Source organism: Sitophilus oryzae, unplaced genomic scaffold, assembly GCF_002938485.1.
Source record: "Sitophilus oryzae breed Bouriz unplaced genomic scaffold, Soryzae_2.0 scaffold_552_pilon_pilon, whole genome shotgun sequence".
NCBI lineage: Eukaryota > Metazoa > Arthropoda > Insecta > Coleoptera > Curculionidae > Sitophilus > Sitophilus oryzae.
In genome coordinates, this window is record NW_022147143.1 from 1,127,766 (window position 1) to 1,199,854 (window position 72,089).

General features: G+C 32.7%; 2 protein-coding genes and 1 long non-coding RNA gene across 3 annotated transcripts in view; 1 reads left to right on the plus strand and 2 right to left on the minus strand.

Annotated features, from left to right (window-relative positions):
- Positions 1–9,041: 9,041 nt before the first annotated feature.
- Positions 9,042–10,598, minus strand: LOC115887175 (tigger transposable element-derived protein 6-like). Its single transcript, XM_030906519.1, has 2 exons — positions 9,938–10,598; positions 9,042–9,598 (listed from the first exon to the last, which is right to left on the minus strand). Exons 1-2 carry the CDS (start codon positions 10,596–10,598, stop codon positions 9,042–9,044), a joined length of 1,218 nt encoding a protein of 405 aa, XP_030762379.1.
- Positions 10,599–43,223: 32,625 nt separating this feature from the next.
- LOC115887159 lies at positions 43,224–46,316 on the minus strand. Its single transcript, XR_004051024.1, has 3 exons — positions 46,099–46,316; positions 45,556–45,844; positions 43,224–44,946 (listed from the first exon to the last, which is right to left on the minus strand). It is a non-coding gene; the product is annotated as an uncharacterized LOC115887159 (long non-coding RNA).
- Positions 46,317–60,888: 14,572 nt separating this feature from the next.
- Positions 60,889–72,089, plus strand: part of LOC115887156 — a 14,792-nt gene continuing 3,591 nt past the window's right edge. Inside the window, exon 1 of the mRNA XM_030906500.1 lies at positions 60,889–61,276. Within this exon, the coding sequence (XP_030762360.1) occupies positions 60,977–61,276 (300 nt within the window). The 5' untranslated portion in view covers positions 60,889–60,976. The remainder of the gene's footprint in view (positions 61,277–72,089) is intronic.

Genomic DNA, 72,089 nt, shown 5'->3' on the forward strand with positions numbered 1-72,089 from the left:
GGATCGAAAAATGCAATAATTCCAGATTCGTCCTGTATTTTAGGAAGTAAGAGAGCTAGGACATATATGTATGTAGCATCTTTAGTTTCATAAAAAAGTAACAATGTAATGTGAAAACCGCATCTTTGTATTTCGACTCATAAACGAGAAACCCTGCAAAACACACGAAAATGGGACACCCTGTACAGACGTACTGCCAAATCAAGAAATCAACTACGAATGAAATCCAAGATCGATTTATATATTTTATATATTTTAATATTTTTTTTGTGTTCGTGATAATTCCTTTGCTACTTCGTCCAAAAACCGACAGTACGTGGAAGGAGCGTTTCGAGGAAGTAAACGGACGAAGTAGCGTTTTGACGAAGGAGGAAGGAACACACAGTCGCATAAAATCGACATTTTCCCATAGTAAATATATGATTTTTGGACGAAGGGACGCGAGGAAGGAACGAAGTGAAGTAGCGAAGTGTGAGTATGGGGCTTAAGGCTGACCCTGTATAATACGCGAAAAAAAAAAAAATAAACGCTCTAATCAAATTTGATTGAACAAATGCAATAATTTTCAATTGAGAAAAAAACTGTATATTCAATAATAAATGTTTTTATACGTATGCAAAACGGCATACAAAAACACATCGCGCGTGTTTTTCCAATATACAGGAATAAACCCGATATAAATAAAATATAATGCAATTATCGATAAATTCCCGATATATTTAAATTTTATTTTATTCCCTTACGAAATCCCGTTGTAGTTCGGAAACTCCGTCGGACTAATAAAATTAAATTATAATAACCGTAAAATTTAAAATAATTCGAAAATACATTACTTAGGCTCCGTCTACACATAAAGTTTTACCGTTGATTGATAAAATAAGCAATTTATTACATTATTTTGCACGGTAAATTTGAAACGATCAATGGAACGGCTTGTTGGAGTCGAAACGTGAAAATCTCGTTACTTTGAATGTGGTAGACAATAATTCAGTATTGAAATTAAAAGAATTTCGGACTTTGTCTTTATTTTTTTATTAACACAACCTTTCGGTTGCAGAAAATTTCTCCTGAAAATTTATATACTAACGCCTCCTTGAAGGAATTGTTAGATCTTGTCGAGGCTAGATCGAGGGCAGACATAACATTTTCAGAAAGAACTTTGCTGCCTCTTAGGAGAGTGATGGAACTATTGAGGTGCAGTCTGCATATTTCTTACTTTCAAGTTAAAGATAAGTTTTATGCTCAAAATGATGGTCTACCGATGGCTTCCTTGCTCACTCCAGTGATAGCTAATATATAGGTATTTGGAATGCTTTGAGACCCATGCCATTAGCTCTGCAGTCGTCAAACCTAAAATCTGGCTTCGATATGCTGACGACACATTTTTAATCAGGAATGGAACCGATAGACATCTGAATTCCTTCCTCAATCATCTCAACTCACAAAATCATTCCATCAAATTTACGATTGAGAAAGAGAAAAAACTTCTGTCTGTCGTATCTAGCAGAAATGGGGAATTTATTGGGACTTCTGTATACAGAAAACCTACACATACGGGACAGTATTTAAGTTTTGAATCAAATTATTCTGAAGCAACTAAAAAAGGAATATCTAAAACTTTATGTCATCTAGCAAATACCATATGCAGTGACCAAGCATTAGCCCACGGCCACACAGAAAGCGTTTTTTGCGTTTTTAGCGTGAAGCGTCTTTAGCGACTAAAACAAAATAACAGGATTATATAGGAGTGGCCACACCAAAAGCGTGTAGCGTTCGGCGTGTCTCGCAAAAAACGCAAATGAAAACAAATCAATTTGTTTTCGGTAGCGTCTTTAGCGTTTTCTATGAGACCCCGTCATAGGCGAACGTAATATTTAATAATACAATACAAATAAATTAAATATTATGCATTTTTTTTTCATTTTAGGGTATTAACTAAAAATATTTTTATAAAGAACATCTACTGTTTAGGTAGATTCTATTAAATTCAAAAATTTGAAGGAAATGTTTGAAAAAGTGTAGTTTGAAATGTTGAAAAAGTAATAAATTAAAGAAATATTTTCTTACGCGTAAAAAATAGTTTTTATGCATAAAAAGTGTTTTTTTCTGCGTAAAAAAGTTTTTTTTTAACAGAAACAAATAGTTTTTGACGTGTAAAAAATAGTTTTTTACGTGAAACAAATAGTTTTTTTACACGTAAAAAATATTTTTTTGGGCAAAAAAGTTTTTTTTACCAGAAACAATAAGTTTTTGTCGCTTAAAATTAGTTTTTTACGTGTAACAAATAGTTTTTTACACGTAAAAAATATTTTTTTTGTGTAAGAAAGGTTTTCTATCAGAAACAATAAGTTTTTGACGCGCAAAAAAGTTTTTTACGTGTAACAAATATATTTTTACACGTAACAAATATTTTTTTTTGTGTAACAAAAGGTTTTTTACTAGAAACAATAAGTTTTTGACGCGTAAAAAAATAACTTTTTACGTATAACAAATAGTTTTTTACACCTAAAAAATATTTTTTTTTGTGTAAGAAAGGTTTTCTAACAATAAGTTTTTGACGCGTAAAAATTAGTTTTTTACCTGTAACAACTAGTTTTTTACACGTAAAAAATATTTTTTGTGCCTAACAAAAGGTTTTTGACGCGTAAAAAAATAACTTTTTTCGTATAACAAATAGTTTTTTACAGGTAAAAAATATTTTTTTTTGGGTAAAAAATTTTTTTACCAGAAACAATAAGTTTTTGACGCGCAAAAATTAGTTTTTTACGTGTAACAAATAGTTTTTTACACGTAAAAAATATTTTTTTTTGTGTAAGAAAGGTTTTCTACCAGAAACAATAAGTTTTTGACGCGTAAAAATTAGTTTTTTACCTGTAACAAATAGTTTTTACACGTAAAAATATTTTTTTGCCTAACAAAAGGTTTTTACTAGAAACAATAAGTTTTTGACGCGTAAAAAATAACGTTTTACGTATAACAAATAGTTTTTTACAGGTAAAAATATTTTTTTTTAGGTAAAAAGTTTTTACCAAAAACAATAAGTTTTTGACGCGCAAAAATTAGTTTTTAGGTGTAACAGATAGTTTTTACACGTAAAAATATTTTTTTTGTGTAAGAAAGGTTTTCTACCAGAAACAATAAGTTTTGACGCGTTAAAATTAGTTTTTACCTGTAACAAATAGTTTTTACACGTAAAAAATATTTTTGCCTAACAAAAGGTTTTTACTAGAAACAATAAGTTTTTGACGCGTAAAAAAATAACTTTTACGTATAACAAATAGTTTTTACAGGTAAAAAATATTTTTTTTTTAGGTAAAAAAGGTTTTTACCAAAAACAATAAGTTTTTGACGCGCAAAAATTAGTTTTTTAGGTGTAACAAATAGTTTTTTACACGTAAAAAATATTTTTTTTTGTGTAAGAAAGGTTTTCTACCAGAAACAATAAGTTTTTGACGCGTTAAAATTAGTTTTTTACCTGTAACAAATAGTTTTTTACACGTAAAAAATATTTTTTTTGCCTAACAAAAAGTTTTTTACTAGAAACAACAAGTTTTTGACGCGTAAAAAAATAACTTTTTACGTATAACAAATAGTTTTTTACAGGTAAAAAATATTTTTTTTTTGGGTAAAAAAGTTTTTTACCAGAAACAATACGTTTTTGACGCGCAAAAATTAGTTTTTTACGTGTAACAAATATATTTTTACACGTAACAAATATTTTTCTTTGCGTAACAAAAGGTTTTTTACTAGAAACAATAAGTTTTTGACGCGTGAAAAAATAACTTTTTACGAATAACAAATAGTTTTTGACAGGTAAAAAATATTTTTTTTTGGGTAAAAAAGTTTTTTACCAGAAACAATAAGTTTTTGACGCGCAAAAATTAGTTTTTTAGGTGTAACAAATAGTTTTTTACACGTAAAAAATATTTCTTTTTGTGTAAGAAAGGTTTTCTACCAGAAACAATAAGTTTTTGACGCGTAAAAATTAGTTTTTTACCTGTAACAAATAGTTTTTTACACGTAAAAAATATTTTTTTTTTGCCTAACAAAAGGTTTTTTACTAGAAACAATAAGTTTTTGACGCGTTTTTTACGTGTAACAAATAGATTTTTACACGTAACAAATAGTTTTATACGCGTAAAAAATAGTTTTCTACCAGTAACAAATAGTTTTATACGCTTAAAAATAGTTTTTTACGTGTAACAGTTTTATTCGCGTAAAATATTAACAATAGTTTTTTACGTGTAACAAATATTTTTTTTACATATAATTATTTGATTCACTTTTACAAAATTCGTATTAAAATATAAATATTTTTGATAAACATGTGGACTGCTCACAAATACACGTCGAGCTCGTGTGTCAGAGCCGTCTCACTAGGTCGCATGTCACGACCTTCAATGTTTACTCCCAGCGCGCGTAAAGAAGTTTCATTCCAAAATGTCTCATAAATCATGTCCTATAATTGCATTAGCAACTAGAAATATTTACTATTCTATTATATAATTATAACTATTTATTATATTATATTATATTATAGTTATAACAAGTATTAATCACAACACTACAACATAAAAAACTATACACATATAAACTAAAATTCGTAAAATAAGTGGTAAATATGTAATAATTACTATTTTTACACACACCACTGGCACTAGCAGTAGATTGTGTTTGTCTCCGAATATATGCCCCGGCCCGTCCACAATTCAATCCCAGCATCTTTTATCTTCGTCTCTTCAACGCTAACCGCGCCGATCTCGCCTATCTCTTTCTCACAGGATTGATTGTTGGACGGGCCGGGAATCCACGAGCTTGTGACGTTACTAATTGACATCTTGATAGAAACTGCAGACCTGCCACGTCTTTTGCGTGTTTTTAATGGACACAAATCGAAAAAAGAGCTTAAAACGGTAAAATCGCAAAAACCGTGTGGCCGTGGGCTTAATGTTGAATTAAATAATATTAAAACGGATTTGTTTCGGAATGGTTACTCTGAGAAGTCCGTAGACAAATCAAATTGTGAAGACCGCTGTAATCTTAATTCCTCGCGGGTACTATGCTGTAATTTTTGTGCTCCATCTGTGGTCCATCTTTCTTACCAGGTGTCCTGCTACTTGAGGGATTTGATTCCCGTCAGCGATGGCTACGAAATGAAGATCGCTGTCATTTTATATGTAAATTTATATGGGAAATGTCATCGATCGTCATTTCCCAGCCAACTGGACGTCGTCGTTTTTCATATATCTGCTATTTTTCACATATCTGCTATTCTCGAAGGGCCACCTCACAACTATCCACTGCCAACCCCAAGCTCAGAACTAGTTAAAAGCTCAATACTTTACAATGCCAAAAAATGTACAATCATCTGCCTTTGAATATCAAGTCACTTTCATTCTTTCCCGCATTTCGTAAAGCTCTGAAATCATACTTACTGGAGATAGCCGTATATGCGGTAAACGACTTTTTTGTTGATGTTTAATAATGAACAATTTTGAATTTTAAAATTTTGATCATCTCACACACTGGTCAAAAGTCGAGTACATAGACTTAAAATAAAATATAGACTACACTATTTACATCTCAACGCGGACAAACAACCTTTTTTGTACACATGTTTACTTCTGGGTACAGTCGACCGAGCCTTCCTCATCCAGCCTATGTTGTCACGTCTTTAATATTATCAATATTTTTTTTTCTTGTTATACACTTATATTGAGATATTAATACTACAGTTTAATAAAGTAGGTTTTAATATTCCAGAGATGTATTAAATAGTCCTTATACTACTAAATTATAAGTCGGATACTGTTTAAAAAGGATAAGTTCTTTACAATATGACAACACCGATTAGAGGCGAGGGAGCCTATTCATTCATTTATTACCTTGTAGTAGTACGTGTTGCACGTGTGCGGTAAAGCTTTGTTGCCGCTATCTCCCCGGCTGTATTAACGCATTTTCTTAGCTTGTAGTCCTTAAGTGTTTATTTTATTGACTTTTTCTGTTCAAGAACTATAAAATATGGTTCGCCAGTGCCTAATTTGCAAGAAATTTGACTTAAATAATCCAATTAAGTCTTGAAACGACGTTCGACCGGTAGGCAACTCTCAATTTACCCATTAGGAGTCAGTGGCGTTGTTGTAGAAAGGCGCTTATTTAGATAATATTTTAGTAAAATGTAAAAACTGAATTTTTTTTCTTACATTATAATATTGACTTACTTACATTGTAACAAAATCATAATTATAACCCTGTTAATAATTAATAATGTTTTTATTAAAAATATATTCCGGTTTATTCTAAAATTATCTTCAGAATCTAAAATAACATACAAGAATTTTAAAATGATATTACATTATGAAACAATATTTTTTAAGATACCGGGTCGTCTCAAAAGTGGCTCACCCCTATAACTTTTTTATTTTTTCAGATACAAAAAAAAATTGTATGTTAGTAGGTATATGACATAAATTAGGATTTATTGACGTATTCAATTGTTTTTGGTCTCTTCCTGTTTCACCGAAATGATTACATCTTTTGATTTTTAAAGGCACCCTCGGTATATTGCTACTTTATTCGATAAAAAATGACACTCTGAATAGAATGACTATCATATGTCAACTTTTGACATTGTCGCTTAAAAACAAATCGTATTTTAAATTTCAATCTAGGGTGCCATGGTGTTGTTAAAAACACTAAGTTTTAATCAAGGAGCCTTGGAAAAATAGTTTTGATCGTCTAATGGGTTTCGTGTCTTGTTTAGGCCGGTTAAAAGATGTACAAATCGTAGTTTTAATCATACATATGTCAATTTTTTCAAATGGAACAAGGGAGACTCATTAGCATATTTGGAAAAAGCATTTTTTTATGAATATATTGATACCACACACTTGGTATTTCGAGTCAAATTGTCGTTATGAACCGCGTGTTACAATTACAATTAAACCATATGCGAAAATGTCAAAAGTTGACATATTATGCTATGTCATTCTATTCAGAAATCAATATTATTATTAAAAATTAAATTGTTATCATTTTCTATCGAATAAAGTAGAAATATACCGAGGGTGCCATTTAAAAATTAAAAGTTATATTCATTTCCGGTGAAACAGGAAGTGACCAAAAACAATTGAATGCGTCAATCAATCCTAATTTATGTAATTTTTTATTTGAAAATATAAAAAAATTATGAGGATGAGCCACTTTTGGAACGCACCCGGTATAATAAAGGCAGTATCGAGTTAAATAAATGTAGTTTTCATATTATCCACTTCCTATCACCTTCCTTGCTTTAATGGAACAGATTTATGTTTTCTCTAATTTACATAATAATACGTCACTTAACCAGAAAAAAAATTACAAAAATCATATTTTTTTTTCTCTCCCTGTCGCCGATTCTATTATATCTGTGAAATAGATCCTGTTTTGATTAATATTAGGGGTTGTAAATGTTTGACTAAAATTAATAATTTATTATATTAATTTCAAAAATTACCTAATTTCGATTATAAAATTTCTTCTATAACGTGTATTTTATTATTTTTATCCTTTTTGGACTCTAAGACGTTTTTTTCTAAACTTTTATTCAAAAAACCTGTCCTAAATCTTAATAAAATATTTAAATACAATACATTTTTAATTTAATTATAGCTTCATTAAAATAAAAAAGTTACCCGGCTATGATACGGAGAGTTCAGGTGTACTTGAGAAACGAAAGACAGTGTTGTGTTTCTCGGCAGAGTCGTCAGGGAACGACCGTTACGACAGAGACAACCTATCTATCGCTCGTGTCGCACTCGTTATAACCTAAAACAATAACACAACAATAACAAGACGTTGTCTGACCGCATGTTCCAGCTATTTATGAATGAGATGCTCAGTCTATATTTTATTTTAAATCTATGGTCGAGTATTTAATATTTTATAACTCTTAAAATTATATCCATTTACAATTTTCCTATTGTAAAATTTTATTGATACGCCTTTCTTTGCGTTCTGCAATGTCCATGTATGTTCTATTTGTAATTTTAATGACTTAAATTTTTCTGAATTGTATGATTTGTAATGTATATTTTTTATTATTTCTATATTTTTTGTTTTGTAAATGCTTTGTCGATGAAGCTATTTTGGCTTTTTGCACAATAAAGCGTTATTTATTTATTATATTATTATTTTTTTTCGATCATATGGTATAAAATACACATGTAAAACAAGTTTGTTTGTTTCACGTTTTAAAGCACATCCTTTCCTTCGTATGCATTTTCTTGTTTCTTCGCCAGAATGTTTACTTATAAACGGCAGACCGCGGTGCCATGTTCTTTACTAAACTGGATAATCCAAACTGGATTCCGGACAAATTTCCAAGCGCGAGTTTAAAGCCGGGGCAAACAAGTAGGAAGAAGCTTTTACGCGACCTCGAAAATATTGGATAAAGCGTACCGCGAACTTTGTGTGTAAGTAAAATGTTAGCAGGTTGGGTGCGCTGGAAAACACTGGATAGATACGGCGAGGTAAACTCTGGTTAAGATAGAGAAAAGAAGGAGAAGGGAATATGTGTATGGGGAAAACGAATTTCACTTTGTTTGTTTTCGATCACGTTCGAAGCAAAACTTCAATCAATTTTTGTCAAGTAATAAGGAAGAAACTTTAATAAATCTTCTATAACATTATAATACAGTAAAACTTCCATATAGCGGCCACAAAAATTTTCAAAGGAATGTGGCCGTTAAGGGAAGTGGCCACTATTGGGAACAATAAAATACAGATACCAATGTAAAATGCCTTTATTTTGGAAACGTGCAAAGTAATTAAAATTAAGTACGAGCATGTAGTACAAACACACAATAAGTGTTAATAAATGATCTTCAGTTTTTTCAGAATTTTTGGCACAAAAAAATAATTCAGTTGTTACAAAAAAAACTTTATTACATAAGAATTTTTGAAAAAAAACTTACAATGTATACATATGTATTTTACACATAGGTATTCTTATATACATATGTACAATTGACTTTAAAAAGTTACAAAACGATAACCTTATTTTATATGGTGAAAAACTGATTAATGGTAGTCTGCTTTAAATTTTTAATTTTGATTTTTGTAATTTCACTTTCAAATTTCATCAAAGTATGGGCAATATCAACCGCTAGTTCGTCTTTGTTTTGAATCACCAAAAAATTCTGAATGTCTCTTAATTTTTCACATACTTCACTCATATTATTTATAGATGAACACAGAATGTCTTGGCCTTCATCTTCTTCCTCTTCGGCTTGAGTGGAGTCCTGTCTGTCCTTGTTGTTTGTAAATTCCTGGATTATTCCCTGCATCTCTAAACTAGGATTTTCCGTAGGGACATCTGAATCGACTGTCAGATATTCTTTAAGATCTGGACTTCCTGGCATGTTTTTTAAAATTGAAGATAACTGACTTAAAGGAATGTCGTCCTCTTCGTCAAATGCATCGTCCCCTTTGACGGTTGCAAATCCCGCTTTTTGGAAACATTTTTTTATAGTGTTCGATGTAACATTTTTCCATGCTGTACTTATCCACACCATAGTACTTGCCAAATTTATGCTCTCTTTAGCCTTTTCCATCGTTTCTTCGGTATTAGTAAAAGTCAAAAGTCTTTTAATAAAAAATTGACGATATTTTAATTTAAAATTTTGAATAATTCCTTGGTCCAACGGCTGGCAATGAGATGTCGTATTTGGAGGAAAAAAAATTATACGAACATTTTCAAGTTCTATTTTTGGGTGAGACGTGGCATTATCCAAAAATAAAAGAACTTTTCTACCCTGCCGTTTCATTTTGGTGTCAAAGGTTTTGAGCCAAGATGTCATTATATCTGTCGTCATCCAAGCTTTTTTGTTGGATACCCATTCTATCGGCAATTTATCTACATGCGCTCCTTTAAAACATCTCGGGTTTTTGCTCTTACCTATAACTAGCGGATTTTCCTTCTCACCATGCATGCTGCAACAGAAAAGCAGTGTCACTCGTTGTTTAGCTGATTTTTTGCCAGCACATTTATCATTCTTTAAAGCAAAGGTTTTGTTTGGCATTGCCATATAATAAAGCCCTGTTTCGTCTGCATTAAAAATGTCTTTAGTGTCGTATTCCTTAATGATTGCTGTTAATTTTGTTTTCCAGTCTTCAACAGTCACTTCATCCACATCTGCAGACTCACCACAAATTGTTTTGAAGTTAATATTATGTCTCTTGCAAAACTTATTTAACCAGCCAGTTGAAGCCTTAAATTCACTAAGTTTCAAGGATGTAGATACCTCAAGAGCTTTTTCCCGAATTAAGGTTCCCGATATGGGTATGTTTTTGTTCCTTGCCTTACAAAACCATTCGTAAACTAGTTGATCGATTGCAAATCCTTCTGTTTTAGGAAACTTTCGTTTTTTATCTGCATTGCATCCTTCTTCTTCAAACATTTTTTTTAATTCCACTTTGTTTTTTAAAATGTCGTTCACTTGCGTTCTTCCAACACCAAACTTTTCCGCCAACTTTCGAGCACTGCTGTTATATTTTTCACTTTCCGCGACAATATTTAATTTCTCTTTAATAGACAAACGTTTACGTTTCAAAGACATGGTTGCTGTTCTTTCAGAGTAAGAAACTAAACTGATTCTATATCTCCCAAAAATTTCAGCAAACTACTGACGAATTTGTATTGTATTTGTCACTCTCTGTACCTACTTCTCAAACAAATTATAAATGTTTATTGCTTGGAATTTCCTAAAGTGTCCTGAAACAGCTCTTGTTAGATAAAAAAAAGGTTCGAAGGGTTCGGTTTTTGGCCGGTATTGGGGCAATAAATTTAATGGGTTTTTCCCTAAAATGTACCTTTGAAGCGGCCGGTGACCGCTTTCGGAATTAACGTTATTAAGAAATATTTTAATATAGGAATTCCCCTAAGATTAATTCAAACAACTGAAAATTGACCGCTAACAGAAGTGACCGCTTTTTAGAAGTGGCCGAAATGGGAAGTTTTACTGTATACAGGGTGGTCTAATATTCCGGAAACTTCGGCGGTATATTCTGCAAATAAAAATAAGTAAAAACTTCGTATAAATGTATGTCCTAAAATGGGCTTAGTTAATGTAGAAGTTTTATATTTATTTCGATTTTTTCCAAATAATTTCTGAAGTAACGTCAATATTTGGATGAAAATTGATATCTGGGAGTTTTTTGACAGAAGAAATTTGGTTTTGATGTCAGTATGACTCCTATTTGTAGGGGGCGCCAACTACATGTGTTTTAACTGTTTTGAAGAGTAATAACTTTTTGTCTGTACCTGTATAAAACTACTGAGTAAAAGAATATACATTTTCGTGATTTTTTTACGTAAAAAATGTGCCTTGTTAAATATTTCTACGAGCAACCGTTTTTATGATATTTAGAAAGGAAATACTCGATGCATATCATTTATGTGTGTGAATTTTATGTGTTTGAATCTATTGAACCTGAACCAACGACACTTGGGAGTGGAGATTCCACAATATGAATAAAATAAACATAATTGTCCAGTTTTCTTATATACAAGCCTGGGATAATATTATTTTTAAATTTATTAAAGATATTTTCAATAGAATTGTCTTGATTTATAACTCGTACCCACTTTCCTTGCTCTTTCGGACACTTTAGGCTGCCTAGTATAGTTATCTTTGCAACCAGGAACACAACAAAGATGAAGCATAGCACCAAAAATACACTCCACTTAAATTCCATTGATGAATTGTTATTAGAGTCTAAAAAAACACACACAAAAATCATGATAAATAAAAAAACTTATGGGCACTTTTAGGTTAAAGCACTTACAAAACGTGTAACATTTCGTGTTTTTTTATGAGAAACAGACTAAATTTATTTTGTTTATTAAAACAAACGTTACAATATGATCTAGACAATTTTACTATATTTTTATAACTTTGCAAACAAATCACTTTTGATAATAGCTTATTTTGACAAAATCAAGCCAAATTTGCGGACAACTATATTATATTGGGACAGCACAACAAGAAATTTGTTTAATACGGAGTTACATCACTTTTCTCCTTAACAACTGCCTGAACTCTTAATGGCATTGTATTTACCAAAGATTGGCACATTTGAGGAGAAAAATTATCCCAAATTTCCTGCAGTTTTGTCCGCAAATCAAAAATTGTTCGTTCAGGGTGGTTTCTTAAATATTGCTTCATTTTATGCCACACAGTTTCTATAACAATGAGGTCCGGACTACTTGAAGGATGGGATAGCACTTTTATATTATTATTACCGAACCAATTTTTAGTTGATCTTGCTGAATGGCTCGATGCTCCATCTTGTTGGAAAATATAGTCTTCGTTTGGAAACAATTCTTGAGCACTAGGCAAAAGTGAGGTCTCAAGAATATGTTGATATTTTAATTTGCCCAAACCTCTTGCTGACATGCAACCCCAAACCATAATCCCCTTAGGAAATTTAACAACCCTCTTTAAGCAATCTTTATGAAAGGCTTCTGCTTTATTTCGTATTATTCGTTTTCGATGATCTCCCACGCAACCATCAAATTTAGACTCATCGCTAAATATGACCTTATTCCAATCATTTTGTGTCCACGATAATTTAGATTTTGCCAAATTGTAGCGGTTTTTTATTTGAATTTCTGTCAGTAGCGGTTTTTCTTTGGCCTAAATAAGAATTTGTATCAATAATCTTCAGGTAATTGATCATCCACACAAAATAAAGTTTACCTTGTAAAACCCCAGACCGCATTTGTGGATATATATTCGGCAACATTTTCTTGATATATTTAAACCAGTTGCAGTATTCCATTTAATTGTTACTTCGCGAAGAGTGCTTCTTCTCGCAGACTTGCAATATTTTACTAAATTTCGTAAATCTCTCTGAGATACAACTTTTGGCCTTCCCGAACTTTTACCTCTAACGTCTACATTGACAGATTCGCCGTATTTTTTTATTATATTAAAAACCATGGTTTTTGGAATACTTAAATCATCAGAAATATTTCGAATTGTTTTTCCCGTACTGTATTGACGAATTATAATTTCGCGTAGTTTTTGATTTGTAGCTTTTCCACGGACCATTATTTTAAATTAAATTAACAAAATTAAAAATTACAAAATTTAAAATTACGTACAGTAAACCTCACTACTCAAAGTATCGAGTCACTTACAAGCTGTCAATGCTGAAGTAAACAGTTTGCGACATTTGTGACGTTTATAGCAAAGCCGCCTATGATGATATTAATTATTTAAAAATACTTGTCCCAACATTTAGTTGTCAGGCAAATTTGTCCTTTTATGAACAAAATCCGCTACTGTAAATATGGATTGATTTACAAATTCATAAAAATATTGTCAAGTTGTTTAGGATATATGGCTATGTTTATATTTAAAAAATTAAACATATATTTTTCAGTCATTTTGAAAAACCAGGGCAATAATTCCATAATATGACCTTGTCCCAACATATAGTTGTTAGAGCTCGTAGAAGATTATAACACGGTATGTCGCGATGTTCGAGACATCGTTTTTAATGCTAATCGTATGGCGTTTAAGGATCCACGTAAGTATATATGATCTAGGGAATAAACCATTAAGCTCTAGCAGAGTAGATAAAAATTACTATCGAGTAAAATATGTCCGAATAAGCACGTAACATGGTTTGCACGACATTACTTCAGTTCGTTATATTACCTCGAGAACTCTGCCGATACGTCTGAGCGCATTATGTCCCCAGCAAAAACTTCTTGCGCTCACGAGCTGCCGACTTTTTCCATTCAACTCCGCAACTGGGGCTGTTAGTTATCCCCGATCCGTTGAAACGGCCATATTTGAAATTGGCTGCAGCTTACTGGAAATGAAAATATATTTTATCTATTGTTAAGAGAGAATTTATGCGGGCAATATATCATACACGTAACGGCATGTGCAACAATTTCGACAATGGCGCCATCATTCGAAATGGGCCATTGAAATATTACAAGTTGCTTCTGTATAATAATACCAATTCAGAAATAAAATACAAAATAGAGTTTCTCGTACGTTTTAGCGTTTTATATACAGCGTGTCCCAGGAATAAGTGCAAATATTTTAACTGGTAGTACCTAGAGTTCGACGCTAGAAATACGTCCATGAGTTTTTTTTGCGAAAAAGAAAATGTTATATTTTATTGACTTTTTCCGGAATATATTAATGAACTATTCCGACCCCGGAATGAAAGGAACTAGTTCCTGGTTTCTCAAAGAACTAGTATTGAGGTAGGCAGGAGTGGGGAGCGCCAGCCGTACGTTATCGGATCCGGACCTAGAGGAACTAAACTAAATAAAAGACTAGTTTACGTACGCACGGATCGGGCCAGCGCGATCGATGCTAGGCAGGAGTGGGGAGTGCCAGCCGTATGCCGTATGTTATCGGATCCGGACCTAAAGGAACTAGAGGAACTAAATAAAAGACTAGTTTACGTATGGATCAGCCAGCGCGATTGATGCTAGGCAGGCGTGGGGAGTGCCAGCCGTATGTTATCGGATCCGGACATAGAGGAACTATTAAAAGACTAGTTCACGGGAATCTATTCAGTCGGCAGATCCGCGATATAATACAAGGCGACGACGATGGATTCGGCCTTGTCTATTGCCACAGCCGGCGCGGCGTAATTACCACATTTTTTTAAATATTTTATGGGAATGTTTCACTTTAGGTCCCTAAAATTAAGAAATATCTTATAAAATGAAGTAGATATTCTGAATTTTTAGACGAAAATAAAAAGCTTGAAGTGGGGAAAAATACATTTTTTCGTACATTTTTCATATTATTTCCTCCAATTGATTTGTGATATAGTTTTTAAACTCTTATTTGAGTTTCTTTAAATTTTTTATCTGCTATAAAACTTACCTATATGTTTTTAACCTATGCAATTACACGTCTTCTTATATTTTGTACATTATAAAAATTATAATGATCTGTATAATTTTGAATAGTAAACTGGGGGGTGAATAGTTCTGACTGAAAACGAAATCCATTAGCAAGCAACGGGGATGTCAATGTTAGTCGGGAACTATTGTGAACTAAGGACCTAGTTCAAGGAACTATTTTTCTGGAGGAACTAGAACTAAAGAACTAGTTCCTCCCAAGGAACTAGAATTCCCACCTCTAATCGAGGTCTACCACCCCTTAAAATACTTGCACTAATTTCTGGGATACCCTGTTTATAACAATACACGTGATGCGTATACGGAAAGTTGCGAACGATATCAAGAATAGGTGCCCAGATTGGCGCTGACTACCAGTAAGCGGCAAACCTGCTTGCACTGTGTTCGCACACTAGAATTTTTAGAATTTAGAATGAGTGGGAGGGGGGTTAATCACTTCGACCTTAGGGATCCATTGTGTCCCCCTTTCTTGAATCATAACTCATCATACAGTCCCAGGGCTTTGACAAAAGCCAGTATCTGGGACGGTTTTATAGAGGGTAGTTCTCCATCTCCAATATCAGTCGTACCAAAATTCATGGCACGAATGGTTGTCGTCTCGGCGCACTCAGTGATGAGGTGTACTGGTGTTTCACCATCTTCCCCACAGAATCTGCATTCGCCGTTTCTTCTTAGTTTCAATCTACTGAGGTGTTCATTGAGGAGACAGTGTCCTGTTAAAAACCCCGTGACAATCCGAAGATTGTTCTTACTCAGACCCAGGAATATCTGTGATTTTTCTTGATCATAAGCCCTCAGAAACTTCTTCGAGTGTCCTAGACCATTGCAAGATTTCCATTCCAGGTTGCGGATGGAATCTTCCAAGTTCTTGAGTTCCGCCTTGAGTTGGTTACCACTTGGAAAGCAGAACGGATTTCGCACACTAACGAGGCTAAGAAAGTCTTCTCAGAAACCGACTTGTACATAACAAACAAACAAACAAACAACGCTTTATTGTACAAAAAGCCAAAACAGCTTGATCGACAAAGCACTCACAAACAACAAAATCACAAAAAAAATACAAACAACAAAAAATACACAATACAAATAATACAATTCAAAAAAAGTCTTTAAAATTACAAAAAGAATATACATGGACAATTTTAGAACAGTACGCAGTAAATAGATATATTTTTAGAGTTAAAATATTAAATACTTGACCTTTGACCAGTGAGTGAGATGACCAAAATTTTTTAAAATTCAAAATTGTTCATAATTAAACATTAACAAAAAAGTCGTTTACCGCATATAGGGGTCTCTCCAGTAGGTATGATTTTAGAGCTTTGCGAAATGTGGGAAAGAATGAAAGCGACTTGATATTCAAAGGCAGATGATTGTACAGTATGTCCCATTTTGGTTGAAATCATACTGTATCTCCGTTATTAGTGAAGATAGAAGGGTGCGGTTTGGACAAACCTGTTCCACTTTTTTGTCAAACGGAAGATGCCATAAACAAAATTTTCATAGCCCTCTTCGTTTCTGAGCTACAGGGTATTTTTGAAAATTTTGCAATTTGGGACACCCCCTGTATCTCTCTTATTGTTAACGCTATCGAGAAAGTGAAAACTGTTTATTGTAGAACCTTTTACGTAGAATACAGTAGCGTAGTCTGTTTTTCTACGAAAATAATATTTTTAAAGATATAAACTAAAGTTATGTTTTCTTAAATAGAACACCATGTATATTTATAAATTATATGATCTGGCATGCCATAACCTTCTCAAAAATATATATCACTCTATATTTATTTTCACTATTTACTGCAATATTTAAAAGTTTTTATTAAAAGATCATATTTATTAGTAGTCCATGATTGATAACAAAAGAAAAACTGAAGAATTATTAAAAGTATACTACTACCTGTGTCTTGTTTTATCTTTGGAACCACTAATATATTCTTGATGTATCAGGGAAACTTAACTCTCTACCGCTATTTGTAAATCTTAGAAGCTATTGTACCGGAAATTTTAGATATTCCTTTAGCTAATTTACGTGAAATATACTTTCAGCAAGATGGGGCTCCCCCTCACAACTTTGAAAATATTAGAATTTTGTTAAATTATTATTTCTCAAATCAAATGAATTGGAACCAATGAACCCATATGATGGCTTCCCCGATTCCCGGATTTGTCAGTTCACGATTTCTGATTTTGGGGATTTTTGAAATATGAAATATATCGGGGTAACTACAACAATCGAACACCTTTAATCGAACACAAAATGCTTTAATAATGCAAGGTTTTAGATTTAGATATTTTCAAACTCATCCCGTTATAATAAATTCCGTTATAAAAAAAAATATATTCATAGATTCAGTGGTAACAGTTTACAAAAGTAAAATATATCAATCCCAGATAAAATTTTAATGTGTATGAGATTATTTTAGTACTCGTAAATACCGTTTTGATTTTTTTGTTATTTATCATGGCCTACTAATAAGAAAATGACATATTTTAAATAATGCAGTAAATAGTAAAAATAAATATAGAGTGATATAAATTTTTGAGAAGTTCATAGCAAGACAGATCATATGATTTATAAATATATAGGGTGTTCCATTTGAAAAAACATAACTTTAGTTCATATTTTTAAAAATATTTTTTTCGTAGGAAAACAGACTACGCCACTGTATTCTGCATAAAAAGTTCTACAATAAACAGTTTTACCTTCTCGATATCTTTAACAATAACAGAGATACAGGGGGTGTCCCAAATTGCAAAATTTTTGAAAAGACCCTGTAGCTCAGAAACGAAGAAGGCTGTGAAAATTTTGTTTGTAGCATCTTCCGTTTGACAAAAAAGTGGTACAGGTTTATACAATCCGCATCCTTCTATCTTTACTACTAACGGAGATACCGTATGATTTCAACCAAAATGGGACACCCTGTACATTTTTTTGGCATTGTACAGTATTGAACCTTTAGCTAGTTCTGAGCTCGGGGTTGGCAGATAAAGATCGTGCTCTGTATTCCTAAGTGGATAGTTATGAGATGGCCTTTCGGGAATAGCAGATATGTGCTTGCGGATTAAGCAAACGGATTCAAAAACGAATAAAGAAGGAAGAGTCAGTATTTTCAAATTTTTAAAGAAATTCTGGCAGTGAGTTCTACTGTTCAGTCCCAATAAATATCGAACTGCTCTCTTTTGAAGTCTGAAAACACGATCAAATTTTGTTGCGCAGCAAGTACCCCAGAATGGAAGGGCATAACGAAGATGTGACTCAAAAAGCAGTAGCGTAGCGTAGGCCCCGCTGCACCCGCAACGGCGGGGGGGCCTCGTGATTTTGGGGGCTCCGCATTATTTGTTCCTTTTTTACATTTTATTTGTTCCAATTAATTTATTTTAATTTGAATCATAATTTTAATAGAAATATTCTATTTAGGTTTATTTATTTTTATTATTTAGTTTCCCTGTAGTACCTAAGTTTTGTTTTATGTTGATTTATTTTGTAATGTTTTATTTTTTATGTTCCTTTATTATTATTTTTTCTTATGTAGTAATAATTTCTTGTTTTTATATATTAAATGACTTGATATACCTTCATAAAGCTATATTATGTTTTTTAGTGTGTTTTTTTTATTTTAATAAAAGGGCCCCAAAAAAATCTTGCGGGGGGGCCTCACATTTGAAGTTACGCTACTGTCAAAAAGGGCATAATAGGCTATTCTCGAGGTTGAGAAGTTAAGTTCCTTAGAAACTGATCTTAGCGCAAAACAGGCAGCGCTTAGTTTCTTTGATAGAGCTTCGATGTGAAAGTCCCATTTTAACGAGTTGTCTACAACAAATCCTAAGAATTTCACAGAGTCCACGACGTCAATAGTGGTGTTATTAAGTACAATAGGTTGTATAGTACTTTTATATGACAAAACTTTAGTTTTTGATAGGTTGAGGCATAGGAGATGAGAATCGCACCAAGACTTAATGGTGCGTCACTGGATACAGTAAGTCAATGATACAGTGCCAATAATAATATTATGAGAAGCATTGCACGAATCAAGAATTAACGCAGCTCTGATAAAAGCTGTACAGAATCTTTACCATGGAGGAAAATCACAAATAAAAACGGTCAACGGTCTCTCAGAGGAAATTTCTATCACTAAAGGGCTCCGACAGGGTTGCTGTATATCCCCAACACTATTTAAAATTTATATTGCCAAGGCCTTACATCTATGGAAAAGAAAATGTAATGGAATGGGTATAGAACTAAATGACATATGCCTATACACCTTGCAATTTGCAGACGACCAGGCCATAATTGCAAACGACAAAGATGACATGGAATATATGGTGCGGAAAATAATTGAAGAATATATGCTAAATGGGGTCTCACAGTAAATACAGAAAAACAAAATACCTTCCAATTGGAGCTAATACAGAAAATCTTATTTTAGACAATAATATGGAAATTAGGGCATGTGAAGATTACAGGTACCTGGGATCGATATTTACAGGAGATGGAAAGGACGATAGAGAAATAAACAACAGAGTAATACAGGCATGAAGAGTTATCAGATGCATAAATGGCATTCTATGGAGCACTGAAATTACAAAAAACAGGAAATATAATATATACGAGACACTAGTTAACTTTCTAGTTAAAAGCATATTACTCTATGGATGTGAAACATGGCGACTCACTGAAAGGAATAAAAGAAAATTAGAGACAACAGAAATGGACGCGATTAGAAGAGCAATGAGAATTTCACGGAGGGATAAGATCAGAAATGAAGACATTAGACAACAGGTGGGAATAGAGGGAACAATAGTAAATGATATAGAACAAAAACAATTAATATGGTACGGCCACGTTCAGAGAATGCACAATGAAAGAATTCCAAAACAAGTCATTCATTGGATACCACCTGGTAAACGAAAGAGAAGACGTCCCAAGAAAACATGGATGGAAGGAATAAGAAGGTCGATGAGCGAGAAAAACCTGACCGAAGATCGATGGGAAAATCGCACAGGGTGGAAGTTATGTGGATCGGACAACGTCGTAGGACGTTCTGACCCGAATTTATATATAAGTCACTGGATATAGTATCATATAGTGCCGCAACATACGGGCCGCTCCAAGTGAAACTAGTATCGTCCGCAAAGAGTCAGATTTTACCGCTAATGTCTAGATTTGCAAATAGGGCCAAGTACTGAACCTTGAGGGACACCACATTCTATAGGCTTACAAGAAGACATAGACGTATCAACATTTATAATATTATATAGAATATGTAGGTAGGTAGTATCATGCAAATGGTCGTAAGTGGACCGGCTGTCTAACAAATAAGCTGTGACGTTTACCCTAATAAAAAAATCGAAGAGTATTACATTTATAATCCGGTGATCAATTTAAAACCATCATAGGCGGCCAAACAAACAAATCCTTTTTAAAAATTTCTAAACAGGACACGGAATTGTTTTTTTCCTCCTTGATTTTTAGGTGGAAAAAAATATCATCGGCCATTAATCTAAATTGACAAAATCGGAATTAATGGACAGCTGTGGGATTCCCAGTAGATCGCTACGCTTGCTAAAATGAGAATACTTTTTTCCGAGTCGAATGAAATTAAGTGGACAAGGAAATATGAAAAATTAATGCGACTTTGGAGTAATTTGACATTTTTGACAGAGTAATGATTGTTATAAATTAATTTAGATATATTATGTTATAGAGCAAGATAGGAAATAAGGAGAGTTGCTGCAGAAATGCTGAAGACAGTCAAGGGATTAGTCAGTACAATGGTCAGTTAGTTGCATTACATTTGACAGCCAGTTAATCAGTTGCTAGTTAATAGGTAGTTAGTCAAATGGTTAGTTAGAAGACAGCGAAGACGTTGAAGATGTTCCTGTAAGTACTTCTTTGAGCATACCCTTAAATCTTGGCATTTCCTGAAATTGTTCTGATATTTTTATCCGCATTGTACGCATTGTAACGCGATTTCGGAAACCGTAAGAGATACAGGATCGGTTAAATGGAGGCAAAGTTACGCAATTTGATGCTCAATAAAATGCCGTATTGCATTTTTATTTTTTTTGCATAAAATATCCTGGTGATGGAATTTTCTGTACGAAACGTCGGCAAATATCAAAGTGACTATACAGGGTTGTTCACCACATACGACACGGAGTATTGTAGCTAAACGATGAGATTTTTACAAATTGTAAGTTTTGGGTTCGATGAAGGACTATTAGAGGTACAATTTAAAAATAATTTTACAAGATACAGAGTGTCCCAAATAAGTAAAAAATATCAAAGTTGTATTTTTTTAAATGGAACACCCTGTATATTATTACATTTTTAGTTTCTACGATTAAAAAAAAAGGTAAATTTGATTAAGGTTTATTATACTTAAACCTTACCGTTTTTGAAATATTTTTAATTTTGTGAAATTGCAGTAAAAATTTTAAGGCTTCATTTCTCCAAGAGTATCAATGTTTTTAATACTAAATATTTACTGAAGTTTATTTACTGATCAGTTATTGTGTTGCAATAATAAAAATAATACTACTTTATACAGAGTGTCTAAAAATTTATTTTAAATAATTATTAGCTTCAAACGGCAATAACTTGTTTAATTTAAATGGAACACCCTGAATATTATACGAGAATCAGATGCACAATTCAATTGTGACCTTGTGTTTTTTACCTATCTCTTTAAGTTTCCGTAGAAAATGCATTTTCTTGTAATTTAGAACTTATTTATCAATATACCCATGGACTATTGACATTTTAGATTATTTTTAAAGATGTACCAAAGTTTTAAAGAGTACAGATACTAATATTGTCGATATAATTCGTTTATTTCATTAAAAATAAAAAAATCTGTTTAAATATTTGTTAAAGAGGATCAATTAATATGATTCCAGTATATTCAAACTACATTAACTGACTGTTTGCGTTGATTAATAATAATTGCTCCAAATACTAAAAAACTGAATTTTGTATGGGCATTAGACAGTGTGATAAAGTAACACCTTAAAAATGATATTTCATTTTTTTAATAAATGCTTATTTATAACAACAGAGACTTTAATTTGATAACTTATTATTATATTGATTTCTGACTCAAATCCACATTTATTTATAATAATTTATTAACGAACACAATTAAGTATGTAATTAATTAGTATATGGGCGGAAATAATGGTGTTATATTTAATTAATGGTATACTCTTTTATAAAGATTTAAATAGTTTTCTTTTTGCATACAAATGGGCTAGTAATATTATCGTTTTGCTAAAAACGGCTAGTAATATTATCGTTTTGCTAAAAACGATAATATTACTAGTCTAGTACATTTTGTACATTTGTTGCTTTAAAAACAATCTAAAATGTCAATATTCCATGGATATATTGATAAATGAGGTCTAAATTATAAGAAAATGCATTTTCTACGAAAACTTGAAGGGATAGGTAAAAAATGGTATAATACAATTTGATAGACAATTTAATTGTGCATCTGATTCTCCTAAAATATACAGGGCATTCCATTTTAAATTAAAGAAGTTATTGCCGTTTGAAGCTAATAATTATTTAAAAATAAATTTTAGACACTCTGTATAAAAGGTAGTATTATTTTATTATTGCAACACAATAACTGATCAATAAATAAACTTCATTAAATATTTAGTATTAAAAACATTGATACCCTTGGGGAAATGAAGCTTTAAAATTTTTACTGCAATTTCACAAAATTGAAAATATTTCAAAAACGGTAAGGTTTAAGTATAATAAACCTTAATCAAATTTACCTTTATTTTAATCGTAGAAACAACAAAATTACATATAAAATATTCACACCACACACCACATATATAATATATTATATTAACTGTATATTATGTATATTTCATGTAAACTATAATTTTTAAAATACAAACCAAAAATACGAGGAATAATTATATTTTCCATGTATTCTACAACATAATATTTATTAATCCGTAGTATCTACTAGCGTGACGTCATAAATCTCGCTCCCAGGCTGTTCTATTAGAGCCGGCATTGGTCTGATATTTAGAAATGTCAAAAGCTGATGACATTTTACTTTTGACAATTATGACATTTCGTGTTGATTTTTGCAAGAAGAGGAAAAACTGTCACTTGTTTTATTATTTTCCTTTTCTATTTCACGAAAATAAAAAGAGTTACCTATCTGATTCGTTCAAGCACTCAATTTAAAGAATACCAGTAACTTTTTTGACAGAGGGATTTTATATTTGCCATGTTGGTAAAAAATAACGATCAAAATTCAAAGTTATTCATTTTATAGACTATATTCAGAATTTTTCAAAACGCAATACGGCATTTTATTGAGCATCAAATTGCGCAACTTTGCCTCCATTTAACCGATCCTGTATATCTTTTACGGTTTTTGAAATCCCAATGATGAGCCACCCTGTAAATGTACACTTTTATTTAATAAATGTATTTTTTCTATGGTTGTTTTGATCAAAAGAGAGAACCTGGTATAAGTGATCGTAGCAAACAATCCCCAAGCTAGGTCGCGATAATACGAGCCCTAACAACTATATGTTGGGACAATGTCATATTTTGGAATTACTGCCCTGGTTTTTTAAAATTACTGAAAAATATATGTTTAATTTTTTAAATATAAACATAGCCATATATCCTAAACAACTTGACAATATTTTTATGAATTTGTAAATCAATCCATATTTACAGTAGCGGATTTTGTTCATAAAAGGACAAATTTGCTGACAACTAAATGTTGGGACAAGTACTTTTAAATAATTAATATCATTATAGGCGGCTTTGCTATAAACGTCACAAATGTCGCAAACAGTTTACTTCAGCATTGACAGCTTGTAAGTGACTCGATACTTTGAGTAGTGAGGTTTACTGTACGTAATTTTAAATTTTGTAATTTTTAATTTTGTTAATTTAATTTAAAATAATGGTCCGTGGAAAAGCTACAAATCAAAAACTACGCGAAATTATCAATTGTCAATACAGTACGGGAAAAACAATTCGAAATATTTCTGATGATTTAAGTATTCCAAAAACCATGGTCTTTAATATAATAAAAAAATACGGCGAATCTGTCAATGTAGACGTTAGAGGTAAAAGTTCAGGGAAGGCTAAAAGTTGTATCTCAGAGAAATATATCAGAAATGTTAGTAAAATATTGAAGTCTGCGAGAAGAAGCACTCTTCGCGAAGTAACAATTAAATGGAATACTGCAACTGATTTTTAAATATATCAAGAGAATGTTGCCGAAAATATATCCATAAATGCGGTCTGGCGTTTTATTAAGGTAAACTTTATTTTGTGTGGATAATCAATTACCTGGAAGATTATTGATACAAATTCTTATTTAGGGCCAAAGAAAAACCGCTACTGATAGAGAATTCAAAAGAAAAATCGCCCACATTGGGCAAAATCTAAATTATCGTGGACACAAAATGATTGGAGTAAAGGTCATATTTCGCGATGAGTCTAAATTTGATGTTTGCGTTGGAGATCATCGAAAACGAAAAATACGAAATAAAGCAGAAGCCTTTCATAAAGATTGCTTAAAGAGGGTTGTTAAATTTCCTAAGGGGATTATGGTTCGGGGTTGCATGTCAGCAAGAGGTTTGGGCAAATTAAATTTTATAGATGGCACTGTTAACGCCCAAAAATATCAACATATACTTGAGATCTCACTTTTGCCTAGTGCTCAAGAATTGTTTCCAAACGAAGACTGTATTTTCCAACAAGATGGAGCATCGTGCCATTCAGCAAAATCAACTAAAAATTGGTTCGGTAATAATAATATAAAAGTTCTATCCCATCCTTCAAGTAGTCCGGACCTCAGTGTTATAGAAACTGTGTGGCATAAAATGAATCAATATTTAAGAAACCGCTCTCAACGAACAATTTTTGATTTGTGAACAAAACTGCAGGAAAGTTTGGATAATTTTTCTCCTCAAATGTGCCAATCTTTGGTAAATACAATGCCATTAAGAGTTCAGGCAGTTGTTAAGGCGAAAGGTGATTTAACTCCGTGTTAAACAAATTTCTTGTTGTGCTGTCCCAATATATAGTTGTCAGCAAATTTGGCTTCATTTTGGTAAAATAAGCTATTATCAAAAGTGATTTGTCTGCAAAGTTATAAAAATATAGTAAAATTGTCTAGATCATATTGTAATGTTTGAATTTAGAATAATAAACAAAATAAATTGAGTCGTTTTAACAAATTACTATTTTTATTGCAAAAAAAGACCTTGTCCCAACATACAGTTGTTAGGGCTCGTATCATTACGCAGAACGCTTATTATGACGCTTTAACTGTCAATCTCAAAATAACGCCTCCCTTAAGACCGCATATCATTTCCAAATCTCTCGATTATAATTTTTTCATTTTTAAACTAGGAATTTTTCGGCATAACTATTTCTCTAGGACCATTCATCGCCGCCTAACGGTCCCATTCGACGCTAAATATTAAAATAACGGCCTCTTTATAGTTTCCTCTCGGTATAACGACTTCCGTTTAAGTAGTTTACCCAAGCTCCTTCCCACGTAAAGTCAACATACACCCGGCCATCGTTATAAGCGTTCATCGTCGCTGTGTGTAGGTTAACTTATCAGTGCCCGACTGCAAATAAACCGTCGGTTTTGTTTGATTTTCTCTTCTCGGGGATCGGCCTGTTTTTGGTTAAAGTATCCAATAAATGGACAGGGAAATAATGTCCGTTCTATGAAAATACGTCACCGAAATTCAAAAAGTTTCCGCGGACATATAAAGTACATTTACTGGATATGTGTCTAAAGCATAGATTTAGGAGGAACAGATATCACATTGATTTGCAGAAAAGGTAACTTTAAAACCTTCACCGGATATCAATAAATCTCAATTTCTTAATTAAATTAATAGTTTATTTTTAAAGAAGCATGGGTAATAATATGTTATTAATCAGAGGATATATGCGTTACTATTAAAGGACATGTTTACTGTTTAATGTGCTAAAACCTCTAGAACTATTGGCAACGTCGCTGCTAGTCTTCCAGAATGAAAATGAGCCGTCCGTCCCATCACCCCTCGCCACGGCCCTTGGTCCGTTATAGCGTACTACGTTTAGCTTCGGTGTGTTTGAAGTCGGAATCAAGTCCGAAGTGAACTTTTCAGTGTTTTCAGTAGTTTTTGTTTTTGTTTAACGTACTTTTGAATCTGCGAATTTTCAATATGGTACGACAGTGTCAAGTGTGTGGAAAAATTCGCTCAAATTACCCGAATTTGTCTTTTCACAGGTAGGTACAAATTTCCGCCGTAATTGTACATAGGCGTCCCACAAGGGAGCCCCTTACAATTAAAATAATTTCTAATTATATTTGTTGAATTTTGATCTATTAAAACAAGAAAGTAGTAGCCGGTAATTGAATTATAATTCGTCTCAATTACTATCTAACTGTTGTAGATCATAGCAATTTTGAATATAAACGTTGCATTTGAAACTTTATTATAAGCCAGACAGTGACATTTTTTTTCTTAAAACTGCATCATATTTTGGTCATTATATACGATATTCTAAAGGAATTTTGCTCAACAAATAAACAAAGGTGTTTACCCGACCTTTTTTACATTTTACTGCTTTATTATATCTGCCCCTTCGCGTTGTTTAGACAATTTTTTACCACCGTACAAATACCTCTTCCTAGAGTTGTTTGTACGGTGTGTTTACCTTTTTTTTAGAATGGGACGAACTGTAAATAATTTTTAGGCTACTAGTTTTATACATACTTATATACAGAGTGACCCAGGCCTCCAAAAAAGCTTTTTACCTATTACGTTTTTGGTCTGTGATTTTTATTTCAATATTTTACATAAGATGGTACGCACATTTTCAAAATATTTTTGTCAACATATAGGGTGATTCAAACCGCAATAAATATGCTTAATACAGTTCATGAAGATTGAGACATTTAACTAAAATTTGATTGTCTGATAAAGCTACCTTTAAAAGTAATGGGTTTGTAAATAAACGTAATATTCATTATTATGCGACAGAAATCCCATACTGTAGCACACAGATGTGATACTTTTAATGATAAATGCCTTCTATTAAGAGACTAAAAGGTAATTGCTTCGTATCAAACCCATCATAATACAAGAAAAAGACCAAAAGTCAAATCTTGTCTTATATTTTCAAAAAAACACAATTTTCGCATTAAATATTGATTTTAGGTATAGGCAGTTATTAATAATACAAGATTAAACAACTATTACACAGTACTTCACAGGAAGCTATCGACTGCGAACTAACTAAATCGTTACTAATTACTAATTTTGAAAAGTTCTTTTTATGATCAAAAAAGGTAAAACTAAAACCTAAACTATCATTTGAGATTAAACGGTTCTAAGTAATGTTGCCTATTCTAAACAAGAAAAATTTATTTATAAGTTGTCATAACATCTTAATCAATCAAATAACATCTGTAATTAAATTTGGACGAAAAGAATATTTCTGTTTGCTGTAGGTAATTTTCTCAGGGAAAATACGTAAATAAAAATGACTTTTTAAGTCAAAAAAAGTCAAAAGGACAAGTTATTCTAAAAAAGGACTGTCCTTTTCAAAAAAGGACAGGTGGCAAACCTAGGTATTTCTGGAATGGAAATTTAATGGCAAATCTACAACTTTAGTTTGAAAATATGTTCCGGCCACCTATGTTTACAAAAATGTCTAAAATGTGCTTTACCATTGCCTCCATATTTTGAAAAATAAATTGAAAGAAAAGTCACCAACCACAAACCTAATATAGAACTGTTTCAGAAACTTGAGTCACCCTGTAAATATTCAAAAGTAACTGAAAGTTTATATAAAAGTAACTGAAAGTTTAAATTGAAAATCGACGTTGGAGCGATTTTCGAAAACTACCTACTAACGTTTCAACATAAGTATATATGGGATATTAATTATATTATTATATTAGACCTTATAACAAAACTCATCTGACGAAAAAGTGTTAATGAAGTATATTAATATGGAGTAAAAATTTTCCTAATTACTTTACTTTTATTTTACTAATTAAATTCCTTCCAAAAAACGATACGCCACTGGCCATGAGAACAATCCAAATGCACATAGTTGCCGGGGTCGGAAATTTTAGACTTCCCTGTCTCTTCTGTCCTTGTTTGACACACTGGAATGTTTGATACACTTCCAACGAGTATTTATGAATGAGATGTTCGGTCTATCTTTATAATGTCTTTGGTCTAAAGGCTCGAACTCACTGACAACCAGGTCGCAACGACCTGGCCGTCGGCTGGCCGGATGTATTGCGTTTTTAGCTGCGGCCAGATGAACGACCAGTTTAAACAGAGTTGTCAAATCTAACGATTTACCAATTAGAAACGTTTATATAGATAACGTTTTACCAATTAGAAAATATTGTTTCAGAAATGTTAAAATATCTGAGTTAACTAAAAAGCGAAGTTGCTATTCACAACAAACAAAAAGCATTGTGTACGCGCGACCGACAAAAAGGGAGATATTCTGTTTCTTTTTTCTACTGATATGGCGCCCTTATCGACTTTAAAAGTAAACATATTAGGGCCATCGTAAAAAAAGATCGTCAGACACTGGCTCTAAATATAAGCAGGTAGAGAGTTTAGCTTACAGTTATTTCAATGTTTAAAATATAACGAAGAATCTACAACAGTAATTACTTCTATTTTTATGAATGTTTAAGTTACTTTCTTAATTTTTTTTTCAAAATAATGTACCTAGTAGAAATATAGTCTAATGAACCCTGTTTGAAAAACGTTAAATTAAATATCATATTTAAAATACAGTTGTCCTCTACAATACAACTAAAAAAACTAATTTAATAAAAAAAAAGAAGTGGTTGTAGAAAAACTTTAAATATTATTTTTTTTAAATATTATTTTTAACAATGAAATATTTAAACAGAAAGATGGGTTACCGATGGGTTCCCCAATTTCACCGTTATTCGCAGAAATATTTATGGCAGATTTTGAAAAGAAGCTATTTAAAAACAAGAGTAGTTTAATATCAAAAATAAATTATTGGGCAAGATATGTAGATGACATTTTTTGTATTTGGTCAGGCACCGAGAGAAATTTAAACAGTTTTTAACATTATTAAATCAATTAACCCGAGAATACAATTTACTATTGAAAAAGCTATTAATACCATCAATTTTCTTGTCATTACAATTATAAAACAGTCTAATAAATTACAATTTGATATTTACAGAAACCCCACTACCACAGACACTGTAATACATAGTAAATCACACCAATCCTGGCAAATCAAAATGTCACCCTTTCATAGTTTAATTCATAGATTAGTAATGTTTCCACTGAGCCCAGAGAACTTTAAAAAAGAGCTAAATATTATTAAACAAATCGCCATCAACAATGGATATAAGTGTTCCCTTATTCATAATAATATGCTAAAGCAAAAACAAAACAAAATATTAATGAAAATTTTTTATTCCGCTAATTCTAAAGACAATAGCAATTATCGACTTTTAAACTACATTCCTAATTTAACTAACAAAATATCAAATAATCTCAATAAATAGGATGTAAAACTATTAACGTAAATAAAAGAAATTTAGGTCAAATTTTATTAAATAATAAAGACAAAACTAATGTCAAAAATAAGTCGGGTGTATATAGGGTGGATTGCAATGATTGTGATGCCGTGTACATAGGCCAAACAGGTAGAAATGTAGATATAAGGATTAAAGAACATGTAAAGTATATTAATAATCTCCAGCATAGTTCTGGTCTTGCAACTCATTGTATAGTAAATAATCACAAAATTAATGAAAACTCAATTAACTTACTACACAGAGAAACAAAAGGTAGACGCTTAAATTACATTGAACAGTTAGACATACTAAAATCTGTTAAAAACGAAAATAATGTTAACGACCAACAAGGATTTCTAAACACATTTTTTATTACTCCTATTGTAAACTCTCTGAACCCACCCCAATAGCAAATATATATATAGTTACAGTGTAGTTAGACGATTTGTTCTTAAAAATCTCTTGAAAAAGGCCTAACAAGCCGAAACATATATGTAGAGTTAAAGTTACTCTTATTAAAAGTTTTTGAAACATCTAAAAGCGTGCTTTATTAAAATACTAATATTATTTTTTTTATTTTTTAAACATCGAAACTCAAAGACATAATAACAGGTATCATACCAACCATAAATAGAGTAGGTATGTCATATAAAAATGTTTTGAGTTTTTACTAGAATCGACCCTTGATAAAAAAAGGGATTAGATTTAAGTTTACCTTTGATCCAGTCTGTATACTATTTCTTTGGATTTTCTGCACGTGTGCAAAAACTACACTAAAACACTATATCTTATAGAAAATAAAATATTGTACCTTGAATTTGAGGGATTTCATCTGAAAAATGATTAATTTGGAAGAAAACCGGCAACAAGCGGCAGAAAATAATATTTCCGTGCAGTATTCTGGCCGCAACGACCAACGGACGGCCAGGGGCGCTATTCTGTACAATCGTCGGTATCGGTAAGGTACCGACAGCAATCGGTACGTATTTGTATATAGTAAACATGTGTTGATTGTTGTTGTCATAGTTACCGATCGGTCCTATGGCAGCTTCGCAAATTTGTACCGACGAAAATCGGTATCTCTACCGTGCCCTTGTTAACCTCACGGTAGAGATACCGAGAATCGTCCGTACAAATTTGCGATATCTGCCATAGGACCGATCGGTAACTATGACAACAACAATCAACACGACGCTCATTGGCCGTACGTACCGATAGCTGTCGGTAACTTACCGATACCGACGATTGTATAGAATAGCGCCCCTGGGGCCCTGGGGAATCGGTGAGTTACCGATAACTATCGGTACGTATTTGCATATAGTAAATATGCATGGTACAAAGAATACAAGGTATGATATTGCGCAGGTTGGTCGCTACGTCACAGGTGATAACAGGCGCTATTGGTCAGCACGCTCCGCGCGCCAGTTCAAATCGTCAAGATATTGTTATAAACCTGTTTTTTTTTGTTTATATACCGTCATTGAATTATCGCTACGCAAGTTACTGTGGAGCAGTGCATAAGGAGTCGGGCTAGGAAGCGAGAGACCGGAGTTCGAATCTCGGCCGGAACATCACTTTTTATTTATTTTTTTAAATACTGTTGTATTCTATATTTTATTTTTGAAGTATAAAAAAAAGAACTATTTATTCTGTTATTTTTTAATCTCCGTTATTAATATAAATTGATTGTTAGTACAATACCTCATTTAATATAAAATAATATTCTACTTTTTGAAATGTATCGGGCCCTAATTGTACCTAAAAGTAATATATTTTTAGTGATATACCATATTGTAAACTATTTAATATTTCAGTCACTTAAAAAGTTAATTTGCATTGAATAATTGCCTACCATTAAAGGAAATTTGAGCTATATAATCCTTGATGGGCATATTCTGGGTATGCAAATACTTCCTTTAAATTTTGGGTGTCGTTCAACCGATTTATTCTCAAAACCAGAAACATCTACATATAAAAAGAAGCACAGGTCACTAATTATAATAAACTTCACCCTTGGTATTACTTCCACTAATTATAATAAACTTCACCCTTAGAATTACTTCTATCACAATTACAATACGTTCATCTGCATTGGCATTTTCTACTTTTCGATGGGAAACAATAAACTTCCCAACATTTTTTAAATGATGTAACAATTCCTCTTGTGGTTACTTTTCCATAGATATCCTCAACTCTGTCCTCATGTGAATTCAGAGGCAATGAAAATGAAAATTATTTACCATAAACATCGCAAACTAAAAACCTAATAAACAATTTTATACCGAATATAGAAATAAATTTAGTATTTTTACCTATTATCGTCCAAATCCATGTTAATAGATAATTATTATTTTTAAATATATTTTTGGAACTGCTGGTTTTAGTAATTATTAAATTAAACGAACTAAAAAGTCTTAAAAATAAACAATTCTTAACCATAACCCCAAAAATGCAGATCTCCTGTCAACTTTCTTTATTTTTTATTTATTCATTATTTTCCTAGTGACGTCACAGGTGGTATGCGCGAACTGAACGAAATTGGAGCCGCTATCGATCATACCTTGTATTCTTTGTACCATGGTAAATATGTGTTAATTGTTGTTGTCATAGTTACCGATCGGCCCTATGACAGATATCGCAAATTTGTACCGACGACTCTCGGTATCTTTACCGTGGGGTTAACAAGGGCACTGTAGAGATACCGATCCTCGTCGGTAGAAATTTGCGATATCTGCCATAGGGCCGATCGATAACTATGACAACAACAATCAACACATGTTTACTATATACAAATGCGTACCGATAGCTGTCGGTAACTTACCGATACCGACGATTGTACAGAATAGCGCCCCAGGACGTTAGTGTGCGCTATATCATTTGATTTAATGGTTCTAGAGGTAGCTGCGGCCTGGCCGGTGCGACCTGGTCGTCAGTGTGTTTGAGCCCTAAGCAAGAATTTCAAAACACATTTAAATAAATAGCAATATATTTTATAGATCGCTACCTATACAGGGTGAGTTTTTTACGAGGTTCTCTATGGGTATCTCGGAAACTACTGGAGATAGAGAGTGGGTTAAATGGGGAAAGAATTGCAGTTTTGTGGGGTCATAAATATGCGCCTTTCAAATTTTTGAAAAGGTTCATGGCTTACTAGATATTTCGAAAAAAACAAATTTCGGCTATTTTAAAAATTGTCCATAATTCCATTATAATCTATTTTACACAAAAAGTTTTCAGATAAAAGTTGTAGATAATCACATTCCTAATGAGTTTGTGTTCTCTGATTTTTTTCTAAGGCCTCTCATTTTTGACATATATGACAAAAACATATAAATGGAAACCATAGTTGGCCATGAGTTCATAAAAGCGCCATTTTTTAAGCTTTTCAGCGATATAAGCTATAATATGTTTTTTTTCTCGAAAAATTATTGAGTTATAGCCAATTCTTATAATTTTTAAACAATTTCACTTAGTTAGCCATGGAAACAAGTTCAATCGTCGATGCTCTCAGTAATGTGAAACTGTCACATCCAAACTTTGTAAATTAAAATAAACAAAAATTGTAAATATGAATTTTTCAAATAAAGAATACCGTATAGGATTATTGGTTAAACTTCTAACACGTTATATAACGTTCAAAATCAATTTAGTTCGGGTTCTTTATTACCTAAAACTCCTCCGCAACTCAAAATAACGCGAAGAATTAATGTTGTTGTTTCTATCGAACCACTCCCTCATTTCTCTGCCAATTCTATAAATCCAGGAAAATAGGATGTGTGATTATGAAGGAGGAGGTTTGTTCCTGTCAATTACTTTAGTAATGGAATTAATATGTCCATCATAAATCGCAAGGTTATGAATTAGTAATAGATATTTCTTGTGGGTGTAAGAAAATCTTTTTTTTTAAATATACCACATATTTTATCAGACAAATATCACTTCATATGTATAATTATATATAATATAATAAAAATCAACTGTAATTTCAATTCGTCTTATGTATTATATTACTGATATTGCTAATTGAGATGAGAATCAAAAAATTAACTATCGGGAAAAAACCTACCTAGATGATAAAGCGATTTAAATTCCTGGCATTGTTAATATATTGTTAATATATTCCACAGTGGTGTTTAAAACTTTCACCAAAATATTAACATTTTGTTTTCACTCGTATAATTGAAAGATAGAAATTTTAATTTTTATTTTTTTTCCTTTGCCGGAAACACTGCGACCTATGAGGCCTATTGTGTTTGTCCCTTTTCTATATCTGCACCAATGACATCGAAATAAATTAGACCCGGCGACTTACATTTTGGCGAAATCCATCATTGCCTTAGAAAATTGCATGTATGCCAAATTTCCACTACCGGCCGCATTTAAAATGAAATCTTACCTACGTATACGTACGGGGATAGCTAACCCACATTGTAAACCAGGAATTCCATAATTCCAAATATAGATTACGTCGTAGAATATTTTAAACCGATAATAATTAAAGGTAGTAAAGTTAATAAGTAAAGGTTTAAATCTTCTGTAATTATAATTTTTAGAAATTAAGAAATTTAACATAAAACAATCGACAACGTCGCAACGCCAGCTGATGCCGAAAACGTACGCATTTTACTATCTTCACTCCTAAATTTAGGCAGCCAACAAAACATCCAGTTCGAATTCGTTCATAAATTGCTCTACGGCGTTGCCAATGTGTTGTAGTTTTTCGAAATGTTTTACGAGGTGATTTCCAGATATTTTAGTATTTTGTGGTATTGTTTTTAGTGATTTTATTGATAAACAATAAGACAATGGTGCGAACTTGCTTAATTTGCAAAAATAGAGACGATTTAAACCTAGAAGTTTCATTTCGAAGGTGGGTAAGGCTATGTTACATCAGTACGGTGCCGAAAGGTAAAATAGAGAAAAATCTTTGGAAATATGTATTAGTAAATCACACAGTTTTGGAATGTACCGTTATAAGTAATGAATTACATTAAGTTAGTTTCGTCACGTTTGGTTTTATTGAATATTTTGCTCATAAAATCAAAATAGATTTATATAATGATTGAAAAAAAGTTAAGGGAAGAGTACGTTGGATATTACATACTAAATACCGAATGATCGAAAAAAAAAACGGTATCGAAGACTGCTGGGAATAACAATCGAATATAATTTTGGCGAGGTGTATTTCTAGATGTCATTTATTAAAAATTGACATAAAGCTTGTCAAAAACTAATACTAATTATAGAAAAATTATAAAAGGATAGAGCGTTTCCAGAAACACAAACCGATATCCAAAAAAAAATTTCGAATTTATACTACACCATTTAAAAATCAAATACAACCTTAAGGCCTACTACTGCCAGTAAGTGCCATTAAAAAATAAACAAGAGTAGGGGTCATGACATATCACCTCGCCAAAATTATCACTGATTGTCATTTTTTACGTCATTTCTTTTTTCGATGGTATAATGTTTGTGGTAATAGAGCAATGTATTTTTTGTTTTGTTTATTAATGCTATAAAAATTATATAGTTTAAAAGATGAATGCATCTTTGTTTGATATGTTTTATAAAGCATTACTTATTTTTTGTTTGGTAATTTCTAATGAAAAGTTAATTATTTATTCAGTACAAGGTCCCGATTATCCGCGAAGAAACTGTTCCAGAAATAAGTAAATATTTTAGAAATTTTCTTTTGTTTAACAAAGATCTTTATTATTGTTGCTATATAGTAATATTTTTATACCTAATATAAAATTGTAATTAGTCACGACAGTTTTAAAATATTCTCATTTTCCACCGTTGCTTCAAGCAAAATAATAACCATTAATTCACATAAATGTTTTATAAAAGTCGTCGTCGGCTCGTATTCATTGAATGCTTGATGGATTATATTACTACTGGAGCAATTTACAGACTTTATACTATGGAAATGTGCATATCATAATATTTCAATTAGTTATTTTCAATTTATTGGAGTACAGAAGTAGTCATTTTCAAAATTTGAAGAGCCATCGAGCACAACAATATATCGTATCCAAAAATCATACCGTATGATCGAATAAAAACGGCGTCAACGATGGCTACGAAATGAAGATCGCTGTCATTTTATATGTAAAATTATATGGGAAATGTCATCGATCGTCATTTCCAAGCCAACTGGACGCCGCTTTTTTCCCGGTATTTACGCGGATATAATATTAAATTATATATTACAATCAAAGTAACTACGCCCATGACACACTTTCTCAAGATCTCTGAACAGCGTTGCCATTCTCACGGGAATCCTTCATGACTGCGATCAGCCCGTCTTGTTCCCACTCGCATAGAGCAAGAAACGAATGTCTGATTCTGATCTTTTCCTTTTTATGAATGAAATGCCGGGTCTACTTTATTTAGAGGTCATTGATCTGCACCCATGCATATATTGATGAGCTTTTCTGTCTGGAATACGGTTGAGTGGATACCCAAGGGAAAGGATAAGCTTACCCTTGGTCTTTCCAACTCCTGTTCCTTCAGCGGTCTCGTCTGTATACCAGGTTAGTCCATCCTGAAGGAATGTTATATCTGTCCACATTCCTCGATCCATTTTGTTCATCTCAAATTAATTTTTTTCAGAAGGAGATACTCAAAAAGTCAAATAATTTAGCTAAATATTGTATATCAAACTTTAAAATATATGAATATTTTAAGGTGCCCGTTTGTGAGTGTATTTAACGCAACTTTAACGATTTCGTGGCGTGTAAAAGAAAGAAATAAAACCGGCCAGAGGCTCTATCCTTGTCGTTCGTTCGTGCACGGCATTAAGCCGTCAATCAGGAGCAAAAAATAGGAAATCTGGGCTTAGGGCGACTGAGTCTCGGGCCAAAATTGCTCAATAATTGGCCGGAAAGCTTGTACCACCCGTAATTTATGGTTAAGTTTCAGTCGGGACGCCTTTGCCTAGCTGCCTAAGCCATGTAAATGATCAATTTGGAACTTTTGTCGACCCAGTTCTTTAGCTTCGCCGAGATTTTCTCATTAAAATTTGTTTCGGATAGAGGCTAATTATTTTTAAAAACAATATTTTCGTTGCGAGATTTTACCTTCATTGTCTATGGATTATTCGACAGGATTTTATCTACTAGAGAAAATTATTATCTGGTTTAATTGATTTTTTTGAAGTGAAACTTCATTTGTGACAAAACTTTCAAGACTTTGTCCGTTATCATGGTAGTGTGGCCTTTATATAATTATTATAATTAAAATAATTTATTGAGCGGTAGGCAGAACTTGGATTAATGAGAGCACCGTCTTTTCAGAGCGTAAATATAGTTTATCGTTTACATATAAAAACAAAATATAACCAGTTAAAAATAGAAATTAAGGCATCGCACTTTTATGGTAAGGGCTCTTTCTAAATTCAGTTATTATAAACTCTATTGCCACTTACCTTATTACGTCAACATCCATCAGCAATACATCAACAACAAGAACCTGTCGAAGATTTCATTGATCCCCTTGTAGATCTACCTCTTCGGTCTTGGACTCATACTTTGGATTGAACCACTCGACCGGTTATCACAGTGTTCTTTTAAATAACTTAATATTTTAGTAATTAGGTGAAATAAAGAAATAAAATGCCGATTTTTCACAACACCTAACTATATTTAATATAAAGAAATAAATAAATAAAAAAATAAAGAAAAAGATTTAACAACAAAACATTTATTAGAAAGAAATTGAATCAAAAATACTTAATGACAATTAGAGAATTGAAATTAAAACTCAGAGCAAATCAAAACAAAATATTCTTTTTATTAGTCCAATTTAAATTATCTACAATTAGCATACACTTTCAAATCTCTCTTGGAATTATCGTTGGCAGAAAATTAATATGTTAAAAAAATATTCACTGAACAATTAAATTTAAATTAGAATTTAATAAAAAGAACAATTGCAAAATAATCACTTATGCAATGACATCTAAATTTTACTAAAGCCTTTAGAACAAACAGAAAGTCTTAAATCATTAATAAAGAAAAGTATTAGGGAAAATCCAAAAACAACAATTAAAATACTTTAAGCATGAATAGTTTAGAATTTCCTAACTTGAGAATTTATTTGAGACAATCTTTAGATAGAGAACTTACTAAAACAATTAAAAAGACCACTGGATAATATAAGATCTTCACGGAGTAAATTCGACCGTCTAATTTAAAAGTCAGTACCGAACTAATTTTGAAGATGAAAATACTGATGCTGGTACTATCTCGGAAAGGCGTTACTACATCTTCGGCACGCCCCTGTTTGAGGAACCTTCGAATACCCATCCAAATGCATATTTCGCACCTTTTTAATTGGCCGAAGGGCTTTTTCCCCGAAAGATCCCTAGACTTCTTTCACCCTTGTTTCTGGTCCTTGTCCCGAGAGGGCATCAGCATGTCCTATTTATTAATTAAATGTAATTTTTAAACCCTTCCGTGTAAATCTTACTCTTTTACCAATTTGCTGAATACATTCATAATCTAAGCCTTACTAATACAAATGATATCGTGATATAGGATTACCTTAAAAAACCCGCCTAGAAATGAAATCTTTATTTCTTCATTCATTTGTCTATTTCTATTTAACTCTAGGAACGGAAAAAAAGATAATCCTATTTCTATCATTTTCAGACATTCATCTCGTGAACATTTGGATTTTGATTTTAAAACATATATTTAATACTTTTAATTTTCAATTTAAAACCTCTAGCGAGGGGATGATTTAATTTTACTTATTTCGTTAAGCATGCCTACGTGCTTTTTCTGCGTTGTTTATTTTGAGATATCCCTAGGGTACACAACTGGTACCACTCTGTCAAATAGAGTTTTGATAATAAGGGATGAATGCTTGTTCTACTTTACCCTCGTTTATGTGACTTTAAATTATTTAGAAGATTGTATTATTTGCTTAGTTAGTTTCTCAGGATATATGCGTACTTTTAGAGAGTTTATGTGTCTTGAATATCATTAGATTATTTGCTTAGGCCTTTTAAAATTCGTTTGCCTATGTCAACTGATAACTTCGTAAACTGAAATGGTTCCATCTTAGAATAACAAACCAAAAGATAAAATTTTACAAAGCTTGATATTATTCTATTACAATATTTATTAAGAGCCCGCCTCAAGCCGTTTTCTAACAATTTTTTATTTTTTAGGTTAATTAGGAAACATCCTGTATATGCATATCACCGGCAACCAAATTAACTAGTAACCTGTAAAAATTATTTTTCCTACCACTAGCGACATACCGTGTTTTTAGTAAGTACCTACTAAATTATTTTATCAAAATTTCACCATATAAGTTTCCAGGCAATGAACTAATCCACAGCTTGGGATTTCTACTACCATAAGTTAAAAGAAGAATTAAGTTAGCATCGGGTACTTATGGAAGATACTAAATACAATACAACCGAAAGGAATATTACCTACAATCTTAAGTTATTTATGTATTGTTATTTGTATGTTATTTGTTAGTATAGTAATTACTTGTTTCCTAATTTGATTGTTTATCTTAATCTCTATTAAACGTAATTTTCTCAGCGCTTAGATTACCCCAAATCCTCCAAAACCTAACCTCTATTTCGTCGCGGTAGCTTTCCACTTCAACGCCGTCGGACCCGTAAAAAATTCATAAAACGGCTCACTTTCGGCTTAGTCAGCGTATTAAACCGAATTAGGGCCCCCTTAAATATGATATAGTTATTCCCGGGGGGATAATAAGGCGGCCCCCCCGTTTCCGCTATCCCTTCTTTCCCCACTTTTATTCCCGACCGCCACTAGCCGGAAGGTCGTCGAATTTTTACCGCATAAATGAATAAATAAATAAGCAAATAAGCTTAATCTGCACGGTGCAGGGCCGTCTTGGCCCTTTTAGGCGTCGTGGAAGGAATATTATGTGAAAATTCAAATCGTTACGAGCATTTTTACGATATCTTTATGGCCGTAGTGGAGACAATTATCTAAACAGTATATCTGCCACTGTGTTGGTGTTATCAAAATGTTTTATGATCAGGCGGGGTTCAGGCAAAGATAGATAAGGAATTCCTATGGGAAATTATTTTTTAAATTTTCTATATTACATCTATTTCTGATGGTTATTGTTCCAATATACCAGGAAGCCAAAGCGAGAGTAATGACACGGCATATAAATCACACGGCAGGCCAACTCGCTTTGGCGGGAACGCTACGCGCATATCCTAGCGCACGCCGCCATTATGGGTGCCAGCAACAGAAATTAACCAGTGTCGTAGTCAGTCGTAGTCTTTGTCATCGAGCACATACAGTAACGGCAGCCAAGAGTCAGTAGCGTGCGGCTTAATTTATTTCATTCTTTTCTTGAGTGATATATTTTGTTTTTTTATTTTTGTTTATTGTGTGTGATATATTTGGTTTTTGTAGTTTAGTAGTACAATGGAAGTCCGAAATTCTTTTAGTTTCAATATTCAATCATTGCCTACAGCATTCAAAGTAATTTTTATTATTAGGTGTCCTGCAAAATGACAAACAAGGTTCATTTCTAAATTACTGTTTTTCTGATTATCCGTATCCATTTTTAATTTTTATGGATAGCTCATAACAATTCGGAGAGAAAAGAACAGAGGTCTCGTTGTTCTTTATAATACTGTTACGGATTCCGACGTAAACAATAAGGTCTGCCGTTTTTAATAAGATGTTTGCCAGATCATTTTGGCAATTTTCAGTACCCGTGTGTAATATTCGGACACAACGTTTTTTAAATGTTCTTCTAAACTGGATGAATTTATCTTGGATGGGAATAATGATAGGTTTATAAGATATTGGAATTACAAGATAAAGTTGTCGTACCAGATTTTTATGAGTGCAACTGTACACTCAAATCTCGCATCTCGTGACAAGCTTTTATATAATATAAAATTCTGTAATGACGTTATAAGTCCATAATAAAAGTTTATTTTATTTCTTTTTAATGTATTTAAATAAAACGTTGTTTTTAAAAAGTTTTTTTTCTTAAATTTATTTTTTGCTTTTAGTTATGCTGGTTTCTCAGTGCCACACACTTAAACTCAATTCTTTTTCTTAAAGAACTTCCTATGGTCATCCTAATAATATGTATATCGATTTTCATTAAAAAAGGGGAACTTAAAAAAAACGACAGCTGTCAAATTTGACAGTTCAAATGTGAAACAAATAAAATAAAAACCGACTATGGGGTAGGGAGCATCCAATATATCGATTTTTATTAAAATCGGACAACTTTGAGATTTTTTTGACAGCTGTCAAATTTGACAGCTCAATTTTTTTTCTTTCATTTTAACCCATGGCCATCCTATATATAGATTTTTATCAAAATCGGACAACTTTAAAAAAATTTTGGCAGTTATCAAATTTGACGGCTCAATTCTTTTTTCTTTCATTTTAGCCCATGGCCATCCTATACAGGGTGTTTCAAAACAAATGCGAAAAACTTCAGGGGGTGATTCCTTGTTCAAAATAAAGGGTAGTTTGCTTTATAAACGTTGGGTCAAAAGTCAACCATTAGGGAGATATCGCGGTACAAAGATGGCGGAAAAATAATGTTTTTATTTTTTATCTTGAAAACGAAAAGAGATAGACTAATGAAATTTTATGGAAGCATTACTGTTATGAAAACACACTTTCAGGTAATTTTTTTACTTTATTAAAATGAGTGGAAGGGGTTGAAATAAACTACCCCTATCATTCTTGTTAACGAAATTTAAAGAAAAATCTTATTAAACACATGCAAATGCTTTAATTTGGATAGTTTAGTTTGTTTAGAAACTTTTTTATCTCTCGTGTTTTTTTGATAAAACTCACCGATTTGAAATTAAAAAATAAAATGTAAAGCATTACATGTCAGGACAAAAAACATTTTTAGATTAAAAATCTAGTGATAATAACGATAATAATAATCATCTAGATAATAACGTATTGCAGAAGAGTAATGTCAAATAAAATAATATTAGGAACATCCTAAAAAGTAACAGCGGCCGACTAGATTTTTTCCTAAAAAATTACAGCAGCCCACTAGATTCTTTATCAGAAAATTTTTTGTCCTGACATGTAATGCTTTACATTTTATTTTTTAATTTCAAATCGGTGAGTTTTCAAAAAATACAAGAGATAAAAAGTTTCTAAACAAGTGTTTGATAAGATTTTTCTTTAAATTTCGTTAACAAGAATGATAGGGAGTAGTTTATTCAACCCCTTCCACTCATTTTAAAAAAGTGAAAAAATTACCAGAAAGTGTGTTTTCATAACAGTAATGCTTCCATAAAATTTCATTAGTCTATCTCTTTTCGTTTTCAAGATAAAAAATAAGAACATTATTTTTCCGCCATCTTTGTACCGCGATATCTCCCTAATGGTTGACTTCTGACCCAACGTTTATGAAGCAAACTACCCTTTATTTTGAACAAGGAATCACCCCCTGAAGTTTTTCGCATTTGTTTTGAAACACCCTGTATACACAAAATGTACAGGTGGTAAATATTGCAAGCCTATTGGTATACCAAAAAAACTATTTAAATCTTTATAAAAGAGTATACGAATTAAATATACCACCATTATTTCCGACCAAAAATTAGTTAATTACGTACTTTTAAATTGTTTTAATTAATAAAGTATTCTAAATAAATGTGGATTTGGCTCAGAAATCAATATAATAATAAATTATGAAAATAAACGTCTCTGTTTTTATAAATCAGCATTCGTCAAAAAATGAAATAAAATTTATAAGGCATTACTTTTTACCACACTGTCTAATACACACACAAAATTCAGTTTTTTAGTATTTGGAGCAATTATTATTAATCAACGCAAACAGTCAGTTAATGTAGTTTGAATACTGGGATCATATTAATTGGTCCTTTTTAACAAAAATATTTAAACAGTTTTTTTAATTTTTTTTATGAAATAAGCGAGCTATATCGACAATATTAGTATCTGTACTCTTGGAAAATTTGTTACATGTTTAAAAATAATCTAAAATGTCAATATTCCATGGGTATAGTGATAAATGAGGTCTAAATTATAAGAAAATGCATTTTCTACGAAAACTTGAAGAGATAGGTAAAAAATTGTATAATACAATTTGATAGACAATTAAATTGTGCATATGATTCACGTAAAATATACAGGGTGTTCCATTTAACTTAAACACGTTATGGCCGTTTAAAGCTAGTAATTATTTAATATAAATTTTTGGACACTCTGTATAAGGTAGTAAAATTTTTATAATTGCAACACAATATCTGATCAATAAATAATCTTCAGTAACTATTTAGTATTAAAAACTTTGATACCCTTGGAGAAATGAAGCCTTAAAATTTTTACTGCAATTTTATAAAATTGAAAATATTTCAAAAACGGTAAGTTTTAAGTATGATGAACCTTAATCAAATTTACCTTTATTTTAATCGTAGAATGTAAAAATAGAATAATATACAGGGAGTTCCATTTAAAAAAATACAACTATAATATTTTTTACTTAGTTGGGACACTTTGTATCTTGTAAAATATTTTTAAATTGTAGCTCTAATAATCCTTCAACGAATCCAAAACTTACAATTTGTAAAAATCTAATCGTTTAGCTACAATACTCCGTGTCGTATGTGGTGAACAACCCTGTAGGTATTTTGTGTATCTTCGTTTTATGCCTTAGATTAAGAATAAAAATAGATAGAGCAAGTCATTCATAAATTCACAAAATCGAGGTGCCTACATCGTTTTATCGGTGAGTGCCCCCCCTACCATAGTTTATGGACAGCGGGGTAAAGAGGAAAGTGGTAGGGGAGTTTACAGCGGAAGAGCATCAAAACAGAATTTAACCTTGAGATTCATTGATGATAGTAAAGTAAAAGCCAGAGATATAGAAGTAGGTGGTTAGAGGCAAAGATAAAATATTTTTTAATAATAAATTTTAAAAATATGTTCATGCAATAAAACTAATAAATTATTATAAATACATAATAGTATATGCTATAAAATATTTAACAAACACTATAAAAAATTTGTTTATTAAATATTCAATAATTAAAAGTTAGATATAATTAAAAGATATTATACGTATTGTATATCGTATAGTGATTGATAATTGATAAACTAAAATGTTAATGGATCTATTATATAAGATGTCTTGTTATTTAGATAGTATTAATTACAAAAGAAAAATAGATGCATGTGAATAACTATTTTTTATATTAAATATCAGTAGATATTATTTACAATAATAATATAATTAATATAATGTATAATTAAAAAGCACAAAATTCATCTTTTCCTACCTATACCATAAATATATTCGGTAATTTTAAGTGGAAATATTAGCACAAAAACTAAAAAAAAACAATGTTCTGTAGTTTTCAAATTCATATTAGTAAGAGAGTAATATTTTGACCAAACGAATTCTCAGTGTAAGGATATTTACATACCATATAATTTTACATTAATTAGGTATTAATCATAACACGATATTAATAAAAAACACAAGTGTTGTATTTTAATAATATATTTAGGGACTGAGTAAAAAATATAATATATGTATAATATTCTTACATTTACAGGTTCATATTAAATAAAATATTGTAACCTGAAAAAATATATATTTTGTTAAATGCCACTGTAAGGATCCAAGCAGAAACTAATTTCTCATTGGCTTTTTACTTGTTGACATATGTATTTGCATAACAGATAACATAGTTATAGCAAATAGTCTAAAAAAAACGGCGTCAAAGGCGGCTGAGGAATGACGATTGATAATTTAGCGAGGTCAATCTTAAACTACACCATTTAAAAATCATATTTACTTAATGTAAAAATAAATTACAACCTTAGAGCGCCTTTAAAAAATAGTACGAGCCAAGAAAATGACTTCTAGGGCTTGACCTCACTGAAATTATCATATTTTCATTCCCCAGTCGCCTTTGAAGCCGTTTTTTTCTCGATCGTATGGTTTCCTAACTTATTCAATCAATCAATCATTTATTTATTTCCATAAAACAATGTACAATTGTATAGGAATAGTCAATAAATTCTTAAAGCTAACACAAATATATAATACAAAATATAAAAAAACAAACACAACAGATCATAATAAAATTATCATATACGTAGGCCTCATATTATAATTTGCAGGTATTCCTCCACACTATAAAAGTTCATTCCGAACAAATCATTTTTTAAGTAAAAGTCTAGAATATGCGATTCTAATCACTATCATAATTTGTCTCTCAACAAAAGTAATTCTGTAGCTCTGCCTAGGGTTCACATCTCTCACTATTTTGCATAGTAGCATTACGTCAATTTTAAACATGATGTAAAGGACCAATTTCATATGCACTATGTAATTAAAGTAACGACTTCCACACCATGAATATCTTCACTTCCTAAAACAAAATATAAACATGAAGTTGGTGAATATAAATATCTACATTGAGTATACATTGTGAGCAAAATAAAATTGACGATCAATGACATTCACCACATAAATTTACATTTTATAAAATTACATAAATCTTGCTTTCAAAGCCAACCCTAACGCTGTTTTTTTTTTCGATGGTGAGATCTTATACAACTATAGTGTAATTTTAGTAAAATAATATTAATATAATATATATTATATATATATATATATATATATATATATATATATATATATATATATATATATATATATATATATATATATATATATATATATATATATATATATATATATATATATATATATATATATACAAATCTATATACATATAGGGTAACACCTCTCATAGGACGCGAAGGCTCCAAGGAAAATGAAAGTGAATTTGTATGACTTGATTGATTTCTAAACCCTCCATTTGTTCTTTCAATACAAACTTCCATCAACAAAAATCCTTGAAACCTTCATATCGTATGAAAGGCACCACCCTGTACACTTTGAATCTGTGTATACATATTAGTATATAGTAATATTTTATATTAAAAAATTAAACTGTAAATATATATGTACTTACATATTGTGACGGAATAGGTATCCTAACAAGATCATAGTTCTTATCTCGTTATATGCAGGATCCTGATATCTTAATGTTAATTTCCTAGGTGATGTTGAAACAACTGAAAGACCACAAATCGCGACATAAATGGCTGTGAAAATTATCAGATTTTAAATATTTTCTTCAATTCCTTATAAAAAAATCAGCTGTTCTTGAGTTCTCTTTTGCTTGACTTTTTAATATTATGCTAGGAATAAATCCTAACAGAGAAAACCATTTAATTTTTCTCTCACTATCTTTTAGAAATCTGAAATAAAATATTTATCTTAGTAATAGAAAACGTAAATAGGCATTATTTTACAAATGTAAACATACCAATTATAATTTATGTAAACATACAAATTATTTGTAACAAAAATATAAACATTACTTCTTATAATATACATAATATATTATATTCACAAAATTATATTATAAAACAAATAAACAAATTTTAACAAATATGGTAAATATTTTAGGTAAATAAAACGAGATGTTGTATTACCACAGAACAGTACTTACTTTTGAAATGACGATGTTTAAATTCTTTTATTCTCACACATTTTGCCAGTGTAGACCCATTTTAAATGCTAATTTTGGTCTTTTATATAAAATGAAACAGTTATACATTAATAGTTTATTAATAGTTAAGAAATATGGAAAAATAAAAGCACGGCAAACAGCTGATCATGCCAATCAGCTGTTTATCGACAGTATTGACACTGTTGACCGCGTCCAATTCCCCCTACTATAGAAAATACTATAACAACAGAGCGGCGTTGTCAGATTAAAAATTAATCCTAACGGCTGATGAAAAATGACAGAAATTTACAAATATTTCAAGTTTATTTTTCTTGTAATCTTGACTGAATCTTAATAAGTACTAAATAAAATTATAAATGTCGAAATTTTGAAAAGTAGTAAGCTAATTATATTATTATTTTCTTAAGATTTCCCCAAAGTATACATATACAAAATTAAAAATAAACAAAAGCGGAGAAATACTGGGCAACATACCAAACAATAACAATAGGATGTTGGCATTCGCATAAAATGTAAACAGTTCCCCTGTGTTTTATGCACTAAAATTTTTCTCTTTATATTGTCCGAAAATATTTCTTTCACTGGCAATTTTCGTAGGTTTTCCGGATTTTATAAATATTGGATCTAGTATTAATAGGGCATTTTATTTTTTGAAAATATACCTGTTATAAAAAAATTCTTAAGATATCCAATATTTTATCTAAAAGGGGACAATGTTTGAAACTTATTATCTACTTTAACAGTAACAAGGAAGACGCTCAAATATTGACGGAATTTTCCATAAAAATATTTCGTGCTTTATCTGAAAGGATCGGGAAAAATTGCACCATTTTAAGGAACCATAATTTATGAAATATTATCCATAAAAGGTTCAGCTTATTTTATACTAACCGATCAAAACTCTCTTACAAAATGGCAATTAAATATTTAACTTATTTAATTCAACAATAGAAACACTAATGAAGTTCATTACAATAATGAGTTAACAATAAAATACACTGCCTGTCATTATTAAAAGAGAATCAAGTCTCTATTATTCTAGTATAATATTAATACAATATACAGGGTGACCCAGAAATTTTATGAACTTCATTACAAGTTATTAGACTGAAATCATAAATTTAAAATGATTTTGCACCAAAAGTTCAACAGACACTTTTTTATCATCATTTTTTTGCCAAAAAATTATGATGTTTTAAAAAAATAAAAATTTCCCCAATTTATTTCCATCCAGACTATTTCCATTATAAATATCTTGAGAACGGTTGCTCATAGCGATTTTTACCAAGAGATATTTTGTACGTAGAAAGTCACTGAAATGTATATTTTTTCACTCTGTAGTTTTATACAGGTACGGACGAAAAGTTATTACTTTTCAAAAGAGTTAAAACATATGTAGATGGGGCCCTCTACAAATAGGAGTCATATTGACATCAAAATCAAATTTCTCTTGGCAAAAAATGCCCAGACACCGATTATCATCCAAAAAATGACGTTACTTACGAAGAAATTATTTGAAAAAAATCTAAATAAAAATGAAACTTTTACATCCTGTATCTCCGAAACTAAACATTTTAGGATAAACATTTATACGAACTTTTTCATTTATTTTTATTTGAAGAATATGTTGCCGAAGTTTCCGGAATACAATTTGGACCACCCTGTATAAACCCATCTATAGTTAACTGAAAAAAATATTAGAAACTTTTTATAGAAATAAATGGATTGGTATGAACGTCATCTGCCTTTTTTCTGTGATTGTCTGTCGGCATCTTTACGGAGTCGTAAAATAGAGTAATCTCAAGGCAATATAAAATAGTTTTTGAAAAGAATTTTAATAACCTCTCGAACGAGAAACACTTTCCGCTCATTAATAATCCAAATTATCGAATAACTTCCTTCGAGCCGAATAAATTTGACAAATGCCTTCTCATTTAAATCCTCCCCGCCTAATAGGAGAGTTTCTTACGAGGCCGTAAATATTCCCCGGGGACTTTCGGGAAGACAATGCGACTCCCGGCTGGAACGTTGAACCGTTCGTTCCAGAGCGACCTTACAAACCGCCGCGGCGCTCGAAGTTCCCGCGCTAATTTAGTGCGTTCACGGTGGCGCTTCGGCGAGCGTAGAGGGCGTCCCGATCGCCGACTTATAACAGTCGTTACGTTTCGGTTTATTAAAAGGGATAAATCTCTGTACCTTTGGTCGGGGGTTTGTTTGAGAGTGAACGGGAGTTTAACATTCTTTCACGGTTGGTGAGAGATAAGCGCGTTTTAATGGGAATATCAGAAGGCAAGCTTTGTTTTAAACTGTTCTGGAATTATTTTTGCTGAACTATACTCTGTTTTGCGACTCAGGGAAGATTTCTATAGACGATGACTGAAAAAAAGACGGATGACGTCCATACCAATCCATTTATTTCACTATAATGGCTTTTCTCTCAAATTATTTTTTTCTCACTTAACTTTAAAAAAAATCAAAACACCATGTGGAAAAAATGGGACGGGCATTTTGGATAAAAAACACTTTCCTGTAATCTTAGAGGTATTTTGACATTTCATTTTTTGAATTATCCTATTATCTCAATCTTTTATTATGGAGACTAAAGGGGCGATCGAAAGTTTCGACCCATTCAAATCTCCAGGAGAGGACGGGGTGTTTCCGGCTTTATTGCAGAAGGCTGAGAACATTATCGTCCCTCGCTTATTAAAAATTTTTAGGGCAAGTCTGGCATGGTCACACCTTCCAGCTGACTGGACGAGAGCAAAGGTGGTGTACATACCGAAAGTGGGGAAACAAAACCGACAACCTGGCTCATATCGACCAATAAGCCTTACATCATTTCTGCTGAAAACTCTGGAGGAGATATTGGATGGACATATTAGGGGGAGGATTCTTACGTCTAATCCCCTGAATGTCCGACAATATGCTTATCAACAGGGAAAATCAACAGAACTGGCCCTCAACAATTTGGTAGGGGAAATTAAGAGTACCTTTGATCGCAAAGAAATTGCGGTAGGGATATTCCTAGATATTGAGGGAGCATTCAACAATGTCACCCCTCAATCGCTCCTAGGCGCTGTGAAAGCACGAGGAGTCGAAGCTACCATAACTGAATGGATTGAGCAAATGCTCAAAAATCGAGTAGCAACGACCTCGCTCAGTGGTGAGTCCGTTAGGTTTGTTCCGGGCAGGGGATGCCCGCAAGGAGGAGTTCTCTCTCCTCTTCTGTGGACCCTGTTAGCGGACGACCTGATGGCAATCATCGATGCATACGAGGTTGAAGCACAGGCATATGCGGACGACCTGGTGATCCTAGTAAAAGGACACAAAGAGGAGGACATCTCCTCAAAAATACAGGAAATCCTAGATGCAATTCACGGCTGGTGCACACTGGAACAATTAAGTGTAAACCCACAGAAAACCGTGATCATACCATTCACCAGAAGAAGGAAAACAGACAAACTGAAACCGCCCATTCTTCTTGGTGAGACAATTCCGTTTGCGGAGGAAGTTAAGTATCTGGGATTAAACCTGGACAAAAAACTTAGCTGGACCTCTCATCTGGAAAAAACATCAAAAAAGGCTTGCTATGCTCTATGGGCATGCCGCCGAATTTGTGGTAGAAACTGGGGATTAAACCCCAAAAATATGTACTGGCTATACGTGACGGCCATCAGACCTATTATCACGTATGGTGCAGTTGCCTGGTGGCAGAAAGCCAACCAAACAACGGCAAAGAATAAATTGTCGAAACTACAACGACAAGCATGCTTAGCGGTGACTGATGCCTTCCATTCCACGCCGTCAAAAGCTATGGAAACCCTACTCGACCTACCTCCTCTTCAAATTCTTTTGGAAAGAGAGGCGAGATGGGCTACATATAGGTTTCTAAATATAGCACGAGGAAGCCAAGGAACAATTATGTTCATACAAAACCGGCTAGTAGAAGAACTACAGTCAGATGAGATTCTGGGAATGATCTCGGATCTTATACCACCAGTCCAACTCTTGACGCGCACCTACAACGTCCTGTTTCCGAATAGGGACGAGTGGGATAAGCCGGGAAACGGTTTACTACATGCGGAAATGTGTTGGTACACGGACGGATCCAAAAAAGAAAAAGGATCTGGAGCAGGAATTTACTGCAGCAGTCCAAAGACTGAGATCTACTACAGTCTTGGAAAACACACCACGATCTTCCAAGCTGAGCTATATGCTATTGAAACCTGTGTGCAACTGCTGGTAGAACAGCAATACACCGGGAAAACATATGCATATTTTCGGATATTCAAGCCGCGCTGAAAGCACTTGAGGCAACGAAAAGCACATCTATGACGATTCTTCATTGTAAGAAACTACTCAATATACTGGGAGATAGGAACAAAGTGTCGCTAATATGGATACCGGGACATGTCGGCCTAGAGGGAAATGAACGTGCTGATTCCCTCGCCAAAATTGGTGCAGGCTCGCCATTCGTTTGCCCAGAACCGACACTTAGCGTTCCTAAAAATCTCGCAAGAGACAGGCTCTGTGAATGGGTTAGTGCGACGTTCCGGGACTGGAATGACAGTCCCGGAATGGAACATGCCAAGAAAATCTAGCAGGGCCATCCAAACATAGAACAGAAGAACTCCTAAAGGCCGGTAGGAATGGAACGCGTGTGCTCACTGCAGTGTACACGGGCCACTGCCGGCTGAGATCTCACCTACAGAGGACGGACTGGTGGAAGACGCCGAATGCCGACTCTGTATGGAAGATGACGAAACAATGAAGCACGTTATGTGTACCTGCCCCGCTGGGAGCAGGACCAGGTTTGAGATGTTTGGCAAACCCATGCTAGACCTATCAGACCTAGGAGACATATCGCCCTCAGACATAACGGCCTATATCAGGAGGCTGGGTCTTGAGGGTGAACTTTGACGCTCTTGTAAATTAGAGCGTGTAGAAACTGGGGTCCCACTCTTAGTCAATACAATACAATCTTTTATGAGTTACACATTTTTAAATAAAGTACTGACACAATCTTGAATTTGTTGAAAATGGAGCTCCTAATGCCCATCACTATATTGAGTATGTCTTCCAAGAAGTTGTCGTTCCATTTAGTAAATTTTTTTTTTGCATATCGTCCTGTCTCCGCGATAATGGCTGCATCATCAGCGTAACACACCATGCTAACTCTGTTGTGTCCCGATTCGATAACCGATATTAATCGAGGTCACCTTTTCTATGATGATGTTCATTAAAAGATTGAATAAGAAGGGACTAAGGCTGTCTCCTTGTCTAATGCCTCCTGGTGTTGGTATGTCTCGTGTTAGATTATTACCTGCTTTCACTTGAGTTGTGTTATTGATATTTTTAGCTTTCTGATGATTTTCACAATATTATCAGGCACTTTTTTTTCTTTCAATATGTTTATAATGTCAGATAGGCGTACTTTATCGAATGCTTTAGTAAAGTCGATGAAACAGATATAGGCTGGTGTATTAAACTCTATTGCTTTTTCTTTAAATTTGTAGCGTTTTTTAAACCACTACCACTGCGAACGGCAGCTTTTCATCGGAGAGTAGTGGTGGATAAGGTATTTCACTAGAGAGAAAATTAATCAGTAATAATTAACAAAAGATATATAGATATTGGGCGCCAGGCATGTACAGAGAAAGAAAACACAGTTGTATAATACTTAAAACTAATGACTATATTTATTCATGACGTCCTTTGCTGATACATGACATTGTAGAGTTCAAGTAAATATATAGTGGTTATATGTCAAAGAAAGTGGTGGTAAGAGTCGTACTAAATATCAATGAAAACAACTACGATAAAATACAGGACATGTAAAGTTTAAGAGAAAATATGATATGTAGCATTACTTTAATTAATTTGATATATTCCATATGATGCTAAATCTAAGATGTTACAACCTGTAGATTCTAGAATCTATGTTTGATTATCCATCTATTAAAATAGTGCAATAATATCTATAAAAAGTAATACCATTACAAGACGTAATGCAATGAAACCTAAGATCTAAATTATATTTTAAAGATTATATCGACATGAATGTTCTTAACAATCTAACCACTGAACATAGTCTGTACGATATTACTTAAGATGTACGTTATTGTTTAAGACTGAAAATGTTTTAGATGTTAAATGTAAAACTAGAACTTAAATATACACTTAGCTGTTCTTTTATGTAACCTTGCTTCAAACAGTAGCAGCGTGTGGTGGTCTAGCATCTCTGTACTGTCTGTCGGCGATCCTGTTGGCCAAAACAACAAAAGGGACCAGATTGAGGACACCATGAATCACTACAGCCGTAGCTACTGACTAGGCTTAGAAATGGGGGTGAAGCAGCATGGGACTCAAGCTACATCCACGCTGTGGCACTTATATGTGAGAAAAAAAATCATTCTTACTGGGGACACTCGTCCACAGGACATCTGTACATAAGATAATGTCTGTACATAAGACACTACCCGTACCTTGGACACAGTCCGTACCTTGGACCCTAAAAATATGAAACTCTTGTTTAAAATCAAACAAGGTCTAATAAACAAAATAAACCTACCTCGAAATAGTTCCGAGGGCTCAATAAATGATAAACAACATGTCCTTTCTTCCATGTGACATTCTGGAGGACAAAAGAAAAGGGACGCCAACGTGCCAGCAAAACACAAATACAAGTTGGGACATCCGTAACTCTACCCTAAAAATATTCAATAATAATATCGAATCTATAAAAGGTAATAACTATCTTTACCTGTAGCCTCGAAATAGCAGCTGATTCAAATTATACAACAAGATTTAAATAATCACCATTTCTAAAAGCTGGGATACAACAGAGCGTCAAAACAAAGTGAGGTTAAGCACGGAGCGAGTTGACAGAAGCGATGTTGACAGCGCCTCCTCAGAGCGATAACGGGGTTGTGTCGAACGATAACAGGGCTGGCGACTAGGGAACGTAAAAATTACGCGTCAAATAAACTATCCGGCCTGAACGAGAGGGAATCCGGTGATAATAGGCCCAGACATCATATATTATATATAGAAAAGACATGTAACGAACTAAAAACGTTACAAATTGTTTAATGATAAATTGAATCTAATTCTACTAGAGAAAATTATCGAAGTTTCTCCACATTTAATGCCATGTCCTCTTACCTCCCAGCCAATAATAATCCTCCAGCTTAAATCCAGGTGATTCGCTAATGAACTAGATGCCTAATTCGGGAGAGAGAGCGGGAGCGTTATTGTTGCATCGGCAAAATTGACTGATTTAATGCCGTTAGTGCGGTAATTATTTCTATTAAGGCGATCAATAATGTTGTGGAGCGTTGTCGTTGCAGACGCCACTCCATCACGTAATTAACCGAACCCGATTCGGATTAAGTTCTTCATTAATTGCATAATCTTATCTCAACTTGCTACTGGCAAATAAAACGAGGGTTTAGTTGTAGAGTGCTTCCAAATAATTGTTTAATTTGTTGTCTAGAAACTTAGGAGGGGACAACGATGATTGAAATTGTAGGCCATTCTGATTTTGTCAGCCAATTTAATTTTTTTAAATGCGGACCTGCGTTTTTTATTTCAGTTTTTGAAAGAACTCGGTCTTCTGAGTACAATAATACGCCACACTATACTTTGTTTTTTGTTTTGGGTACAACATGCGCTCATTATCTCACCTTAAGAAATTCTCGGACAGCGTCTTCTTTCATAATTACGTGAAACTTTATAGAAAGGTTTATCGTAAGACTATGAAAGCTGCCAAGGACATTTATTATAATGCGAGGTTCGCCAAAGCCGGTAATGTCGCTAAGGAGATTTGGGCTATTGTAAATGACTTAAGGAATAAGACTTCTTCGTCTGGCACAGTCTTTAATTCACCTGAAGATTTAAACACTTACTTTTGTTAATGTGGATAAAAATTTAGTGAACACCATAACTCCTTCCCATGATTCACTTTCATATCTTCCTAAAGCAAATGAGAATTTACACAGTTTCTTCCTCACGCCCGTAGCATTAGATGAGCTCCATAGTACAATTAGTAGTATTAAAAACAAATCCTCATCTGGAACTGATGGGCTTACTCTCAAAATGTTCTCTGAACTTCCTGAATGCACATTAAACCATCTTACTACTTTAATTAACGAGTCATTCCAAAAAGGAGTTTTTCCAAACTGCCTTAAGACAGCAATAATTATTCCTCTGTATAAAGGAGGTGATAAAGATGAAGCTTCTGAACTATCGCCCAATTGCACTCCTGCCCACATTATCTAAGATCATTGAAAGATTGGTTAAAAAAATGTTTCTATCTTTTCTCCTTAAATATAAAATACTTACTACCCATCAATTTGGATTTCTAAGTAACAGTTGCACAAATGATGCTATGTTCGACCTTTTTAATAATGTATACTCTAGCCTGAATAACCATCACTCTACAGCTACAATTTTCTGTGATTTCTCTAAGGCTTTCGATTGTGTAAACCATAATATCTTAATTAATAAATTGCAATATTATGGTTTCAGGGGAGTGCCGCTCGAATGGCTTAAGTCATATCTTGGCAACATGTGAGGATTGATACGTCTATGTCTTCTTGTAAGCCTATAGAATGTGGTGTCCCTCAGGGTTCAGTACTTGGCCCTATTTTGTTTCTGGTGTTTATCAACGACATTGCAAATCTAGACATTAGCGGTAAAATCTGCCTCTTTGCGGACGATACTAGTTTCACTTGGAGCGGCCCAGATGTTGCCGCACTATATGATACTATATCCAGTGACTTACACCATTAAGTCTTGGTGCGATTCTAATCTCCTATGTCTCAACCTATCAAAAACTAAAGTTTTGTCATATAAAAGTACTATACAACCTTTTGTACTTAATAACACTACTATTGACGTCGCGGACTCTGTGAAATTCTTAGGACTTCTTGTAGACAACTCGTTAAAATGGGACTTTCACATTGAAGCTCTATCAAAGGAACTAAGCGCTGCCGGTTTTGCGCTAAGATCAGTTTCTAAGGAACTTAACTTCTCAACCTCTAGAATAGCCTATTATGCCCTTTTTGAGTCACATCTTCGTTATGCCCTTCCATTCTGGGGTACTTGCTGCGCAACAAAATTTGATCGTGTTTTCAGACTTCAAAAGAGAGCACTTCGATATTTATTGAGACTGAACAGTAGAACTCACTGCCAGAATTTCTTTAAAAATTTGAAAATACTGACTCTTCCTTCTTTATTCATTTTTGAATCCGTTTGCTTAATCCGCAAGCACATATCTGCTATTCCCGAAAGGCCATCTCATAACTATCCACTTAGAATGCAGAGCACGATCTTTATCTGCCAACCCCGAGCTCAGAACTAGTTAAAGGTTCAATACTGTACAATGCCAAAAAAATGTACAATCATCTGCCTTTGGATATCAAGTCGCTTTCATTCTTTCCCGCATTTCGCAAAGCTCTAAAATCATGCTTACTGGAGAGAGCCCTATATGCTGTAAACGACATTTTTGTTGATGTTTAATTATGAACAATTTTGAATTTTAAAATTTTGATCATCTCACACACTGGTCAAAGGTCAAGTATTTAATATTTTATAACTCTAAAATCATATCTATTTACTGTGTACTGCTAAAATTGTCCATGTATATTCTTTTTGTAATTTTAAAGACTTAAATTTTTTTGAATTGTATTATTTGTATTGTGTATTTTTTGTTGTTTGTATTTTTTTGTGATTTTGTTGTTTGTGAGTGCTTTGTCGATCAAGCTGTTTTGGCTTTTTGCACAATAAAGCGTTGTTTGTTTGTTTTGTTTGTTTGGTACCTTAACAACAACAAAGCTATTTAGTTATTATTTAAAATAAGTTTAAGTCCGACTCTGGTCTTTTAATATATATATATATATATATATATATATATATATATATATATATATATATATATATATATATATATATATATATATATATATATATATATATATATATATATATATATATATATATATATATATATATATATATATATATATATATATATATATATATATATATATATATATATATATATATATATATATATATATATATATATATATATATATATATATATATATATTATATATACAGTGTGACCCACTCAAGACCGGGCACCTCCATAAAATCTGTGTTTATAGTCCGATTTTGATGATTTTTTTTCAAATATAAAGTTTCAAAAAATGTACTTTAGGGCTCAATGTCATGTTATTTCACAAAAACAAGGCCTACTTAATAAAGTTTTTGTGGTGAAAAATTTGCAAAATCATATTAGCGATTTTTTTTTTTTCAAAAATTTGAGTACACCCCTACATTCGGCATCCCCAAAACAGTTCTGTACCAAATTTCGTTTAAAAAATATTAATTATTAATAATTCTGCAGTTAAATTAAATAATTCCCTATTTTTTGCCAATTTAACGATGAGTTATCAAGTAACCCTTGAAAAAAAACAATCCACGACAACGAGTTTTATTACAAACAATGATAAAAATACTACAAGCAACACAATAACCGAATAATAAGTTAAACATATTCAAATAATTCTAGTTGCTTCTACCAGCCCTCCATTCAGTTCAATACATTTGTCGCATCTTTTCTTAGATTAACAGTTACATTCCTAAGCTGCTGTGGTGTAATATTTGCAGAAGCCTCTGTAATTCTAATACGTAATTCACCTACAGATTGAGGTCTAGACTTGTAAACTTGTTGCTTTAAGAAACCCCAAAGAAAGAAATCAAGGGGTGTTAGGTCCGGGGATCTCGGTGGCCACCAATTAGCGGGCTATTTCGACCTATCCACTTATTTTCAAAATTTTCATTTAACCATTCCCTGACAACTGCCGCGTTATGCACAGGTGATCCGTCCAATTGAAATTTTAAATTCAAACGGGTTTGGCATGGTAAATTATGTATTGCATCCCAAAAGTCATTAATCAGAAAATTCAAAAACGTTGGACTATTCAAATTTCTCTCAAAAAAATATGGACCAATGATTCTATCATCAAGTATGCCACACCACACATTTAATTTCTGAGAATACTGTCTTCTTGTATTGATCACCCATTCAGGGTTTTCGACTGCCCAGAATCGCGAATTTTGAGAGGATACTACTCCGTTTGTACTAAATGTTGCCTCATCACTAAATAAAATTTCTTTTAAGAAATTTCTATTATTTAAATACTCTGCTTGAGCCCATAAGCAGAATTCTAATCGTCTAACATCATCTCCGTTTTCCAAAGTGTGTAAAATCTTTGGTTTAAAGGGTTTAACTTTATTAGTTCGCAAACATCTCCTAATATTTTCCCTTGGTATATCCAAATCAACACTGGCGCCTCTAATGCTTGCACGAGGATTGTTACGAAAATATTCTAATATTTCCTCATTCCGCCTATTTATTCGATGTTCCGGCCTTCTGTTTTTTAGTAAGTATTTTGACACACAACCAGTTTCATTAAAAACTCTATTTATTCGTTGAACCGTGCTTCTACTTACTGCAGGTCTGTCGGGATGTCTGTTGTTAAATTCTCTGGCAGCTTCTCCTGCTTGAAGATAGTTATCACCCACTAAACGAATAATTTCAATTTTATCCCTAATATTTAATTGTTCCATAATGCAAATAATATTTCTTGATACAACACTTTTCTGCGTGCTATTAAATTAATATTCAATTCTACGCTGCAAGAATTGACAGCTAATAAAACCCATTGTTGTGGATTGTTTTTTTCAAGGGTTACGTGATAACTCATCGTTAAATTGGCAAAAATAGGGAATTATTTAATTTAACTGCAGAATTATTAATAATTAATATTTTTAAACGAAATTTGGCACAGAACTGTTTTGGGGGATGCCGAATTTAGGGGTGTACTCAAATTTTTTGAAAAAAATCGCTAATATGATTTTGCAAATTTTTCACCACAAAAACTTTATTAAGTAGGCCTTGTTTTTGTGAAATAACATGACATTCAGCCCTAAAGTACATTTTTGAAACTTTATATTTGAAAAAAAAAAATCATCAAAATCGGACTATAAACACAGATTTTATGGAGGGTGCCCGGTCTTGAGTGGGTCACACTGTATATATATATATATATATATAGTATATATATATATATATATATATATATATATATATATATATATATATATATATATATATATATATATATATATATATAATAGTAATATAAAATCATCAAAAAAATTAATCATATTATTACTTTATAGTCGATTCACCCTATAAGCCTGTACAATGTCAATATTTTAAGATATTTTAAGAACTGACTAAAGACACAAACAAATTTAACCAACTTGTTTATACAGGCTCAAATTACTTCCAACTTATTCTTTATTATTGCGTCTATGTACGTAAATATTTTTATTAATAATACTTGTGTAGTAAATATACTACTTCTACTAAAGAAATTGACTGCAGAATAATGGACTAGTTTTTACCAATATTTAATAAGTAAAATAAGCTATAAAACAAATAAATCAATTAATCACTGAAATTTTAGTTTTTTAAAGTTTTTTTTAGTCTCTAAAATAAATCGTAAAACTCTTTAAAAAGTGATATAATAAATATGTTGCTTGTCAATTTTAACTAACAATTTGACTCATAAATCCATCACAATTTGGCAGCGCTGACGCCATCGCTCGTCACTCAAAGTTGATCACGTGCATCGGAAATTGTTTTGCGATTACCATATGTTTCCTTTATCGAAATCTTGTGGAAAATATTTGCACTTATTTAAGATTCACCCTGTATATTTACTAAAAAAATAATAGAGTACGAGAAATTAAAGAAGAATATTGGCAGCGATTTAGTAGCGAAATGGAGGCGGATATGTACGGAGCACAAAAACGTATTTGGAAGATGTTGAGGGGCTTGAAACGAGAAACAAATGAAACAATACAACTAAGAACAATTGCAGAAGATACGTGGGAAAAATATTTCAGAGACTTATACGCAGAAACAGATGAACCAATGGAAGCACAAGAGACAAGCCAAAGAGATAATACAGAAGATCATGCGCAAATCACTTACAAGCAAGTAGAAGAGACAATAAGGAAACTTAAAAATAGAAAATCTCCTAATCAAGATAAAATACCAAACGAGCTAATAAAAAACGCAGGCACGGCTATCATAGAGGAATACACAAAACTGTTTAACATTATATTACAACATAAGAAAATACCAGAAGAATGGAAACAAAGTATAACAATACCCATTTTTAAAAAGGGAGATAAAACAGACCCAGCAAACTATAGAGGAATAACATTACTGAGCACCTCGCTAAAACTTCTGACTAAGATCATTGCGGACAAAATCTCCTCAATAGTGCCAATAAGCGAGGAACAACAAGGATTCCGAAGAAACCGATCAACTACCGATGCACTATTCATACTCAGGCAACTAGTTGAAAAATCCTTAGAATATAACTCTCCAGCCTATCTATGTTTTATAGATTTAACAAAGGCCTTTGATAGAGTCCAACTAAAAGACATCATCACCATCTTGGAAAGCAGTAATGTCTCGAAAGAACTCACAGAACTTATCAAGGACTTAAACACAAACACAACAACCCAAATAAGAACAAACTTTACCTTAACGCAGCATCTTCGAACTACAACTGGTATTCGCCAAGGCGACAGCCTCAGCCCTCTGTTATTCAACACAATCATGGATCAAGTAATAAAAATCGTCAAGAATACTGGATTAGGATATCGAATGGGAATGCATAAAGTAAACATATTATGCTATGCCGATGACGCAGTACTTATTGCAGAGTCCGAGGACGACCTCCAAAGAATGGTACAAGCTTTTAACAGATAGGCAGAAAAACTTAACATGCAAATTTCCACAAATAAGACCAAATGCATGACCATTACAAAGGAGCCTCTACGCTGCAAATTGGTAATAAAAAACAAAACTATTGATCAGATAATGTCATTCGAATACCTCGGATGCGAAATTACAAGCTCAGGATTCCTGGAAGAAGAAGTAAGGAAACAAGCCAATAAAGCTGCCGCATTATCAGTGCATCTTAAATATCCCATATGGAAAGACAAACATTTGAGTACTTAATGTAAGTCAAGAATATACAAAACCTGCATACGACCAGTGATAACATATGGTGCGGAAACCAGAGCTGAAACATCAGTAATAAAGAGAATCCTACGAACTACTGAAATGAAGACCTTAAGAATGATAACTGGATACACATTGAGGGACAGACAGAGAAATGTAGACATAAGAGAAAAGTGCCAAACAAACGACGTTGTCGGATGGATAAGGCAGAGAAGAAGAGAATGGGACCAGCATGTCAATAGAATGGGCCCCGACAGAATGGCCATAATAATTCGCAACAACGTACCCCATGGCAGAAGACCTACTGGACGACCACCTAAACGTTAGCAAGACAGTTCGCACTCAACCTCGCAAGAGTTGCTTAGACGAGGAGGAAACCGGAACTAAACAGGCGATACGCCTTCTAAAAGAAGAAGAAGAAGATACTTACTAAAAAAATCAACAAAACATATTTAAAAAAAACATACAATCCAATACTGTTTTATTTACTTTCATGAAACTTGTAATCTTTCTTTTTCAGCGCACTAGTGTATATCCGATCCTCAATAACTGCCTCCCATTCGATTTAATTAACTTAATTCCTCGTACTGTGCCGCTTTGACCCTTTTTAATACATCCAATAAAACTGTAATAAAGCGCCATTCGCCTTAATAACAACATCCCACCATTTTCTTGATTGTTTTAATTCTTTTACTTCGTTCTGTATCGTGTATCGCCGGCTATTTTCCTTTAATTAAAATGTCGATGGGTGGCTATCTGGACACGGAGGCCCTGCTGACCGACCTCCACAAGTGGGTGAGTGCGGAGACCCTTAGAAAGAAAAACATCGAGAAGTACGACCTGAAAGTGTACGGGGTGGACGATAAAGTCGATAACTACGGCAGTGATATAGTCTTCGTTGATATCACTGCTGAGAACTTCGATGGTGAGAAGAGGAGCTATAGTTTGGTGGTTAAGTATGGGCAGATGATGAACGAGTTGAGGGATAAGTTGCCGATAAGGGATGCTTTCGAAAGGGAAATTGATGTTTATACTAAGGTAAGGAGTGTCATATCGCGGAAAAAACTGTAGCATTAAATTCACTGTAAATAAAGTAGAAAATTTGCTAACAATTTTCTGAAATTAAAATTATTGATGTCTATGACTATAATAGTTATGAAAATACGAGGCATGTTTTTTAAGTAAGTACCGTTTTGGAATTAAAAAAAAAACGTGCAAAGATATCGCAATAATTTTATTTTTACATGAAAGCCTGTACCTTAATCTACTTTTCTACATAATTTCCGTGAATATTGAGGCACTTGTCATAACGTGGTACCAGTTTTTCAATACCCTCCTCATAAAATTCTGCCGCCTAACTGGTTAACCACTGTATCACAACTGTTTTGACTTCGTTATCGTCTTGAAGACGCTGACCGCCCAGGTGTTTCTTCAAGTGCAGGAATAAATGGTAGTCACTGGGCGCCAGATCAGGGCTGTATGGAGGATGATCAGAGTTTCCCATTTAAAAGATTTGATGAGATCTTTGGTCCGATTAGCCACATGTGGACGGGCATTATCATGCAGCAAAACAATACCCTTACTCAACTTGCCACGTCTTTTGTTTTGGATTGCACGGCGCAGATTGTTCAATGTCTCACAATAAGATGCTGCCTTGATTGTCTCATTACGAGGCAGAAACTCCACTAGCAATACTCCTTTTCTGTCCCAAAAAACTGCACATGATTCTCCGGGCAGAAATTGTTTGCTTAAACTTCACTGTTTTGGGTGATGATGAATGTCGCCATTCCATGGACTGTTGTTTCGATTCTGGTGTTTCGTAGGCCACCCATGTTTCGTCACCAGTAACAATTTTGTCTAAAAAATCTTCACCTTCATTGTGGTACTGCTCAAGGAAAGTCAATGCACTGCCTAAACGTTGGGTTTTGTGCAAATCCATCAACATTTTCGGAACCCAACGTGAACACAATTTCCGGTAATTCAAGTTCTCGGTCACAATGCGATACAAAACACTACGAGAACATTGAGGAAAGTAGTCGCACAATGATGAAATTGTAAAGCGTCTGTTTTCTTTCACCTCTTTGTCCACTTTCTGCACCGAATCTTCATTAACGACCGAAGGACGCCCACTCCGTTCTTCATCATGCACATTTGTGCGGCCATCTTTAAATGCTCTCACCCTTTTCCTTACCATTCCATCACTCATAATGGTTTGTCCGTAAACTTCACAGATCTCACGATGAATATCGATCGGTTTTACGCCTTTAGCACTAAGAAATCGTATGACAGCCCGTACTTCACAATCGGCGGGGCTCACGATTGTCGGAGGCATCTTAAACACTCAATAAACAACGTATACAATGAAGAATCAGACTGTACTGGCGTCTGTGCATAGACAAGAGATGTAAGTAACCAGCGCGCATGCGCGGAACGCCGACCGTAGCGCTGCGGCGGCGGAATCGCAAAAGGGTACTTACTTAAAAAACATGCCTCGTAAATCGAAATTTTTTTAAGAATATTTAACACCTTGTAGCCACGAAATAAAGCAGAATCGGACCTATGTTGATATGAAAAATAAATCTTATTTTTACGCGGGGAATCTCCCTACGAGAGATGGCACATGTTTTTTGAAACACCCTGTATAGTGAAGAAGATTAATAACCGATTAAAGAAACAAACATATTTTTTAACCAACTTGTTTTGCCAACTCATTTTCTTTGTGTAGCGTTTTTTATAAAACATTACCACTGCGAACGGCAGCTTTTCATCGGAGAGCAGTCGTGGATAAGGTATTTCACTAGAGAGAAAACTAATCAATAACAATAAACAAAAAAATATAGATATTGGGCGCCAGGCATGTACAGAGAAAGAAAACACAGTTGCATATTACTTAAAACTAATGACTATATTTATTCATGATGTTCTTTGCTGGTACATGACATTGTAGAATTGTAGTAAATATATAGTGGTTATATGTCAAAGAAAGTGGTGTTAAGAGTTGTACTAAATATCTATGAAAGCAACTATGATAAAATACAAGACATGTAAAGTTTAAGAGAATATATGAAATGTAGCATTACTTTAATTAATTTGAAATATTTTATATGATGTTAAATCGAAGACGTTGCAACCCGTAGATTCTAGAAACTATGTTTGGTTATTCTGTTAAAATAGTGCAATAATAATATCTATAAAAGTAATACCATTACAAGACGTAATGCAATGAAACCTAAGATCTAAATTATATTTTAAAGATTAAATCGACATGAATGTTCTTAACAATCTAACCACTAAACATAGTCTGTACGATATTACTTAAGATGTACGTTATTGTTTAAGACTGAAAATGTTTTAGATGTTAAATGTAAAACTAGAACTTAAATCTACACTTAGCTGTTCTTTATGTAATCTTGCTTCAAACAGTAACAGCGTGAGGTGGGCTCGCATCTCTGTACTCGGCCATCCAATACAACAAAAGGGGCCAGAATGAGGACACCATGAAATGATACAGCCGTAACTACTAACTAGCTTATAGATGGGAACGAAGCAGCATGGGGCTCAAGCTACATCCACGCTGGGGCACTTTATATGTAAGAAAAATCATTCCTACTGGGGACACTCGTCCACAGGACATCCGTACATAGGATAATGGTACAAGGGAACACTACCCGTAGCTTGGACCATAACCTAGGACTATAACCTTGGAAATAGTCCGTACCTTGGACCCTAAAAATATGAAACTCTTGTTTAAAACCAAACAAGGTCTAATAAACAAAATAAACATACCTCGAATTACTTCCGAGTGCTCAATAATAAACAAAGAAACTGTCCTTTCTTCCATGTAACATTCTGGAGGACAAAAGAAAAGGGACGCCAACGTGCCAGCAAAATACAAATACAAGTTAAGTTGGGACATAATGCAGTAATAATATCGAATCTAAAAGGATAATATTTCATCTTTACCTGTTGCTTTGAAATAGCAGCTGATTCAGATTATACAGCAAGATTTAAATAATCACCATTTCCAAAAGCCGGGATGGTTAGGTTAGGCTACAGAGCGCTAAAAGCAAAGGTGAGTCCACAGCACAGAGAGTTGACAGAAGCAATGGTCGCGTTCATCAGGACAAGTTGATCAGTGAGCGATGTACCATCGATTGGTTGTCCTGCTGAACGTGCTTTTTAGATCAAAATCATAAGTAATACATATTAAATTGTTTTCACCCATTTTTGGCACAAATCGAGGGGATTAACCGAGAACAATAAACAAAATGCTTTGTTTTCGTTTTCCAAAACATTTTGTGACATTTGGCGTATGTGACGTTTAATCCATCATGCATCGGTAGCGTAGCGTATTTTAAATCTGATGGAAAAAAATGGCGACTGATCCCAGAGCGCTCACAACTAATCGGCGCGTTCAGCAGAAAATTAGTGATCGCTGCGGTAGCGCTACGTCCTGATGAACGCGACCAATGTTGACAGCGCCTCCACAGAGCGATAACAGGGTTGCGTCAAACGATAACAGGGTTGTGGACTAGAGAACGTAAAAATTCGTCAAATAAATTATCCGGCCGGAACGATAGGGAATCCGGTGATGATACGCTAGACATCATATTATATATAAAAAAGACATGTAACGAACTAAAAACGTTACATTATGTTGTATTTTTCATACATATTTTGTGTGGCTGATCATTGCTATTTACGTAAATATTTTTATTGGCAATAATACATTCTAGTGCGTGTAGTAAAAATACTACATCTACTGAAGAAATTGCAACAAATTTTCTTTAACAAAAGTTGGTTTGATTGACACCATAATTATACTACAATTATTAACATATTTTAAAAATATACTGGGTGCGTCTCAAAAGTTGCTCACTCCTATAACTTTTTTAATTTTTCAGATAAAAAACGAGATTTATTTTATAGGTTATGTTAGTATATGACATAAATTCCGAGTGATTGATGTATTCAATTGTTTTTGGAAACTTCCTGTTTCACCTTTCGATTTTTAAATGACACCCTCGGTATTTCTTTACTTTATTCGATAGAAAACGACACTCTAAATAGAATGACATATCATGTGTCAACTTTTGACATTTTCACGTATGATTTATTTGAACTTGTAACCTGCGGTTCATAAGGACAATTTGACTTGAATTACCAAGTGTGTGGTTACCAAATTATTCGTTAAAAAATGATTTTTTCAAATATGATAATGAGCCACCCTGGTTCCATTTGAAAAAAATTGAGATAGGATTAAAAATATGACCTTTTAACCGGCCAAAAACCATTAGACGATCAAATTTATTTCTCCAAGGCTCCTTGATTAAAAATGATGTCTTTAACACAGTTAAGATTGAAATTTTAAATATGATTTTTTTAAAAGCGAAAACGTTAAAAGTTGACATATCATATGTCTGTATAGACATACTACTATTCAGCTGTTTTGTTTGGTACAATCCCAGAGTTGAATACCATAAGTCCATATTGGCTTCAGGACTTGTTGATAAAGCAAAAGCTTATTATACCGGGTGCGTCTTAAAAGTGGCTCACTCCTATAACTTTTTTATTTTATCAGATAAAAAAAATAAATTTTGTATGTTAGTATATGACATATATTAGGATTGATTCACGTATTCAATTCTTTTCGGCTACTTCCTGTTTCACCGGAAATGACTACAACTTTTGAATTTTAAATGGCACCCTCTGTATATTTTCACTTTATTCGATAGAAAATGACATTCTGAATAGAATGACATATCATCCAAGAAGCCTTGGAAAAATATATTTGATCGTCTGTTATTCGTGTCATATCCTGGCCGGTTAAAAGATGCCCAAATCGTATTTTTAATCATATTTCAACTTTTGGGTGGGTCAGTAGCATATTTAGAAAAAGCATTTTTTTACGAATAATTTGGTAACGCACACAAAGCACAGTGCTTCGAACATATGGCTCTAGAGGACAAAAATCCAAAACTTCTCTTTTATTTTAAGCAATTTATTCAAACTAGGTTTATTTGACACAAATAATGAGTACTCTCATTGTACTAAATGATGATGTTCTTAGTCCCACGTTTATGAAAAAAAAATCTTATAAATAATAATAATGTTGGAGCTGTGTTCCATCTAAGCAAATAATAAGTTATAGTATGAAAACGGTGTAAGTATTAAATAAATTCTGTGATAAAAAAGAATTGAAATAACATTAGAACATGATTCCTACAATATAAGCCTAATATAAGATAAAAATGTTTTTCTTTAATGAAAAAGAAACATTAATGTTATATTTAATTAAAAAAAAAATTAAGATGCTATAAATTTACTTTAGGACAACAAAATGCATAGATCGTAACTACTCTGATTCAGGAGAATCACTGCTGACAGAATCTTCTAAATTTATAGTATCTAAATCACAGGTAGATGAAGTATCCTCACATATAAGATATTTCTGTACATCATTTTCTAATATGTTACTTTTTCGCGTTGTTACTGTTCATTTTGTCGGTATGAGGGGTTCGGATGTTAATAGTTACCTCTTTAATAGACCATATGCATATATTATTTTTTCCTTTTCTTGGGTATGAGATTTTATAATAAACTGAAAGATGGACACTTTTTTTATTCGACGTTTCGCTCCAACATAGTGGACTTTTTCAGGCACAAGTGGTGTCTCATTTGACTGGAAGGTTCATCAATATCTAATAAGAACATATTTTTTGAAATACAAATAATTTTGAGTTCTTGTCCTTATGATCAAGCCAAGTATTAGCCAGATCGGCATTGCTTATCAATTTTACTCCATCTGAAAAGTATTATAAAATAAAGTTCGTCGCAAGCAGACGCAGGTGAACTATACAAAAATTAAAAGTATATGAATATGGCAACAAAAATATTCAATAAATACGATATGTTTTGATATGTTTTTTTTAAACACCTTTTTGAAGTTTGAAAACTTAAAATTTTTATACTCATTTAAGAATCATCTTAAAAAATAAATAAAAACTAAACAATCACGAACTTGTTTAGAAATAAATTTGTAAAAAGTAAAAGTACATACCTTGTTTAACAATATCCATAGTGGCTTTCAATTAAGTACGTACCCGTTTAACTCCATAATATACAGAACTACTATGAATGTTATTCTTTTCACTGATGAGATAATGATCGCAAAATTTATTTTTAGTGAAAATATTTGCTAACAAAAACGCTGTTTATGAAAAATAATATACAGGATGGTTGAACATTGCTATAAGTATAAAATTATATATTTAGATATTAGTAAATTTTAACTTATTTTTTGATTTTTGTCCATGGGACGAAGCACTGTGCAAAGGTTTAATTGATATGAAATATGTAAAAAAGAAGTAGATAAAAAAGACTCAAAGTCTCGGTTAGGTAGCCAATTTTTTTTTAATTTAAACCAGGTATCTTTGAGAAAAATTGACGTCTTTTTTAAATGAAATATATAAGTATACACACATGGCTAAAATTATTTTATTTTGGACCTAATATGATTCTTTTTATATTTTTGGACATATCGGCTTACTACCCGACTAACTAATATAAATTTAAAAATCTAAGTGCAACTAGGCTGTTATTATAATTTTATTTCATAATGAGTGAAAATCAACAAGAACAAATTTCATTTTAAACAGAAAATATTGAAATTTGCAAGAATTTGTAATAATATTGGGTCTGAACGATAAACATCGTTTACCATATCCATTTTAACAAAAAAAAATGTTTATTACAGATTATCAAAGCTACGTATAAAAAAGATTCTTTAAATTTCTTTCCGGTATATTTTTAAACAATATATGCAATAATTTCGGCCATGTGTATATGAGTAGGTATATCATAATAAAATTAGATAAAATTTTAACTGGAATTCACTGTCAACAATTCCTTTAATTATAATTTGAATGCGGTATTTTAGGTCGAATTTTATTTATTTAAAACATAATTAGCTTTAATAGGACAACCGACAAACGAGTAGTTTTGCAAATAATTAATAACAATTATAATATGTAATGATATAACGTCGGCCGACATATTGTTACCATTTTCATATAAATCATATGCCCGCATGCTTTGTACAAGTTCCCATTAATTCTCGTTTAAATTTTAATACCTAATTAGACTAACAAATATTTAAATCGTTTTTAATTAACGATTTAGTATAAATAATGAATAGCAATTAAATTGGAAATCGACCAAAAAAATGGTGCTGATCGGTTATTATGTGTTTTTGTTCAGTCATTCACTAAATAATTGTATGTTTTAATTAACGGATAACACTTTGGTCTGTAGTATTTCTATACAGGGTGTTCCTTAATGACATGCTAATATTTAAGGGCGTTATTCGTTGTTAACTTCAATTTCCAGATATCATTGCCATAACTGAGCACTGGTTAAATTTTGATGAGCCTGTGTTTGTTAAAAATTATACCACAGTGGCTAGATTTAATAGAACAAATTATTCTCATGGAGGTACTATGATAATGTCTTTAAACAACGACTTTTCCGAGGTAACTAGGTACAATGATTTGTTATTTGAAAAAGTATTCGAATTTTCCATTGTCCACCATAATGCTTATGACCTTTACATTATTTGTATTTATAGAACACCTGACTCTGACGTGCAATTATTCTGTCATAATCTACTAAGCTTGCTTGAGTCCCTGCCCTTAAAAAGCAAATTAATTTTGTGTGGTGATCTTAATATTGACTTTCTTAGTGTATGCGATGCTCAGGAGTTTCTTCAGGCCATTTTTGATTCTTTTGGAATAGCCATGCATGTAGGCTCACCTACCAGAATATCCAATACCAGTTCTAGTACTATAGACTATGTTGTGTCATCTTTTGATCCTAACTCCATCGCCTGCAACGTCTTTAGCTCGGGTCTCTCTGATCACGAAGCAGTTTTAACTGAATTTTCGATAAAGTCCAAAATCAAAAATGGCCCTCGCAAATTATGCCGTATTTTTTCAGAAAAGAATGCTCAAAAGTTCAGACACTTATGTAAAACAACCAACTGGGATACTAGCTATTATGATGTCGACACCGAATTTTCTATTTTCGTAAAAACATTAACCAGTCTAGCGTTCAAATCCTTTCCTCTTAGGCCTATAAAAATAAGCATAATAAACCTTGGACCACTAAAGGTCTACGCATATCTTCTAAAATCATGCGTTCATTATCTCACTTAAAAAAGTTCTCAGACAGTCTCTTCTTCCACAATTACGTAAAACTATACAGAAAAATTTATCATAAGACTATAAGAGCCGCTAAAGACCTTTATTATAATAGGAGAATAGTCAATTCTGGTAATGTTGCTAAAGAAAAAAAGAAACATGGTCTATTGTGAATGAATTGAGAAACAAAGCTTCTTCGTCTAGCAATATCTCTACCTCACCTGAGAACCTTAATGATTACTTTGTAAATGCAGCGAAAAACTTAACTAATACCATATGTCCTCCTCATGATCCACTTTATAATCTCTCTAATGATAATGTAAACTTACACAGTTTCTTTTTTTCGCCCGTAGTTTTAGAAGAGGTTCGCAGTATAATTAATACCATCAAAAATAAATCCTCTTCTGGGACCGACGGACAGGCTAACTTTAAAAATGTTTTCGAATCTGCCAGAAAGCACTCTGAATCACCTAACAACTTTAATAAACATATCGTTCCAAAATGGTATTTTTCCAAAATGTCTTAAGACGGCAATAAAGGAGGAGACAAAGATGAAGCTTCTAACTATCGCCCAATTGCACTCCTTCCAACGCTATGTAAGATCATAGAAAGGTTGGTTAAAAGAAGGCTGGTATCTATTCTGTTTAAGTACAAAATACTTAGTGAATATCAATTTGGATTTCTAAGCAACAAGTCCACAAATGACGCTATGTTTTCCCTCCTTAATAAAGTTTACTCCAGCCTAAACAACCATCATTCTACAGCAACAATTTTCTGTCATTTTTCTAAGGCGTTCGATTGTTTAAATCATAAGATCCTAATTAATAAACTGCAGCACTATGGGTTCAGGGGATCATCTCTCGAATGGTTTAAGTCGTATCTGAGCAACAGAAGTCCACTTGTGAGGGTCGATACCACGTTGTCTTCTAGCAAGCCAATAGAATGTGGAGTATCTACTAGGCCCAATTTTGTTTCTTCTTTTTATTAACGACATTGCTAACATAAACATCAGTGGCAAAATATGTCTTTTTGCGGATGACACTAGCTTCACTTGGAGCAACAAGGACATCACGGCACTTCATAGGATTATATCAAATGACTTAATCACCATTAAATCTTGGTGCGATTCGAGTCTCAACATTTCTAAAACTAAAGCTTTGTCGTATAAAAACTCGTTGCAGCCTTTTGTACTTAACAACACCACCATTGACGTCGTAAAATCTGTAAAATTCTTAGGGCTTGTTGTGGACAATTCTCTGAAATGGGACATATATATCGAAGCTTTGTCGAAAAAATTGAGCTCTGCCTGTTAAGGTCTGTTTCTAAGGAGCTTAACTTGTCAGTGGCTAGAACTGTTTATTATGCACTTTTTGAGTCGCACCTCAGGTATGCCCTTCCATTCTGGGGTACGTGTTGTTGACACTCAATTTGACCGCATTTTCAAGCTCCAGAAGAGAGCTGTTCGATATTCACTGGGATTAAACAGCAGAACTCATTGCCGGGACTTTTTTAAAGAATTAAAAATATTGACACTTATTCCTTATTTATATTTGAATCCGTTTGCCTAATACGTAAACATGTATCAGCTTCTCAAGAAAGGCCATCTCACACTTATCCACTCAGGAACGCGGAGCAAGATCTTTATCTACCTACCCCACGCTCATAGTTAGTTAAAAGTTCAATATTATACAACTCGAAAAAATGCACAATCACCTGCCATTTGAAATCAAATCCATAACATCAATTTTTTCATTTCGCAAAGCATTGAACTCTTATTTACTAGACAAGGCTTTCTACGCCGTAAATGAATTATATTTTGAAAATCGAATTTGATCTTGTCTTTGAACTGGTCTAATGTTTGCTATTTTAATGACATCGAAATGAATTTATTTAGAGGTCATTGATATTTTACTATAAACTAGTTAAATATTTTTGAATATTATTTTTATTTTTTTGTTCTTTGACATTGTAAATATTTATAAATGTTTATTTTAACAATAAGACTGACAATATTATTTGTATAATGTTTTGTACTATCTTTTGTTTGTGTACCTTGTTTTTTTACTTTGTTTGTTAGTTTACCTTTGTCTGCAAATTGAAAAATTTTTTGACAATAAAGGCATTTATTTATATTCTTGGACCTATTATAAGAGAAAAACTTCATATGAATGTATGTCTTAAACATCTTAATTTCTGAAATACAGGGTGGTACATTTTTCTAAAAATGTACCACTAACAATGTTTCATAAAAATTTTTTTATGATAACTCTGAATTTTACAGTTGGGGGTTGGAACCTTTGGTGTTACACAGCAAAATAATTCACCAAATCACTTTTACTTTTACACTGGACACGCGTTTGGCTAACCATGTTAGCATTATCAGCAGATGATTAAACTAAACTACCATCTACAATTTGAGCGTATACAGGGTGTTTCAAAACAAATGCGAAAAACTTCAGGGGGTGATTCCTTGTTCAAAATAAAGGGTAGTTTGATTCATAAACGTTGGGTCAAAAATCAACCATTAGGGAGATATCGCGGTACAAAGATGGCGGAAAAATAATGTTTTTATTTTTTATCTTGAAAACGAAAAGAGATAGACTAATAAACTTTTATGGAAGCATTACTGTTATGAAAACACACTTTCTGGTAAT

Excerpts from the sequence above, each read along its gene's own strand:
- LOC115887175 (XM_030906519.1), bottom strand. The coding sequence starts at position 10,598 with ATGTCTTTGAAACGTAAACGTTTGTCTATTAAAGAGAAATTAAATATT. Across the intron at positions 9,599-9,937 it reads GGAAAATCCGCTAGTTATAG|AAACGATGGAAAAGGCTAAA; the intron begins GTAAGAGCAAAA and ends CTAATACCGAAG.